Source organism: Oncorhynchus nerka, linkage group LG20 (genome assembly GCF_034236695.1).
Source record: "Oncorhynchus nerka isolate Pitt River linkage group LG20, Oner_Uvic_2.0, whole genome shotgun sequence".
Classification (NCBI taxonomy): domain Eukaryota; kingdom Metazoa; phylum Chordata; class Actinopteri; order Salmoniformes; family Salmonidae; genus Oncorhynchus; species Oncorhynchus nerka.
Genome location: NC_088415.1, coordinates 65,180,073 through 65,233,913, shown reverse-complemented (window position 1 = coordinate 65,233,913; position 53,841 = coordinate 65,180,073). Strand labels below are relative to the sequence as shown.

The 53,841-nt window shown below is 43.0% G+C and overlaps 1 protein-coding gene across 1 annotated transcript; it reads right to left on the bottom strand.

The window, feature by feature from the left end:
• Positions 1 to 26,506: 26,506 nt before the first annotated feature.
• On the bottom strand, positions 26,507 to 31,277 carry klhl14 (kelch-like family member 14). Its single transcript, XM_029623478.2, has 3 exons — positions 31,127 to 31,277; positions 28,840 to 28,997; positions 26,507 to 27,888 (listed from the first exon to the last, which is right to left on the bottom strand). The coding sequence occupies exons 1-3, from the start codon at positions 31,230 to 31,232 to the stop codon at positions 27,748 to 27,750; spliced, it is 405 nt and encodes a 134-aa protein (XP_029479338.2). The 5' UTR covers positions 31,233 to 31,277; the 3' UTR covers positions 26,507 to 27,747.
• Between the last annotated feature and the right edge of the window lie 22,564 nt (positions 31,278 to 53,841).

The window sequence follows — 53,841 nt, the reverse complement described above, 5'->3', positions numbered from 1 at the left end:
TTGCCGAGGTTCAGCTTGAGGTGGTGATCCGTCATCCACACTGATATGTCTGCCAGACATGCAGAGATGCGATTCGCCACCTGGTCATCAGAAGGGGGAAAGGAGAAGATTAATTGTGTGTCGTCTGCATAGCAATGATAGGAGAGACCATGTGAGGTTATGACAGAGCCAAGTGACTTGGTGTATAGCGAGAATAGGAGAGGGCCTAGAACAGAGCCCTGGGGGACACCAGTGGTGAGAGCACGTGGTGTGGAGACGGATTCTCGCCACGCCACCTGGTAGGAGCGACCTGTCAGGTAGGACGCAATCCAAGCGTGGGCCGCGCCGGGTTTTGCCCAACTCGGAGAGGGGAGGAGGATCTGATGGTTCACAGTATCAAGGCAAGCGATAGGTCTAGAAGGATGAGAGCAGAGGAGAGAGAGTTAGCTTTAGCAGTGCGGAGCGCCTCCGTGATACAGAGAAGAGCAGTCTCAGTTGAATGACTAGTCTTGAAACCTGACTGATATGGATCAAGAAGGTCATTCTGAGAGAGATAGCGGGAGAGCTGGCCAAGGACGGCACGTTCAAGAGTTTTGGAGAGAAAAGAAAGAAGGGATACTGGTCTGTAGTTGTTGACATCGGAGGGATCGAGTGTAGGTTTTTTCAGAAGGGGTGCAACTCTCGCTCTCTTGAAGACGGAAGGGACGTAGCCAGCGGTCAGGGATGAGTTGATGAGCGAGAGGAGGGGATAGGGTCAAGCGGGCAGGTTGTTGGGCGGCCGGCCGTCACAAGACGCAAGATTTCATCTGGAGAGAGAGGGGAGAAAGAGGTCAGAGCACAGGGTAGGGCAGTGTGAGCAGAAAGCGGTGTCGTTTGACTTAGCAAACGAGGATCGGATGTCGTCGACCTTCTTTTCAAAATGGTTGACGAAGTCATCTGCAGAGAGGGAGGAGGGGGGAGGGGGAGGAGGATTCAGGAGGGAGGAGAAGGTGGCAAAGAGCTTCCTAGGGTTAGAGGCAGATGCTTGGAATTTAGAGTGGTAGAAAGTGGCTTTAGCAGCAGAGAGAGAAGAGGAAAATGTAGAGAGGAGGGAGTGAAAGGATGCCAGGTCCGCAGGAGGCGAGTTTTCCTCCATTTCCGCTCGGCTGCCCGGAGCCCTGTTCTGTGAGCTCGCAATGAGTCGTCGAGCCACGGAGCGGGAGGGGAGGACCGAGCCGGCCTGGAGGATAGGGGACATAGAGAGTCAAAGGATGCAGAAAGGGAGGAGAGGAGGGTTGAGGAGGCAGAATCAGGAGATAGGTTGGAGAAGGTTTGAGCAGAGGGAAGAGATGATAGGATGGAAGAGGAGAGAGTAGCGGGGGAGAGAGAGCGAAGGTTGGGACGGCGCGATACCATCCGAGTAGGGGCAGTGTGGGAAGTGTTGGATGAGAGCGAGAGGAAAAGGATACAAGGTAGTGGTCGGAGACTTGGAGGGGAGTTGCAATGAGGTTAGTGGAAGAACAGCATCTAGTAAAGATGAGGTCGAGCGTATTTCCTGCCTTGTGAGTAGGGGGGAAGGTGAGAGGGTGAGGTCAAAAGAGGAGAGGAGTGGAAGAAGGAGGCAGAGAGGAATGAGTCAAAGGTAGACGTGGGGAGGTTAAAGTCGCCCAGAACTGTGAGAGGTGAGCCGTCCTCAGGAAAGGAGCTTATCAAGGCATCAAGCTCATTGATGAACTCTCCGAGGAACCTGGAGGGCGATAAATGATAAGGATGTTAAGCTTGAAAGGGCTGGTAACTGTGACAGCATGGAATTCAAAGGAGGCGATAGACAGATGGGTAAGGGGAGAAAGAGAGAATGACCACTTGGGAGAGATGAGGATCCCGGTGCCACCACCCCGCTGACCAGAAGCTCTCGGGTGTGCGAGAACACGTGGGCAGACGAAGAGAGAGCAGTAGGAGTAGCAGTGTTGTCTGTGGTGATCCATGTTTCCGTCAGTGCCAAGAAGTCGAGGGACTGGAGGGAGGCATAGGCTGAGATGAACTCTGCCTTGTTGGCCGCAGATCGTCAGTTCCAGAGGCTACCGGAGACCTGGAACTCCACGTGGGTCGTGCGCGCTGGGACCACCAGATTAGGGTGGCCGCGGCCACGCGGTGTGGAGCGTTTGTATGGTCTGTGCAGAGAGGAGAGAACAGGGATAGACAGACACATAGTTGACAGGCTACACAAGAGGCTACGCTAATGCAAAGGAGATTGGAATGACAAGTGGACTACACGTCTCGAGTGTTCAGAAAGTTAAGCTTACGTAGCAAGAATCTTATTGACTAAAATTATTAAAATGATACAGTACTGCTGAAGTAGGCTAGCTGGCAGAGGCTGCGTTGTTGACTATGTAGGCTAGCTGGCAGTGGCTGCGTTGTTGACACTACACTAATCAAGTCGTTCCGTTGAGTGTAATAGTTTCTACTGTGCTGCTATTCGGGGCTAGCTGGCTAGCTAGCAGTGTTGATTACGTTACGTTGCGTTAAAAGAACGACAATAGCTGGCTAGCTAACCTAGGAAATCGCTCTAGACTACACAATTATCTTTGATACAAAGACGGCTATGTAGCTAGCTATGTAGCTAGCTACGATCAAACAAATCAAGCCGTTGTACTGTAATGAAATGAAATGAAAAATGTGATACTACCTGTGGAGCGAAGCGAAATGCGACCGGGTTGTTGAGTGCGGAAGTTCTGTTCGGTAGACGTTGGCTAGCTGTTGGCTAGCTAGCAGTGTCTCCTACGTTAAGGACGACAAATAGCTGGCTAGCTAACCTCGGTAAATTAAGATAATCACTCTAAAACTACACACTCTAAACTACACAATTATCTTGGATACGAAGACAGCAAAGACAACTATGTAGCTAGCTAACACTACACTAATCAAGTCGTTCAGTTGAGTGTAATAGTTGTGCTGCTAATCGGTAGACGGTGGACGTTAGCTAGCTGGCTAGCTGCAGGGCAGATAGCAGTGTAGACTGCGTTAGGACGACGAAATACGATAATTACGCAATTATCTATGATACGAAGACGGCTATGTAGCTAGCTAAGAAGAAATTGCTAAGATTAGACAAATCAAACCGTTGTACTATAATGAAATGTAATGAAATGTAATACTACCTGCGGACCGATGCGGATGCGACCGCTCGCTCCAACCCAACCCTTCCGTCCCCTAACCCGGACAAAAATAATTTTTCCAACAAGTGTTTACAGACAGATTATTTCACTTATAATTCACTGTATCACAATTCCCATGGGTCAGAAGTTTACATACACTAAGTTGACTGTGCCTTTAAACAGCTTGGAAAATTCCAGAAAATTATGTCATGGCTTTAGAAGCTTCTGACAGGCTAACTGACATCATTTGAGTCAATTGGAGGTGTACCTGTGGATGTATTTCAAGGCCTACCTTCAAACTCAGTTACTTTTTGCTTGACATCATGGGAAAATCAAAAGAAATCAGCCAAGACATCAGAAAAAATTGTAGACCTCCACAAGTCTGGTTCATCCTTGGGAGCAATTTCCAAACGCCTGATAGTACCACGTTCATCTGTACAAACAATAGTATGCAGGTATAAACACCATGGGACCACACAGCTGTCATACCGCTCAGGAAGGAGATGCATTCTGTCTCCTAAAGATGAACGTACTTTGGTGCGAAAAGTGCAAATCAATCCCAGAACAACAGCAAAGGACCTTGTGAAGATGCTGTAGGAAACAGGTACAAAAGTTACAATATCCACAGTAAAATAAATCCTATATCGACATCCTATATCGCTCAGCAAGGAAGAAGCCACTGCTCTAGAACCGCCATAAAAAAGCCAGACTACGGTTTGTAACTGCACATGGGGACAAAGATTGTACTTTTTGGAGAAATGTCCTCTGGTCTGATGAAACAGAAATGGAACTGTCTGGCCATAACGACCATCGTTATGTTTGGAGGAAAAAGGGGGATGCTTGCAAGCCGAAGAACACCATCCCATCCGTGAAGCACGGGGGTGGCAGCATCATGTTGCGGGGGTGCTTTGCTGCAGGAGGAACTGGTGCACTTCACAGAATGGATGGCATCATGAGGTAGGGAAATTATGTGGAAATATTGAAGCAACAACTTAAGACATCAGTCGGGAAGTTAAAGCTTGGTCACAAATGGGTCTTCCAAATGGACAATGACCCCAAGCATACTTTCAAAGTTGTGGAAAAATGGCTTAAGGTCAACAAAGTCAAGGTATGGGAGTGGCCATCACAAAGCCCTGACCTCAATCCCATAGAAAATGTGTGGGCAGAACTGAAAAAGCGTGTGCAAGCAGGAGGCCTACAAACCTGACTGAGTTACGCCAGCTCTGTCAGGAGGAATGGGCCAGAATTCACCCAACTTATTGTGGGAAGCATGTGGAAGGCTACACAAAATGCTTGACCCAAGTTAAACAATTTAAAGGTAATGCTACCAAATACTAATTGAGTGTATATAAACTTCTGACCCACTGGGAATGTGATGAAAGAAAGAAATCATTCTCTCTACTATTATTCTGACATTTCACATTCTTAAAATAAAGTGGTGATCCTAACTGTCCTAAAACAGGGATTTTTTACTGGGATTAAATGTCAGGAATTGTGAAACACTGAGTTTAAATGTATTTAGCTAAGGTGTATATAAACTTCTGACTTAAACTGTACATCCATTATATTAATGTATCCTTAATAAATGAACTTGCCTGGGTCAGAGAAGTTGTCAGTCTCATCACATTCATATGCATGGCACTGTGGAGATGACAAACAAAACTGCAACATGTTTCATATGTCGGACACGCTAGGATTGTTACACGGGGACGAAATATTGTCGAGACACTTTTTTCCGGGGGAGATTAAGTTTATAAATTTACTGGCTGGGCTGTGGGACAGTGGATGCACATTAATAAATCTTACTGAACTGTTAACAGACATTCCCCATGGAATATGGGAATTGTGGTGCTATAAATCCCTGCTATCAACCAATCCGCATCCAGGACCCAAACAACCCGTTTTATAACTGACCGACAGGCTCGATTCGTTCTTAAGTAGCAACATTTTTAATTGTGTTTTTTACATTGGATAGAAGTAAACACACAGAGCTAGAAAATGGTATATCATACACTAGGAACAATGTGAAAGTAATTCTGATTTGAAAATTGGTCAACTTGTAACCCCACTTTTCAAAGAAATTCCCTTTAATGTTTTTGTACACCTACTGGCAGGGGCCGACCATGGACATTCTGCTGCCCTAGGCGAGACAAAAAACTGCCGCCCCCCTCCTATCCCGCTAAACTATGTACAGCAGGCGTCGGCAATAGGTTTGGGCTTGGGTCAAAAAATAATTCTCAGCTAAAAGTTGGAGGAACAGAACATAATAGCAGCCCAATTCATATGCTACAGATTAAACACAATTTTTAACACATCTGGTTAGTAGGCTATATAATCAGTTCAATGTCAATAACAGCCTAATATTTTCAATCTGATTACATTGATAAAATCACCAATGTCTCTATTAAATTTTATTTCTATATTTATTTGTGCATTGATTGGGGAAAAACAGCTTGCAATCAAGAGAAAATGTTGCGCTGAAAAAGTCCCAAAAGAATGGTGGATAAGGTTCCACGGATTGGGAGAAAACATTTACAGAAGTCTAATGGGTGGTTTAGCTCTACCAGATTTTCAGACATACTATTGGGCTGCAAATTTCAGAGCCCCTTTGTACTGGCTACAGACTGATCCTACTCACCCAAGACCTCTCTGGGTCCAAATTGAGTCTGAATCATGTAAACCTGCTGCACTTTCCTCTGTGTTGTGCTCGTCTCTCCCATTGTCCCTAGGCAAAAGGTGTGTCAACCCAATTGTAAAGCAGTCTCTTAAAATGTGGAATCAGTCCCGATTAGCATTTAGCCTTCGAGGCTTTTCTCTCTATCAGGCCCAATCAATTATGGGGCTTTTGGCATCTGGCACCTACTGGGCCTCTCCTCACCAGCCCAATTTCTCTTTGATGATACATTTGTCTCTTTTGCTCAGCTACAGGAAAAAGTCTCCAGACTAGGAACGTTGTTAGAGCTAACACACCTGAATTTCCCAATAGGCCTGTGAGTACAGCTATAGAGAGCATCTTTGAGCTAAACAAGCTTCCTAAGGGTGCAATTTCAGATGTATAGTACCAGTCAAAAGTTTGGACACACCTACTCATTCAAGGGATTTTCTTTATTTTTACTATTTTCTACATTATAGAATAATAGTGAAGATATCAAAACTATTAAATTACACATATGGAATCATGTAGTAACCAAAAACGTGTTAAACAAATCAAAACATGTTTTATTTATTTATACTCTGATGGCATTCTTATTAAAACACAAATGAATATGTATTTGACACCCCTGTGCTTTACTGGTAGGAGGAGCATTTCTTTGTGGTTTTTTTCGGAGGACATTGAGGTTGGTGATTGATTTGATGGTGCCTAATGATTTTTATTGAATGTGGCTTGTGGATCGGATCCCTTATTCCTCTTGCCCTGTCAGAGACTAAAATGTGAGCTTGTTGTGCCCTGTTTAAAAAATTTTTTTTACACTTACATTGTTTACAGAAAAATCATTGTAAACTTTAATTTTGGTCTGTGGACATGACTGTCTGTGAGTGTGAGTGGTTACATTTCTTCACCCCTATCCCTCGTCTGTTTACAGGAACAATGGCGAGGTGACCACTTTACCCTTATCCTACCCCTCCTCTGTTCCTCTGGTGATGTAGAGGTTAACCCAGGCCCTGGAGCCCCCACCATCACACCCATTCTCCAGGAGCTCTCATTTGTTGACTTCTGTAACCATAAAAGCCTTGGTTTCGTGCATGTTAACATTAGAAGCCTCCTCCCTAAGTTTGTTTTATTCAGTGGTTTAGCACACTTCGCCAACCCTGATGTCCTTGCCGTGTCTGAATCCTGGCTTAGGAAGGCCACCATAAATTCTGAGATTTCCATCCCCAACTACAACATTTTCCGTCAAGATAGAACTGCCAAAGGGGGAAGAGTTGCAATCTACTGCAGAGATGGCCTACAAAGTTCTGTCATACTTTCCAGGTATATGCCCAAACAGTTCAAGCTTCAAATTTTTTACATTAATCTCTCCAGAAATAAGTCTCTCACTGTTGCCGCCTGTTATAGACCCCCCTCTGCTCCCAGCTGTGCCCTGAACACCATATGTGAATTGATTGCCTCCCATCTATCTTCAGAGTTCGTTCTGTTAGGTGACCTAAACTGGGATATGCTTAAACTCTCTGAGATATGTGGGGACGCTAGGGAAAATGCAGAGAGCTACATTCAAATAAATTACTATAAAAATCACTTTCATTAAATTACACATGCAAGATAGCAAATTAAAGCTACACTTGTGAATCCACCAACATGTCAGATTTCAAAAAGGCTTTTCAGCGAAAGCAAACAATGCTATTATCTGAGGATAGCACCTCCGTAAACAAAGAGAGAAAAGCATTACCTTACCTTTTACGGGCTTCTTTTGTTGGCAATCCAATATGTCCCATAAACATCACGAATGGTCCTTTTGTTCGATTAATTCCGCCGATATATATCCAAAATGTCAATTTATTTGGCGCATTTGATCCAGAAAAACACAGGTTCCAACTTGCGCAACGTGACTACAAAATATCTCAAAAGTTACCTGTAAACTTTGCCAAAACATTTCAAACTACTTTTGTAATAGAACTTTAGGTATTTTGATCTGTGTTCAATACAGGAGGAAAACAAACTGTAGCTAGTTTTCTGGTCACGCTCCTCTATCTAACAGTACACTTCAAGTGACCCTCGTTCTGAACAGGGCTGCTTCTTCATTACACAAAGGAAAAACCTCAACCAATTTCTAAAGACTGGTGACATCCAGTGGAAGTGGTAGGAACTGCAAGAAGGTCCCTTAGAAATCTGGATTCCCAATGAAATTGAAAAGAGAGCGACCTAAAAACAAATAAAGATTCTGAATGGTTTGTCCTCTGGGTTTCGCCTGCTAAATAAGTTCTGTGATACTCACAGATGTGATTCAAACAGTTTTAGAAACTTCAAAGTGTTTTCTATCCACATCTACTAATAATATTAATTTCTTATCTTCTGGGGATGAGTAGCAGGCAGTTGAATTTGGGCATGCATTTAATCCGGATGTGAAAATACTGCCCCCTGTCACCAAGAATTAACAACCCGGTAGTCCTACAATCTAAGCTAGATGCCCTCAATCTCACACACACTATCAAGGAACCCACCAGGTACAACCTTAAATCCGTAAACATGGGCACCCTCATATATATTATCCTGACCAACTTGCCCTCCAAATACACCTCTGCTGTTTTCAATCAGGATCTCAGCAATCACTGCCTCATTGCCTGCATCCGCTATGGGTCCGCGGTCAAACGACCACCCCTCATCACTGTCAAACTCTCCCTAAAACACTTCTGCGAGCAGACCTTTCTAATCGACCTGGCCCGGGTATCCTGGAAGGATATTGACCTCATCCTGTCAGTCGAGGATAACTCGTCGCTCTTTAAAAGTAATTTCCTCACCAACTTAAATAAGCCTTCCCCGTTCAAATTTTTTTAGAACTAAGAACAGATATAGCCCTTGGTTCACTCCAGTCCTGACTGCCCTCGACCAGCACAAAAAAATCCTGTGGCAGACTGCACTAGCATTGAATAGTCTCCGCGATATGCAACTTTTCATGGAACCAATACACGCAGTCAGTCAGGAAAGCAAAGGCTAGCTTTTTCAAACCGAAATTTGTATCCTGTAGAGCTCTAACTCCAAAAAGTATTGGGACACTGTAAAGTCCATGGAGAATAAGAGCACCTCCTCCCAGCTGCCCACTGCTCTCAGGCTAGGTAACACTGTCACCACCAATAAATCCACAATAATCGAGAATTCCAACAAGCATTTCTCTACAGCTGGCCATGCGTTCCTCCTTGCTACCCCAACCCCGGCCAACAGCTCCGCACCCCCCGCAACTACTTGCCCAAGATTTCCAGCTTCTCCTTCACCCAAATCCAGATAGCAGATGTTTTGAAAGAACTGCACAACCTGGACCCGTACAAATCAGCTTGGCTGGACAACCTGTACCCTCTCTTTCTAAAATGATCTGCCGCCATTGTTGCAACCCCTAATACCAGTCTGTTCAACCTCTCAATCGTATCGTCCGGGATCCCTAAAGATTGGAAAGCTGCCTCGGTCATCCCCCTCTTCAAAGGGGGTGACACTCTAGACCCAGACTGTTATAGACCTATATCCATCCTGCCCTGCCTTTGTAAAGTCTTCGAAAGCAAAGTTAATAAATAGATCACTGACCATTTCGAATCCCACCGTACCTTCTCCGCTGTGTAATCCGGTTTCCGAGCTGGTCACGGGTGCACCTCAGCCACGCTCAAGGTACTCAACAATATCATAACCACCATCGATATAAGACAGTACTGTGCAGCCGTCTTCATCGACCTGGCCAAGGCTTTCGACTCTGTCAATCACTGTATTCTTATCGGCAGACTCAACAGCCTTGGTTTCTCAAATGATTGTCTGGTTCATCAACTACTTCTCAGACAGAGTTCAGTGTGTCAAATCGGAGGGCCTGTTGTCTGGACCTCTGGCAGTCTCTACGGAGGTGCAACAGGGTTCAATTCTCAGGCCGACTCTTTTCTCTGTATACATGTATATCAACAATGTCGCTCTTGCTGCGGGTGATTCCCTGATCCACCTCTACGCAGATGACACCATTCCATATACATCTCGCCTTCTTTGGACACCGTGTTATCAACCCCCCAAACAAGCTTCAATGCCAGCTTCAACACTCCTTCCATGGCCTCCAACTGCTCTTAAATGCTAGTAAAACTAAATGCATGCTTTTCAACCGTTCGCTGCCTGCACCCCCCGCCCACTAGCATCACTACTCTGGACGGTTCTGACTTAAAATATGTGGACAACTACAAATACCTAGGTGTCTGGCTAGACTGTAAACTTTCCTTCATATTAAACATCTCCAATCCAAAATAAATCTAGAATCGGTTTCCTATTTCGCAACAAAGCCACCTTTGCTCACGCCGCCAAACATACCCTAGTAAAACTGACTAACCTACCAATCCTCGACTTCGGCGATGTCATTTAAAAAATAACCTCCAACACTCTACCTAGCAAACTGGATGCATTCTATCACAGTGCCATCCGTTTTGTCACCAAAGCCCCATATACCACCCACTACTGCGACCTGTATGCTCTAGTCAGCTGGCCCTCGCTACCTATTCGTCGCCAAACCCACTGACTCCAGGTCATCTATAAGTCTAGGCTAGGTAAAGCTCCGCCTTATCTCAGCTCACTGGTCACGATAACAACACCCACACATAGCACACGCTCCAGCAGGTATATCTCACTGGTCATCCCCAAAGCCAACACCACCTTTAGACGCCTTTCCTTCCAGTTCTCTTCTGCCAATGACTGGAATGAATTGCAAAAATAGCTGAAACTGGAGACATATTTCCCTCACTAACTTTAAACATCAGCTATCTGAGCAGCTAACTGATCGCTGCAGCTGAACATAGGTAATCTGCAAATAGCCCGTCCAATCTACCTACGTCATCCCCATATTGTTTGTATTTACTTTTCTGCTCTTTTGAACCCCAGTATTTCTACTTGCACATCATCATCTGCTCATCTATCACTCCAATGTTAATTTGCTAAATTGTAATTACTTCCCTACTATGGCTTATTTATTGCCTTACCTCCTCATGCCATTTGCACACACTGTATATAGAATTAATTTTTTTCTATTGTGTTATTGACTGTACGCTTGTTTACTCAATGTGTAACTCTGTGTTGTTGTTTGTGTCGCAATGCTTTGCTTTATCTTGGCCAGGTCGCAGTTGTAAATGAGAACTTGTTCTCAACTAGCCTACCTGGTTAAATAAAGGTGAAATAAAAATAAATACCTAGGTGTCTGGTTAGACTGTAAACTCTCCTTCCAGACTCACATAAAGCATCTCCAATCCAAAATTAAATATAGAATCGGGCTTCCTATTTCGCAACAAAGCCTCCTTCACTCATGCTGCCAAACATACCCTCGTAAAACTGATTATCCTACCTATCTTTGACTTCGGGGATGTAATTTACAAAAAAGCCTCCAACACTCTACTCACCACTGCTACCTGTATGCTCTCGTTGGCTGGTCCTCACTACATATTCATCGCCAAACCCACTGGCTCCAGGTCATCTATAACTCTTTGCCAGGTAAATCTCCGCCTTATATCAGCTCACTGGTCACCATAGCAACACCCACCTGTAGCACGCGCTCCAGCAGGTATATTTCACTGGTCATTCCCAAAGCCAACACTTCCTTTGGACGCCTTTCCTAACAGGTCTCTGCTGCCAATGACTGGAACGAATTGCAACAATCACTGAAGCTGGAGTCTTATATCTCCCTCTCTAACTTTAAGAATCAGATGTCAGAGAAGCTTACCGATCACTGTACCTGTACACAGCCAATCTGTAAATAGCACACCCAACTACCTCATCCCCATAATATTACTTGCCCTCTTGCTCTTTTGCACCCTAGTATCTCTACTTGCACAACATCATCTGCACATCTATCACTCCAGTGTTAATGCTAAATTGTAATTATTTCACCTCTATGGCCTATTTATTGCCTACCTCCCAAATCTTCTACATTGCACACACTGTACATATATTTTTCTATTGTGTGTTTGACTTTGTTTGTTTTTGTATAACTCTGTGTTGTTGTTTTTGTCGCTTTGCTTTATCTTGGCCAGGGCGCAGTTGTAAATGAGAACTTGTTCTCAACTGGCCTACCTGGTTAAACAAAGATGAAATACACTTTTTTTTAAATAAAATTTTAAATATTGTGGTGGCAGCATCATGCTGTGGGGATGTTTTTCAGCGGCAGGGACTGGGAGACTAGTCAGGGCCAAGGGAAAGAACGGAGCAAAGTACAGAGAGTTCCTTGATGAAAACCTGCTCCAGAGCATTCAGGACCTCAGACTGGGGGGGAGGTTCACCTTCCAACAGGACAACGACCTGTTGGAGGGTGAATACAACAAAAGAGTGGCTTTGGGACAAGTCTCTGAATGTCCTTGAGTGGCCCAGCCAGAGCCCGGACTTGAACCAGATTGTACATCTCTAGAGAGGCCTGATAATAGATGTGCAGCGACGCTATCCATTCAAATTGATAGATCTTGAAAGGATCTGTAGAGAAGAATGGAGAAACTCTATAAATACAGGTGTGCCAAGCTTGCAGCGTCATACCCAAGAAAACTTGAGGGTGTAATCCCTGCCAGAGGTGCTTCAACAAAGTACAGAGCAAAAGGTCTGAATGCTTATGTACATGTGATATTTCTGTTTTTTTATTTTTAATACATTTGCAATGTCAAATTCAGGTAGCTTAGTCGAATAATTAACATCCAATCACATTAACCGTTACTCTCTCCCAGGAATTCCACGAACAGTCCGTATTTAGCCAAATGTAGCTGCTGCTCATTTCGTTTGCTCGAAAATGGATAAATGGTTAAATACCAGCTCTACTGGTAGTATTGCTACGACCAGCAGTACTACACACCCACCTGTCGACGACACAAGTTGTTCTGCTTCCATGAGCACATGCAATGCTAACATCAGTAATTCTACATTTGTTGTTTGCCAAGCTAGAATGTACACTGACAGTTGTGAATCTGATGCAGCTGAAGAGCTACTGCCCCCTTTCCAGGGAAAGCACGAACAACAGACAGGGATGTTGGACCATCGAAGAGGTGCAAATAAGATGAGAACTACATTGAATTGGGGTTCACTTATATTGGGAGTAGTGCCTTTCCTCAGCCACAGTGTGTTATATGTGCAAAAGTACTATCTCACAACTCTATTAAACATTCACTCTTGCACAGACATTTAGAAACAAAACATGCCAATTTGAAAAATAAGCCACGGGAGTTTTTTGAATTAAGACCACTTTCGAGTAGTAAGACATGTATAAAGCAACCGACACCATTAATGAAGCATCTTATATGGTGAGCTAAAAAGTAACTAGGGCAGGTAAGCCCCATACTATTGTGGAGGAGGAAGACATCCTCTTCTGCAAACCACTGGAAACCAGGACAACAGGAGAGGACATTTTTACAAATTGACAGCTTTGTGACATCAAATGGACTTTGGTGGTCAAGATGTGTTGGTATCTGTACTGATGGCACAAAACTCATGACAGGGAGACATAGTGAAGTGGTAACGTGCATGCAAGAAGTTGCTCCTGGCGCCACTTGGGTACACTGCAGCATCCACCGAGAGGCTCTTGCTGCCAAGGGAATGTCTGACAGCTTGAAAGATGTTTTGGACACTACAATGAAAATGGTAAACTTTGTTAAAGCAAGGCCCCTGAACACCTGTGTATTTTCCGCACTATGCAATGTTATAGGTAGCGACCATGTAAAGCTTTTACAACAGACAGAAGTGCACTGGTTATCAAGGGGCATGGTATTGACACAAGCTTATAGTTTTCTTATACTGACCATAATTTTCACTTGTCTGACCGCTTGCGTGAAGATGAGTTTCCCACACAACTGGCCTATCTGGGTGATGTTTTTTTCTCGCCTGAATGATCTGAATCTAGGATTACAGGGACTCCGCAACTATATTCAATGTGTGGAACAAAATTGAGGCTATGATTAAGAAGTTGGAGCTCTTCTCTGTCTACATTAACAAGGACAACCCACATCATTGTATGATTATTTTTGTGTGCTAATGAACTCAAGCTACGGACAATGTCAAATGTGATATAGCGAAGCACCTGAGTGAGTTGGGTGAACAATTACGCAGGTACTTTCCCGAAACGGATGACACAAACAACTGGATTCGTTATCCCTTTCATGCCCTGCCTCCAGTCCACTTACCGATATCTGAACACGAGAGTCTCATCGAAATTGCAACAAGCGGTTCTGTGAAAATGGAATTTAATCAGAAGCCACTGCCAGATTTCTGGATTGGGCTGCGCTTAGAGTATCCTGCCTTGGCAAATCGCGTTGTTAAGACACTGATGTCCTTTGCAACCACGTACCTATGTGAGAGTGGATTCTTGGCCCTCACTAGCATGAAAACTAAATACAGGCACAGACTGTGTGTGGAAAATGATTTAAGACTGAGACTCTCCACTACAACTCAACATTGCAGAGTTATGTGCATCCTTTCAAGTATAACCTTCTCATTAACCTGTGGTGAGTAATTGACCATTTTCAATGAACAAATAAGGTTTTATATGTAAAATGGTTAAATAAAAAGCCAAATTATTGATTATTATTATATTATATTATTATTTGTGCCCTGGTCCTATAAGAGCTCTTTGTCACTGCCCACGAGCAGGGTTGTGACAACAACTCATACTCATTCTTATGTTTAAATGCATCATATAGCGTGTGTGTGTGGCAGGCTTACAATGATGGCAAAAAAACAACATTTCAGAATGTGCTGATCGTGATGCTAGAGGGGGTACGCAGGTGAAGGATGAATCTTTGAAGGGGTACGGGACATAACAAGTTTGGGAACCACTGCTCTAGTCGGTTGAAGTTCTCTGTAGGGTTCCTTCCCACTTTATTCTTGAGTGTTTGCTTGAAGACTGTTTCTTCCTGTGTTGGAGTGTCCTTGGCTGACGAGCAGGACACACACTCCACCACTGAGGCCATGATAGTCAGCCGTGAGGAGCAGCTGCAGGTAAACTGAGTTGGACCACGCTGCAAACACATCTCAGCTCTCTCTTGTTCTGTGTACACGTGTAGTTAGCTTAGAAGTTCTCTCATGGGTTTCACATTCACTCTCAGGTGAGTACAGATGCTGTTAGTGAGGTGGAGAGAAGAAGGAGGAGAAGGTGTCGTCGGATGAGGTAACAGAGTAACTTTTATTATTTACTTGGAATATACATGTAGTACCTAGTTATTGGCCATAGGTAATGTCCTGTTACTGTGGGTAACTGAATGTGTCTGTCACCATGCTGAGGCTGACTATGAGGAGGACTTTCGGTCCTCTGGGGAGAGCGTGAGTAAGGAGAGCAACTCCAGGTTCAGCCACAGCCCCAGCAGTGGCTAAAGCAGCAGCACCAACAGCGCTGGCAAGCACTTACCATCTCCTCCTGACCAGAGCAAAAGCCAGGTGAGTTATCCCTTCATATTGGTTGATGTTTTTGGATGCTTTTGTATTGTCCGTGTTTTGAAAAGTTCCTTTTTGAAGTGTCCAGTACTGTCTCCTACTAGAACTATTCCCTGTTCCAGACTCTGTCCAGACACAGGACAGCCGCACCACTGTCGCCGAAGTCAGTCCAGCCAAAGAGGTGAAAAAGACCAAACCTCAAGATGAGCTCGATGAGCTTCTGGACTAACTCGGGGATGATGGGTTCGATGATGATTTTGGCCTCAGTGGGGGAAAGATGAAGCAGCCCAGTAAGCTGCAGCAGCCACTGGCAATGGCAGGTGGAAACCAGCAGCTCCAGGCTGAAGCAGGTGGCAAAACAGCCTGCCAAAGAACCAAACAAGCCAAAGCCTAAGCCAAAGAAGGCTAAGATCCCTATGGCGGTGGCCCACACAGTGCCTGGGGTGACCAGGCTGGTGTATCTGGCCACTGGGCACATTTGGACCCACTGCAAGCTGGCACGGGCCACGCATCCTGGCTGACAAGGACAAACCAGACATCCCTCTGGGGATATATGCAGAGGGATGTGATCTGGATACCCACAGCAAGCATAGCTACAGGATGGTAAACCTTGGCATAAATGCATAGATTACCACTTTTCACACATCGATTCACGCAATCAGCTATTTCACCCAACAAGTGTGAATTAGCTAACATGATATGGAACACTAGGGAATGGGAATCTCCTGACCTGACACGTTCATTTTACAGGTGGTTGCTCATTGTTTGTGTGGTTTGGAGTGACCTTCGTATGTCTCTGTTGTTGACCTCAGCTGGGAGATCCTAAAGGACATCTTCCCAGAAGGAAAAGTTAAGAGGCTGCCATGGGAGAAACCTGAGGACAGACACCACACCTACAAGTGCACCCTCAGCTTCGATAATATGGCTCAGGTGATAATAAGGTTCAGGTGAAACAGAAGCAGGTTTTTTGGAGTCAAGTCTTCCCGTGTTTGGGTGTGTTTCTGTGTGGATGTGCGTCTGTGCATGTTTATTAACATTGTTTGTGAGGTTTTAAAGGCCTATGGCTGCAAGAAGGTAGAGGTGGACCTAACCAATACGTTTGGCCAGACCTTCGTAACAAGCCTCAAGCCAGAGGAAGCTGGACAGCGTGGACCACATTCTGGTAAGCTTTTTACAAGTGTGTTATCATTGTCCAAAATTGACACACACTTCTGGACCTAAAGTAGCCTGTTGGCCTCTTTCTGCATCAGGAGATACAAGAGGATTTGGCCATAAAAATTAGGATGGGCAACAGCTTCTTTGAATACCTGCTGGAGAACACTATTTATTTATTATTTTACCAGGTAAGTTGACTGAGAACACGTTCTCATTTGCACCAACGACCTGAGGAATAGTTACAGGGGAGAGGAGGGGGATGAATGAGCCAATTGTAAACTGGGGATTATTAGGTGACCGTGATTGTTTGAGGGCCAGATTTGGAATTTAGCCAGGATACCAGGGTTAACACCGCCACTCTAACGATAAGTGCCATGGGATCTTTAATGACCTCAGAGAGTCAGGACACACATCCCATTAGAAAAGACGGCACCCTACACAGGGCAGTGTCAATCACTGCCCTGGGGCAATGGGATATTTTTTTTAGACCAGAGGAAAGAGTGCCTCCTATTGGCCCTCCAACACCACTTCCAGCAGCATCTGGTCTCCCATCCAGGAACTGATCCAGTTTAAGTGTTCTGTTGTGTGATGCATTGAAAGAAAATCTTGTACACTGCCAATAATTAAGTTTTAAATAAGACACCCAGATCAACGAGAGGAAAGTTAACCAGCAGAACAACCCAAAAACTTCTTACATATACTGAACAAAAATATAAATGCAACACGCAGCAATTTAAAAGATTTTACTGAGTTATAGTTTATATAAGGATGTCAGTCAATTTAAATTAATAAATTAGGCCCAAATCTATGGATTTCACATGACAGGAAATACAGATGTGCATCTGTTGGTCACAGATACCTCAAAAACATGTAGGGGCGTGGATCAGAAAACCAATCAGTATCTGTTATGACCACCAGTTGATCAGGCTGTTGATTGTGGCCTGTGGAATGTTGCCCCACTCCTCTTCAATGGCTGTGCAAAGTTGTTGGATATTGACTGGAACTGGAACATGCTGTCATACACGTCGATCCAGAGCATCCCAAACATACTCAATGGGTGACATGTCTGGTGAGTATGCAGGCCATGGAATAACTGGGACATGTTTAGCTTCCAGGAATTGTGTTACAGATCCTTGTGACATGAGGTGTGCATTATCATGCTGAAACATGAGGCAATGGCGGCGGATGAATGGCACGACAATCGCCCAGCCTCAGGATCGCGTCACGGTATCTCTGTGCATTCCAATTGCCATCAATAAAATACAATTGTGTTCGTTGCCCGTAGCTTATGTCTGCCCATACCATAACACCACAGCCACCATGGAGCACTCTGTTCAAAGTTTAAATCAGCCTATACGACGTCATACATGTGGTCTGCGGTTGCGAGGCTGGTTGGACGTACTGCCAAATTCTCTAAAATGACGTTGAAGGTGGCTTATGGTAGAGAAATAAACATGACATTTTCTGGCAACAGTGCTGGTTGACATTCCTGCAGTCAGCATGCCAATTGCATGATCCCTCAACTTGATACATACCGACAACAACCTATAACCTACAGCCTATAGGGAGGAGGTCAGAAACCTGGCCGTGTGGTGCCAGGACAACAACCTCAATGTGATCAAGACAAAGGAGATTATTGTGGACTACAGGAAAAAGAGGACCATTCTCATCAAGGGGGCTGCAGGGGACAGGTTGAGAGCTTCAAGTTCCTCGGTGTCCACATCACCAACAAACTAACATGGTCCAACCACACCAAGACAGTTGTGAAGAGGGCACGACAAAACCTATTCCCCCTCAGGAGACTGAAAAGATTTGGCATGGGTCCACAGATCCTCAAAAGCTGCACCATCGAGAGCATCACTGCCTGGTATGGCAACTGCTCTGCTTCTCACCGCAAGGTACTACAGAGGGTAGTGCGAATGGCCCAGTACATCACCAAGCGTCCTGCCATCTAGGACCTCTATACCAGGCGGTGTCAGAGGAAGGCCCTAAATATTGTCAAAGACTCCAGCCCCCCCTAGTCATAGACTGTTCTCTCTGTTACCGCACGGCAAGCGGTACTGGAGCGCCAAGTCTAGGTCCAAGAGGCCTCTAAATAGCTTCTACCCCCAAGCCATAAGACTCCTGAACTCCTAATCAAATGGCTATCCAGACTATTTGCATTGACCTTCCCCCCCCTTGCTATTGTTGTTTTACTGCTGCTCATTGTTGCTTAGTGTAGGAGAAATTAAGGTTGTCAGTAGTCTTTCAGAACTCTTGTCTGCAGTTTTTTACAGTGGTTATTTAAATCCACAGGCTTTCACTCTGCATCATCCAAACTCAATTCACCCCTGTAATGCAGATGTATCTATATCATCTCTCAAGAAGATGCAGTACTACTTAATTGCAGGGTTGGGGAGTAACGGATTACATGTAATCTAACTGTAATCTGTTACGTTACCAGTAAAAAATATTGTAATCAGATTACAGGTACTTTTGGAAAAAATAGATGATTACTTCAAGGATTACTTTTAAATGTAATGATATTTTCGGAAAAAAATCTTGAGCGCATCTGACCACAAGTCAGAGACCACATTGAAGACCACCAATCAGAGACTGCTATGATGACACACCAAATGTGTTTGGATCGCGGGGGAAAAGAGCAAGAATAGGCTTTTGAAGGCTACAGTCCAAGCTATGTCTTCCAATGGTGCGACTGCTGTCGGCATCCAAAGATGATCCAACTTGAATAAACGCTTGGCGGTAAGGATGAAAGCAGTGGTGTAGTCTGCGGCGATACGTGAATCACACCTCTGCTCTCCCATTTAGCGCCTCACGGATCATGGTTGTTGTGGATGGCTGTTCACAAATCTAAATGTGTTTTTGAACACAATGGTTGAATTCAATAAGTTTAAGCTCATTGTTTTTGAAACCAGTGGACAGCCAGTGAAAATTGTACTCTTGCTACAACTGCATAGTGCGGATCCAAGCCTATGGAACAACAGCTGCATAGTGCGGAACCAAGCCTATGGAACAACAGCTGCATAGTGCGGAACCAAGCCTATGGAACAACAGCTGCATAGTGCGGATCCAAGCCTATGGAACAACAGCTGCATAGTGCGGATCCAAGCCTATGGAACAACAGCTGCATAGTGTGGAACCAAGCCTATGGAACAACAGCTGCATAGTGTGGAACCAAGCCTATGGAACAACAGCTGCATAGTGCGGAACCAAGCCTATGGAACAACAGCTGCATAGTGCGGAACCAAGCCTATGGAACAACAGCTGCATAGCGCGGATCCAAGCCTATGGAACAACAGCTGCATAGTGCGGATCCAAGCCTATGGAACAACAGCTGCATAGTGCGGATCCAAGCCTATGGAACAACAGCTGCATAGTGCGGATCCAAGCCTATGGAACAACAGCTGCATAGTGCGGAACCAAGCCTATGGAACAACAGCTGCATAGTGCGGATCCAAGCCTATGGAACAACAGCTGCATAGTGCGGAACCAAGCCTATGGAACAACAGCTGCATAGTGCGGATCCAAGCCTATGGAACAACAGCTGCATAGTGCGGAACCAAGCCTATGGAACAACAGCTGCATAGTGCGGATCCAAGCCTATGGAACAACAGCTGCATAGTGCAGATCCAAGCCTATGGAACAACAGCTGCATAGTGCGGATCCAAGCCTATGGAACAACAGCTGCATAGTGCAGATCCAAGCCTATGGAACAACAGCTGCAAGCCTATGGAACAACAGCTGCATAGTGCAGATCCAAGCCTATGGAACAACAGCTGCATAGTGCGGATCCAAGCCTATGGAACAACAGCTGCATAGTGCGGATCCAAGCCTATGGAACAACAGCTGCATAGTGCAGATCCAAGCCTATGGAACAACAGCTGCAAGCCTATGGAACAACAGCTGCATAGTGCAGATCCAAGCCTATGGAACAACAGCTGCTCTCGTTACGGGGTCTGAGACGCCGAAGCTTCCCACCATTAGCTCTGACAAATTGAAAACTCTAGTCATTGGCGACTCCATTACCCGCAGTATTAGACTTAAAACGAATCATCCAGCGATCATACACTGTTTACCAGGGGGCAGGGCTACCGACGTTAAGGCTAATCTGAAGATGGTGCTGGCTAAAGTTAAAACTGGCGAGTGTAGAGAGTATAGAGATATTGTTATCCACGTCGGCACCAACGATGTTAGGATGAAACAGTCAGAGATCACCAAGCGCAACATAGCTTCTGCGTGTAAATCAGCTAGAAAGATGTGTCGGCATCGAGTAATTGTCTCTGGCCCCCTCCCAGTTAGGGGGAGTGATGAGCTCTACAGCAGAGTCTCACAACTCAATCGCTGGTTGAAAACTGTTTTCTGCCCCTCCCAAAAGATAGAATTTGTAGATAATTGGCCCTCTTTCTGGGACTCACCCACAAACAGGACCAAGCCTGACCTGCTGAGGAGTGACGGACTCCATCCTAGCTGGAGGGGTGCTCTCATCTTATCTACCAACATAGACAGGGCTCTAACTCCTCTAGCTCCACAATGAAATAGGGTGCAGGCCAGGCAGCAGGCTGTTAGCCAGCCTGCCAGCATAGTGGAGTCTGCCACTAGCACAGTCAGTGTAGTCAGCTCAGCTATCACCATTGAGACCGTGTCTGTGCCTCGACCTAGGTTGGGCAAAACTAAACATGGCGGTGTTCGCCTTAGCAATCTCACTAGGATAAAGACCACCTCCATTCCTGTCATTATTGAAAGAGATCATGATACCTCACATCTCAAAATAGGGCTACTTAATGTTAGATCCCTTACTTCAAAGGCAATTATAGTCAATGAACTAATCACTGATCATAAACTTGATGTGATTGGCCTGACTGAAACATGGCTTAAGCCTGATGAATTTACTGTGTTAAATGAGGCCTCGCCTCCTGGCTACACTAGTGACCATATCCCCCATGCATCCCGCAAAGGCGGAGGTGTTGCTAACATTTACGATAACAAATTTCAATTTACAAAAAAAAAAATGACGTTTTCGTCTTTTGAGCTTCTAGTCATGAAATCTATGCAGCCTACTCAATCACTTTTTATAGCTACTGTTTACAGGCCTCCTGGGCCATATACAGCGTTCCTCACTAAGTTCCCTGAATTCCTATCGGACCTTGTAGTCATAGCAGATAATATTCTAATCTTTGGTGACTTTAATATTCACATGGAAAAGTCCACAGACCCACTCCAAAAGGCTTTCGGAGCCATCATCGACTCAGTGGGTTTTGTCCAACATGTCTCTGGACCCACTCACTGTCACAGTCATACGCTGGACCTAGTTTTGTCCCATGGAATAAATGTTGTGGATCTTAATGTTTTTCCTCATAATCCTGGACTATCGGACCACTATTTTATTACGTTTGCAATTGCAACAAATAATCTGCTCAGACCCCAACCAAGGAACATCAAAAGTCGTGCTATAAATTCACAGACAACACAAAGATTCCTTGATGTCCTTCCAGATTCCCTCTGTCTACCCAAGGACGCCAGAGGACAAAAATCAGTTAACCACCTAACTGAGGAACTCAATTTAACCTTGCACAATACCCTAGATGCAGTTGCACCCCTAAAAACTAAAAACATTTCCATTAAGAAACTAGCTCCCTGGTACACAGAAAATACCCGAGCTCTGAAGCAAGCTTCCAGAAAATTGGAACGGAAATGGCGCCACACCAAACTGGAAGTCTTCCGACTAGCTTGGAAAGACAGTACCGTGCAGTACCGAAGAGCCCTTACTGCTGCTCGATCATCCTATTTTTCTAACTTAATTGAGGAAAATAAGAACAATCCGAAATTCCTTTTTGATACTGTCCCAAAGCTAACTAAAAAGCAGCATTCCCCAAGAGAGGATGACTTTCACTTTAGCAGTGAGAAATTCATGAACTTCTTTGAGGAAAAGATTATGATTATTAGAAAGCAAATTACGGACTCCTCTTTAAATCTGCGTATTCCTTCAAAGCTCAGTTGTCCTGAGTCTGCACAACTCTCCCAGGACCTAGGATCAAGAGAGACGCTCAAGTGTTTTAGTACTATATCTCTTGACACAATGATGAAAATAATCATGGCCTCTAAACCTTCAAGCTGCATACTGGACCCTATTCCAACTAAACTACTGAAAGAGCTGCTTCCTGTGCTTGGCCCTCCTATGTTGAACATAATAAACGGCTCTCTATCCACCGGATGTGTACCAAACTCACTAAAAGTGGCAGTAATAAAGCCTCTCTTGAAAAAGCCAAACCTTGACCCAGAAAATATAAAAAACTATCGGCCTATATCGAATCTTCCATTCCTCTCAAAAATTTTAGAAAAGGCTGTCCTGATGACAAACAATGTATACAAAATGCTTCAGTCTGGGTTTAGACCCCATCATAGCACTGAGACGGCACTTGTGAAGGTGGTAAATTACATTTTAATGGCATCGGACCGAGGCTCTGCATCTGTCCTCATGCTCCTAGACCATAGTGCTGCTTTTGATACCATCGATCACCACATTCTTTTGGAGAGATTGGAAACCCAAATTGGTCTACACGGACAAGTTCTGGCCTGGTTTAGATCTTATCTGTCGGAAAGATATCAGTTTGTCTCTGTGAATGGTTTGTCCTCTGACAAATCAACTGTAAATTTTGGTGTTCCTCAAGGTTCCGTTTTTGGACCACTATTGTTTTCACTATATATTTTACCTCTTGGGGATGTTATTCGAAAACATAATGTTAACTTTCACTGCTATGCGGATGACACACAGCTGTACATTTCAATGAAACATGGTGAAGCCCCAAAATTGCCCTTGCTAGAAGCATGTGTTTCAGACATAAGGAAGTGGATGGCTGCAAACTTTCTACTTTTAAACTCGGACAAAACAGAGATGCTTGTTCTAGGTCCCAAGAAACAAAGAGATCTTCTGTTGAATCTGACAATTAATCTTAATGGTTGTACAGTCGTCTCAAATAAAACTGTGAAGGACCTCGGCGTTACTCTGGACCCTGATCTCTCTTTTGAAGAACATATCAAGACCATTTCAAGGACAGCTTTTTTCCATCTACGTAACATTGCAAAAATCAGAAACTTTCTGTCCACAAATGATGCAGAAAAATTAATCCATGCTTTTGTCACTTCTAGGTTAGACTACTGCAATGCTCTACTTTCTGGCTACCTGAATAAAGCACTAAATAAACTTCAGTTGGTGCTAAATACGGCTGCTAGAATCCTGACTAGAACCAAAAAATTTGATCATATTACTCCAGTGCTAGCCTCTCTACACTGGCTTCCTATCAAAGCAAGGGCTGATTTCAGGTTTTACTGCTAACCTACAAAGCATTACATGGGCTTGCTCCTACCTATCTCTCTGATTTGGTCCTGCCGTACATACCTACACGTACGCTACGGTCACAAGACGCAGGCCTCCTAATTGTCCCTAGAATTTCTAAGCAAACAGCTGGAGGCAGGGCTTTCTCCTATAGAGCTCCATTTTTATGGAACGGTCTGCCTACCCATGTCAGAGACGCAAACTCGGTCTCAACCTTTAAGTCTTTACTGAAGACTCATCTCTTCAGTGGGTCATATGATTGAGTGTAGTCTGGCCCAGGAGTGGGAAGGTGAACGGAAAGGCTCTGGAGCAACGAACCGCCCTTGCTGTCTCTGCCTGGCCGGTTCCCCTCTTTCCACTGGGATTCTAACCCTATTACAGGGGCTGAGTCACTGGCTTGCTGGGGCTCTCTCATGCCGTCCCTGAAAGGGGTGTGTCACCTGAGTGGGTTGATTCACTGATGTGGTCATCCTGTCTGGGTTGGCGCCCCCCCTTGGGTTGTGCCATGGCGGAGATCTTTGTGGGCTATACTCAGCCTTGTCTCAGGATGGTAAGTTGGTGTTTGAAGTTATCCCTCTAGTGGTGTGGGGGCTGTGCTTTGGCAAAGTGGGTGGGGTTATATCCTTCCTGTTTGGCCCTGTCCGGGGGTGTCCTCGGATGGGGCCACAGTGTCTCCTGACCCCTCCTGTCTCAGCCTCCAGTATTTATGCTGCAGTAGTTTATGTGTCGGGGGGCTAGGGTCAGTTTGTTATATCTGGAGTACTTCTCCTGTCCTATTCGGTGTCCTGTGTGACTCTAAGTGTGCGTTCTCTAATTCTCTCCTTCTCTCTCTCGGAGGACCTGAGCCCTAGGACCATGCCCCAGGACTACCTGACATGATGACTCCTTGCTGTCCCCAGTCCACCTGGCTGTGCTGCTGCTCCAGTTTCAACTGTTCTGCCTTATTATTATACGACCATGTTAGTCATTTATGAACATTTGAACATCTTGGCCATGTTCTGTTATAATCTCCACCTGGCACAGCCAGAAGAGGACTGGCCACCCCAAATAGCCTGGTTCCTCTCTAGGTTTCTTCCTAGGTTTTGGCCTTTCTAGGGAGTTTTTCCTAGCCACCATGCTTCTACACCTGCATTGCTTGCTGTTTGGGGTTTTAGGCTGGGTTTCTGTACAGCACTTTGAGATATCAGCTGATGTACGAAGGGCTATATAAATACATTTGATTTGATTTGAAGGTGCGGATCCAAGCCTATGGAATAAAAGCGGGGCTTTTATTGCTCAATCTAATTCATGCTGATAAAATCTAAATATATATATATATGACTAATGGAGACATGCTCAAACATGCACACTTTTGAGAGACTTAAATGGGCAATCTATAGTTGCTACATCCATTTTTGGACTTATAAATGATATATATACAGTTGAAGTCGGAAGTTTACATACACTTAGGTTGGAGTCATTAAAACTTGTTTTTCAACCAACCACATTTCTTGTTAACAAACTATAGTTTTGGCAAGTCGGTTAGAACATATACTTTGTGCATGACACAAGTAATTTTTCCAATAATTGTTTACAGACAGATTATTACACTTTCACTGTATCACAATTCCAGTGGGTCAGAAGTTTACATACACTAAGTTGACTGTGCCTTTAAACAGCTTGGAAAATTCCAGAAAATTATGTCATGGCTTTAGAAGCTTCTGATGGCTAACTGACATCATTTGAGTCAAGAAGGCCAGCATCCGGAGTTGCCTCTTCACTGTTGACGTTGAGACTGGTGTTTTGCGGGTACTATTTAATGAAGCTGCCAGTTGAGGACTTGTGAGGTGTCTGTTTCTCAAACTAGACAGTCTAATGTACTTGTCCTCTTGCTCAGTTGTGCACCGGGGCCTCCCACTCCTCTTTCTATTCTTGTTAGAGCCGGTTTGTGCTGTTCTGTGAAGGGAATAGTACACAGCGTTGTACGAGAGCTTCAGTTTCTTGGCAATTTCTTGCCCTTTAACAGATGCATATTATGAAGATATCAAAGTGTCACCAACAAAGAATGTAAACAATAGGCCTATAGCAAATGCAGCATATGGCATTCATTCTTCACATGCAAATAGCACTTTTCAGTAGTGCTCAAAGCATGTCATTCCATGAGCGTAGCATTTATTTTTCAACTCGAATCAATGAGCCCAATCAGTCCTCCATGACAACAAAATCATAAACAGAATAGGGCTGGCTAATAAGTCCTTCGTTTTGGGGTCATGCTCAGGTAAAACAATTTGGCTAATCTATACTTCAATATTTCCAAGTCCTGAGGGGTATAACATTTATTGGAATGACTAGAATTCTGATAGATTTTTAATGTAAAGACAATTTAATCATATTATTATCTGTAATAGAAAGGAATGGGTTAGAAGAATCCTACATAACCAGCCCATAGGGTAAAATGTAACATCCATATATGCCAGCTATGTAAGCTTTAACATTGATTTATCCTGCAATAGATGTCATTCAAATGGTAACATACATTTTTGTCTTCATCTAATGCCTCTTAAAGGGAAAGTAATCTAAGAGTAACAGAATGTAATCAGATTACATTACCAAATTTGGGTAATCCGAAAGTTACGTTACTGATTACAATCTTGGACAAGTTACTAGTGACTGTACTGGATTTCAATAAGAAAGTAACCTACCCAACCCTGCTTGACAGTTATTACATTCAAGAGATGTCTGAATGGCTACTTTGTTTGAATGGATCTGTGAATGTCCTTGTATACTGGAAGTTCAATGTGAAGTGAGTGTCTGTTGACTGGAAATATTTGCAGTACCTGAAACAAGCTGCAGAGATTGTTGTAATTGTCAAGTTTCCTTTTTATTTTCATATTCTAAAATGCAAAGGACATAACAGGATTTGAGAATAAATCCCAGGTTGAGTGCACAAAAATGTTCCACTGCAAGCTATTATTTACAAGAAAAAAGGAACATACCGTATCTATATGTAATTCAACAGGTACCAATATTCAGGTGTGGACCTTGCACACTTACTTAGACAAAATAGTAGAATGCGGACATGACAGTTGAATTCACTTTTCATCATGTTTCTGAACATAGCATACTAAAGGTAACAGCAATTCAACTTTGAGTTTTGTGAACCATTCTTACACACAACTGTTTTTAAGGTTCACCATTAGTGCATTGAGGACCACTCTGTGCTTTATCATAATCGTAAATGGGATGTACCCTTTTTGAGGAATTTATTGTGTGCTCTCTGGAAATAGGCTCTGTTAAACATTAACAGGTAACATTGAACATAAAACATAAAACCTACCTTATCACTCAGTTAAACTTGCTACCCGTGTATACCAATGGCTAGCAATGAATAATAATCATTTGATTGTAACATCCTTAAATAACCATATTCGTTTTTTAGTGCCGTTTTTACAAAGGTCAGAATCGATGTTGAATGTAAAAATTGTTCTCGCTTGCAGCTTAAAGAATGATTCATTTGCTGCAGATGAACTGTTAGTTAGTCTCTGGTTTACAATATACTGTACACAGAATCATGATTTTGGTTGGGAAAAAAAGAGCATATTAACCAGAACTCAGTTTCAGTGTGATTTGGTCGACAGACAGTTTGTTTCCAGTGTCAAGTCTTTTTAACAACACTGCATTCTGTTTTGGATTTATGTCTCCTACTAATAACAAGATACAAATTGATTTTTTAAAGCTATAACAATTCAGTTAAACACTATGCGTGCTATATCAAGATAAGCCAAAAACACTTACTATCGATTAAAGAAAAAATCTGACATGAAATGTGACTATTTTCTGGAAAATGTTCAACACAGATGGGGATTTAAATACATGAAATACATGATTACTTACTTTTTCAAACCTTCAGTAGGCAATAATAACGAAAGTGCTCTTTTGTCAAACCTGTAAAAAAATAATTTACACACATCCCATTGGCTGATTGGAGTACTTCATCACAAAATTTGTTTACAAATGTTCGTTTATTGATGGTCCTTTTCTCCATCCCCCATCCTCTTCCTCACCTATTTCCCTCCTCATCCTGCTCTTTACCTAGCGATGTGTTATTTGTTGAAGGGCAGACAGGCAGGCAGTGTGACAGTGGAGCAGGATGGGCCTGCTAGGGGCTCAGCCACCTCTCCCTCTAGCTCTGTCCAGGTCCCCTTCTCTGGGCTGTAGCATATGGTGGAAGACTTGTAGGCTCCCTGCAACATAATAATAATAATAATAATAGCGATGACCGAAATATAGTTGCCGATTTTCTTAAATCAACCATAAATCCCCTCATGACAGAGGGAATGGAAGCTTGTTATGTACAACAGTGAGTGGCAATGTATGACATTTATTTTTAAAAATCTAGCCTGTCTATCTATGGGTAACGGGGTTGACGTGTTATTCCAGACCTGCTCAGTTTTCCACCACCACCACCACCACAAAAAAAATGGTTTCACCATATTAAAACGAGAGTTCAGTTCACATAACAGGGTTGACCTTCAAATGAGGGACAAGCATAAATGAATGACTAATCACATTGTTATTAATTTAATCTTCAAAAAATGACTTTGCCAAAGCAACAAAATAACTAAGGCTTTATAATGATGGTGAAACTTGGAGAAATGTTTGGATTGTGGGTTGAAAACTTCCCGTTAAGTGATACAGAGTTGATGGAGGGACATTTATCTGATTTACTGAATTATCCATGTGGTCTATATTAAAGGGAATTTAATTTAAAGGGATACTTTGGGATTTTGGCAATGACGCCCTTTATATACTTCCCCAGAGCCAGATTAATTTGTGGATACCATTTTTATGTCTCTGTGTCCAGTATGAAGGAAGTTAAAGGTAGTTTCTCAAGCCAATGCTTAACTAGCATTCGCGGAATGAATGACTGGAAGTCTATGGCTATCTACCAACATGCTAGTGGATAACCATGGACTTTCAGTCATTCTGCTAACGTTAGGGAAGTAGATAAAGGTCCTCATTGCCAACATTCCGAAGTATCCCTTTAATATAACAGGTTTTTAAAATTCAATATTGGTGCACAATTTCCACTTAAAATAGCAAAGGGACGCAAAAGGCACTCTTTTTTGTGAAACGACCTACCTAGGTTTGCCGTGAATGAATGATATCAAGTTGAGAGTGAGATGCGTCTTTACCATGCTCCAGCTGTATCCGCCCACTAGGAAGATGCTGTCGTCCAGTATGCAACAGCCGGGGCCACTGCGGCCCTCCAGGATGGGCGTCTGGAGGATGTTCCACTGGTCTGCTTTGGGGTCGTAACACTCCACCAGCATCACATCCAGGTGAGAGAACCCTGAGCACAAAATAACAGTTAATGATACATGCGATTGTAAATGGGATTTTACAGGTGAATAAAAAAAGAAGAGCTATCGCAGATAAAGTCAATCAAAATCTATTTGGTTTAATACAAGTTGCAACCTCAGCACAGAAATGTCTAACGGGCCTTCTCTGAGGAAGAACTTATTAATCACACAGGCCTTAATGTTCTGTAAACACCTGCCCGAGACCCTTGTAAGGAGTCACAGCATCAGCTGCTACAGAATCACAGTGTCACAGATACATTATCACATGTCATCAAGGCAAAGGGTGGCTACTTTGAAGAATCTCAAATATAAAATGTATTTAGATTTGTTTCACACTTTTATCGCACTACACGATTCTATATGTGTTATTTCATATTTTTGATGACTTCACTATTTTTCTGCAATGTAGAAAATAGTCAAAATAAAGAAAAAAATAAAGAAAAACCCTTGAATGAGTAGGTGTCCAAACTTTTGACTGGTACTGTAATATATACATAAGGAAAATTCCACCCAAAAACGATCTCTTGGTATTTGTTTCATTGGTCCATTGTTGACAGTCCCAAAATGCTTTGCTTGTCGGCAATGAAGTTTTCAAGATATAAAACTTTCAAAATACAGAAATGATACATATGATGCAAAATAAAGTATCATATGATGTAAAATGCATCAAACGGGTATGATGAATGTTTTTGAAAGTTACATATCTTGAAAACTTGATCGCTGACAAGAAAAACATTTTGGGACTAGTTTTTTGGGGTGGAAGTTTCCTTCAAAATACAAAAACACAATCATGGGAAGCACAAATAAAACATCACACATCACCCAGAAAAACAGTTACATTCCTCCACAAGTCCCCAATCAATACTCTGAACTGCCCGAACGGCACCAGAACATGAATATGAAATGTATTTTGAGTTTATTCCAGCAATACGGCACATTAAAACTAAAACCAGATATACCAAACTTGGTGGAGAGACCCTAGGAACTTCAAAAGTTAACCAATCCTGTGAACGGGTTAGGCAACTCAGGTGTCTATACTTCAGCATCAAAGTTGGAATGGAATAGACTCCTACTGTTTTTACCAAACAAATGTCAATGTACTTCTGTACTTCAATATAGTTCTGACCGCCCCTCTCCTCTCTATGCGGGTTCAAGAAAAGAATGAAGAAGAGAGGGAAGGAGATGGAAACTCACATTGGTGAGATATTCTGCAGCTAAAGGTAATGTGTCAGCACATTAATTATTAAAATAGAAATTCACTATAATTTTAGGCTAACTCTGTAAACCGTTCTGCACAATCAATGAACAAACAGCATCGCCTAGGCCTATACATTATCTTCCAGACTCATGGATAGAAAGTTTAGAGCGTAGCATAAGGTAACAAGTCCATCCAGTATGCATAATACACTACACATTCAAAGGCAATTACTAGAATTGGTTTAATTTTGGAGTATAGGCTAAACCAATTATGTACCAAAGATATCTTATATAAATAAAACACGTAAATGTTTTTCTTGCGTGTATATGTGGTAGGCTATATAATGTATAACAGCATTATGTTAATTCCATTTTTTTTCGGGCTTGGGTTCATAGGCCTATGCATTTGCCTACAGGTGTACCTACAGGTGTTTTGAAATAATAATGACTTTAGAAAGCTCTGTCCATTTCGTTGTGTTAGGCTTTGAAACAACGTCCACAACTACTTTGTTTTCCACTCAGTTTCAACCTGTTGATGGAACTGCTTTCGTCAAATTGATCAATTGACATTGAGGTGAGTTTTAAAAGCACATACTGTTTTGATGATAAGTCTTTGATGTGATTTTCAATTGTATTTGCATTGATGTCAGAGTGGTTAGAGGGACAATAGAGTGCTGAGTACCAAGCCATCAGCGACCTGATGGCCGTTAGCGAGTTGGGTACTAAGGGTACGCAGGTCCAGAGTGCATAAGAGGAGATTATCGTGGCTCAACGTTCACGTAGATTTTTAATACAGTCATGACTCCCGGTGTGGTAATATGCTCACCGCAACAACCCTAAGTACAACTATTCAAAAAATCCATCTTGTATTCCACATAGTCTATTCTGCACAGTACAGTAGCTGAGACATGCCAGTCCTTACCTTTCAGATGGTTGCCCCCGATAGCGTAGAGGCGGTCGTTCATCCCAGCCAGGGCATGAATAGCTCTCTTTGTGTTCATATCCTGTTTCCTGGCCCACACATCCATGATGGGGTCGTAGCAATACAGCCAGGATACGTACTCTCCATTGTGGACTCCTCCTATAGTGGTATGGCAGATACACACATAAAGACCTATTAGCTGTGAATGGCAGGATCAGGATCCATGGACACATCACTCTGCTTTTGGAAAGTCTGTATGCATTGATAGGTGAAATTTAGCAGTCCTGCACTCATCACAATACTGCAGATCAGTAGATTTTGTACTCTCATTTTGACTGTGTCTGAGTGAATAATTTTTCAGCTTTTAATTTCCAACATGAACTAATTTCTCATGAATAAGATGATCAGTGGGTGTCCCTTGAAAAATAGGTATTTGGACAAATGGGCCACCTTGTAAAATAAAGGTTCTATAAAATGAGTGAGGTCTGACCTGAGATGTATATTTTCCCATTGTGCACTGCTCCAGCGTGTGCGGCTAGAGGCTGGGGCAGGGAGGACACGTAGTTCCACTCGTTAGTCTCTAGCTTGTAAGACTCCACACTGGAGAGGTAGCCCGACTCGTTCCTCCCGCCAATCACATACAGGTGCTTATCCAGGCAGCAGGCGAAGAAACTGGCTCTCCTGAGCAGGAGGTGTCAACCAGACAACATAATTAAAACAAGCAGGACAGTGTGTGTGTGTGTGTGTGTGTGTGTGTGTGTGTGTGTGTGTGTGTGTGTGTGTGTCAGTGGTATGCACAGTTTTGTGGGGCCCACCCACAAGGTTTGAGCAAGGGTCACATCTTTTTTGTTGTTGCCATGGGGCAGAGAGAAAAATGTGCAGTTTTATAGCTAATCTCATGCTATTTTACACATTTTGCCATGAGGCTGAGAGAAAATGCTGCTGTTATAAAGCACATTTCCTGTAATTAAAAACATATATATATAGCTCTTGGGCCCCCCCAGGGGCTGTGGGGGTGTGTGCTATGCCAGTGGTGTGTGTGTGTCAGTGTTAATTTCTGCAGCTATTTTAGATTGAGTTTTGGTCTTAAAATATATTTGGTCTAAGGCACCGCATCGCAGTGCTAGAGGCGTCACTATAGTCCCGGGTTCGATCTGCAGCCTTCCGCGACCGGGAGACCCATGAGGCACAATTGGCCCAGTGACGTCCGGGTTAGGGGAGGGTTTAGCCGGCCCGGGATGTCCTTGTCCCATCGTGCTCTAGCGACTCCTAGTGGCGGGCCGGATGCATGCACGCTGACTTCGGACGCCAGCTGTAAAGTGTTTCCTCCGACACATTGGTGAGGCTTCCGGGTTTAGCGAGCAGTGTGTCAAGAAGCAGTGCGGCTTGACGGGGTCGTGTTTCGGAGGACGTATGGCTCTCGACCTCCGCCTCTCCTGAACCCGTACGGGAATTGCAGCAATGGGATGACTAACTACCAATTGGACATCATGAAATTGTGGAGAAGGGGTAAAAAGTAACAACACAAATATATATATATTTTAGTCTAAGTCACATTTTAGTCTTTTCATCCTTCGTTCATTTTAATTATTATCAGTCGCCGAAAACGCTGGACAATTTTAGTCTGGTTTAGTCAGTCATTTTAGTCACATATTAGTCGGTGCATTTCTTAGCTCTTACTTGCACCATGTGCACACTCAGATAGCCTTGTCCAAATAGAGGCGCCACTATCACCATGTATACCTTAGCTAGTAACCAATGCCAGCCATAATTTACCATAGACTATAGGATATAAATCCTACAGGTTAAACCATTTAGGTTCCGATTTTTTCAGCATCATAACCATCGAAGGGGTTAAATAACAGTGATGTCCTTGAAAAGTGGAGAACATGAGCTTTGCAACAATGTCAGAAGTATTACTGCAGTCCTAATATTCAGCAAAACTCGTTATTGTCAAAACAGATGAATAACAGCGCACATGGCAAAACAGAGCTTCTGATGTGAAAAAGCAAAGATGATGAAAGACATTATTGTTTCTAATTTAGGTTAGTTTGTTACAAGTGCATCCGTTCAAAACAGAGACGAGTGATTGAAGTGACCGGGAGCTGTGAGTGTGTGGGGAGCCAGATCAATGCAATCAGCCCACGCAACAGAAAGACTTTAGCAGCCAATGAGAGGATTGCGTTATATATTATGCACAGGGATGCATGCTTATGATTGGACAAAACAGATGAAAAGGCGTTTCATGTCAAATGGAATGACCATTAGTCTCACATGGAATTCTCATCTCGTTACCTTTTCGTAAACTAAAATGAAAAGCCATTGGTAATAGTTCTCCTTTTTTCAGGGCATCTCGTTATTGTCATTCGTTTTCATCAGGAAAAACTTTTTTCAGGAAAAGTATTTTTCATCATAGGTATTGTTGACGATATTAACACTAATGTGTGTGTGTGTGTGTGTGTACGGCTGTTGCGGTGACCGTATTAACACCACAACGGCAATCACCAGTCGTGACGGCAGTCAAATTCCACGTGACCATTTAGTCACGGTAATTACTGTAGGATTCTGGAAGTTACTAGCCTACCAAACTTGCTAACTCCACACTATTGCCCCTCTAATCACTCTGACATCAATGCAAATGTAATCGAAAATCTTATCAAAAACTCCATAAGAACCTATAAGCTTATGTTGATCAACATTTCAAAATCAAGTCAAAATCAAATCAAAGTTTCTTTGTCACGTGCACCGAATACAAACAGGTGTAGACCTTACAGTGAAATGCTTACTTACAGGCTCTAACCAATAGTGCAAAAAATATAGTATTTGGTGAACAATAGGTAGGTAAAGAAACAACAGTAAAAAAGACAGGCTATATACAGTAGCGATACAGACACCGGTGATTGAGGAAGTATGTACATGTAGATATGGTTAAAGTGACTATGCATATACGATGAACAGAGAGTAGCAGTATAGTAAAAGGGGTTGGCGGGTGGTGGGTGGGACACAATGCAGATAGCCCGGTTAGCCAATGTGCGGGAGCACTGGTTGGTCGGCCCAATTGAGGTAGTATGTACATGAATGTATAGTTAAAGTGACTATGCATATATGATAAACAGAGTAGCAGCAGCGTAAAAAGAGGGGTTGCAAATAGTCCAGGTAGACATTTCATTACCTGTTCAGGAGTCTTATGACTTGGGGGTAAAAACTGTTGAGAAGCCTTTTTGTCCTCTAGACTTGGCACTCCGGTACATCTTGCCATGTGGTAGTAGAGAGAACAGTTTATGACTGGGGTGGCTGGGGTTTTTGACAATTTGTAGGGCCTTTCTCTGACACCGCCTGGAGTAGAGGTCCTGGATGGCAGGCAGCTTAGCCCCAGTGATGTACTGGGCCATGCACACTACCCTCTGTAGTGCCTTGCGGTCAGAGGCTGAGCAATTGCCGTACCAGGCAGTGATGCAACCAGTCAAGATGCTCTCGATGTTGCAGCTGTAGAAACTTTTGAGGATCTCAGGACCCATGCCAAATGTTTTAATTGCTCGGGGGGCGTGCTCGGTCCTCAAGGTCCTCGAGGGGCGTGCTCGGTCCTCCTTTTCCTGTAGTTCACAATCATCTCCTTAGTCTCGGTTATGTTGAGGGATGGGTTGTTATTCTGGCACCACCCGGCCAGGTTTCTGACATCCTCCCTAAAGGCTGTCTCGTCGTTGTTGGTGATCAGGCCTACCACTGTTGTGTAGTCTGCAAACTTAATAATGGTGTTGGAGTCATGCCTGGCCATGCAGTCGTGGGTGAACAGGGAGTACAGGAGGGGATTGAGCATGCACCCCTGTGGAGCTCGTGTTGAGGATAAGCGTGGCAGATGTGTTGCTACCTACCCTCACCACCTGGGGGCGGGCCATCAGGAAGTCCAGGATCCAGTTGCGGAGGGAGGTGTTTAGTCCCAGGATCCTTAGCTCAGTGATGAGCTTTGAGGGTACTATGGTGTTGAACGCTGAGCTGTCGTCAATGAATATCATTCTCACATAAGTTTTCCTTTTGTCCAGGTGGGAAAGGGCAGTGTGGAATGCAATAGAGATTGCATCATCTGTGGATCTGTTTGGGCGTTATGCAAATTGGAGTGGGTCTAGGATTTCTGGGATAATGGTGTTGATGTGAGCCATTACCAACCTTTCAAGCACTTCATGGCTACGGATGTTGAGTGCTACGGGTCTGTAGTCATTTAGGCAGGTTGCCTTTGTGTTTTTGGGCACAGGGAGTATGGGCGTCTGCTTGAAGCATGTTGGTATTACAGACTCAATCAGGGACATGTTGAAAATATCAGTGAAGACACCTGCCAGTTGGTCAGCACATGCCCGGAGCACACATCCTGGTAATCCGTCTGGCCCCGCAGCCTTGTGTATGTTGACCTGGTTAAAGGTCTTACTCACGTCGGCTACGGAGAACGTGATCACACAGTCGTCCGGAACAGCTGATGCTCTCATGCATGCCTCAGTGTTGCTTGCCTCGAAGTGAGCATAGAAGTGATTTAGATCGTCTGGTAGGCTCGTGTCATTGGGCAGCTTGCCGCTGTGCTTCCCTTTGTAATCTGTAATAGTTTGCAAGCCCTGCCACATAAGACGAGCGTCGGAGCCGGTGTAGTATGATTCAATTTTAGCCCTCTATTGACGCTTTGCCTGTTTCGTGGTTCGTCCCAGGGCATTGCAGGATTTCTCATAAGCTTCCGGGTTAGAGTCCCACACCTTGAAAGCGGCAGCTCTACCCTTTAGCTTTGTGCGAATGTTTTGCCTGTAATCCATGGCTTCTGGTTGGGGTATGTACGTACAGTCACTGTGGGGAAGACGTCCTCGATGCACTTATTGATAAAGCCAGTGACTGATGTGGTGTACTCCTCAATGCCATTGGAAGAATCCCGGAACATGTTCCAGTCTGTGATAGCAAAACAGTCTTGTAGTTTAGCATCTGCTTCATCTGACTACTTTTTTATAGACCGAGTCACTGGTGCTTCCTGCTTTAATCAGGAAGATTGAGTTGTGGTCGGATTTACCAAATGGAGGGCGAGGGAGAGCTTTGTATGTGTCTCTGTGTGTAGAGTACAGGTGATCTAGAATTGTTTTCCCTCTGGTTGTACATTTAACATGTTGATGGAAATTTGGTAGAACTGATTTAAGTTTCCCTGCATTAAAGTCTCTGGCCACCAGGAGTGCCACCTCTGGGTGAGTGGTTTCCTGTTTGCTTATTTCCTTATACAGTCGACTGAGTGTGGTCTTAGTGCCAGCATCTGTCTGTGGTGGTAAATAAACAGTCACGAAAAGTATAGCTGAAAACTCTCTAGGCAAGTAGTTTGGCCTGCAATTTATCACAATATACTCTACTTCAGGCAAGCAAAATCTAGAGGCTTCCTTAGATTTCGTGCACCAGCTGCTGTTTACAAATATGCACAGACCTCCGCCCTCGTCTTACTGGAGTGTGCTGTTCTATCTTGCCAGTGCAGCGTATATCCTGCTAGCTGAATATCCCGCTAGCTGAATATCCATGTCGTCATTCAGCCACAATTCCGTGAAACATAGGATATTAGTTTTTGATGTCCCGTTGGTAGGATATTCGTGATCGTACCTCGTCTAGTTTATTGTCCAATGATAGCACGTTGGCGAGGAGTATTGACCATAACGGCAGCTTTCCCACTCGCCTTTTCTGGGTCCTGACCAGGCATCCGGCTCTTTGTCCTCTGTACCTGCGTCGCTCCCTCTTGCAAATAACGGGGATGTTGGCCCTGTCGGGTGTTTGGAGAATGTCTTGTACATCTTGCTTGTTGAAGAAAAAATCTTTGTCTAATCCCGAGGTGAGTGATTGCTGTCCTGATATCCAGAAGCTCTTTTTTTGCCATACGATACGGTTGCAGAAACATTATGTACAAAATAAGTTACAAATAACGCAAAAAAATAATAGCACAATTGGTTGGGCGCCCGTAAAACTGCTGCCATTTCTTCCAGTGCCATTTTGGCTATGCAATCGCGCAAGAAAACAAGAAAAACACTAAAACACTAAAAAGTAGAGTATTCCATCAGCTTTCTATAAGCTAGGCCTGCTATAGTTATTTATCAACTTTCCTCATATTAAGCACATTGCTTTGCTTTACAGCAGGAGTATAGCCTACCTGGCTGGCATGAAAATGAACCACGGGAAAAACATCCTACATTCGCTATTTAAGTGCATAGATTACATGTATGTTTTTCCGCTGCCCCTGTTTCGAGACAGGTGCATGATAATGGTCCATTCTAAATCAAAACTAATTTCACACATACATTGTTGAGTACATGTTGAGTACAAGCCAAGATTAAATCAAGAGTTGTCTGATGGGTGACAATATTAGCCTATCACTAATTAATGGTATATTATCACTTGTGAATGATGCACAGTTTAAGGCAAACAGCGCATGTTTTTTTTAACTGGCATATATACTCGGCACGTGAGTTTCAAGTTTGAGGAATACCATTTTCACCATAAAAATGCTCCTTTATAATATCTTGCCACGTGGCTAGGTTTTTAGAGGATTATGGGTAACACAATGTATGCATGTTTTAAAAAAAAGTATACTTCTATATTAGTATTGAGCAGCTTGCCATGAGGTGTAATGGATCATGATGAACGGTCAATGATGAGACGACCCATTCCCACAAATCCAACATCTAATGGTAGAGGCAAATACAGTATCCTGCTATGCTTGCTGTGGATTGAGCACTGTGCTCACCAATGCCTGCCAAAATGCGTTAAACTGGTCCAATAATCCGATACATGTAAATCGTTTTTTAAATATGAAAATACACCAGAACAAGTGATCCAATTCTGCACGAGACAGGATTTGAAACAGCATAATAGTGTTTAGGAGCTTTAGAGAGGAAACAACACAAAAGAAGGTATCTAATTCTGCACTAAACAGAACTCGAAACACCAAATTAGTGTTTTCTGCCTTTCGCAGTAATGCTCCCAGTCCCTGGCAAGGTGTTGCACAACACTTGATTAAAGCGGTGTTACAAGACACCATGTAATGTTTCAAAACATCCCAGGATGAAGTCTTTCTATACTCCAGAAAAGTTCAGAATTCATCTCCTTAAAAGTGTAATGTCACACACAGACACCGTAATCATTCAGTGTTAATAATCAGTGGAATAATGCACACATCTATCGTATTGCATTACTTTGTCAATCTTGTTCGCATTCACTTACCTTTCCTGCATCGGGGGAAGTTGTATCCAACTGTTGAATCGTGGATCATAACGGCTGACATGATTGGTGCTGTGCTTTCCTGCAAAATACACGACATAATCAAGATCCATACATAGTTCATATGGCCACACTTATCTAATCAAACAATGTTGATGGGATATAAAGTGCAAATGATGAATATAAATACTAAACATTTATATATATTCATTTGTATTACTACTGGTATTAGTAGTAGTATCAGTAGTGATGTTACCATTGGGGTTCCACTGGTCCTCTCCACCCAGAAGTAGTATAAAGTTTTCCACCTCCACCACACAGTGATGGGCACTGTTGTAAGGCATTACTGGAAGACACAACACAACATAGTGGAGGATGTCAGAAACGGGTTATAAAAAGGACACAGAATGGTGCAGGACATACAGTTGAAGTCAGAAGTTTACATATACCTTAGCCAAATACATTTATACTCAGTTTTTCACAATTCCTGACATTTCATCCAAGTAAAAATTCTCTGTTTTAGGTCAGTTAGGATCACCACTTTATTTTAAGAATGTGAAATGTCAGACAAATAGTAGAGTGATTTCTTTCAGCTTTTATTTATTTCATCACATTCCCAATGGGTCATATGTTTACATACACTCAATTAGTATTTGGTAGCGTTGCCTTTAAATTGTTTAACTTGGGTCAAACGTTGCAGGTAGCCTTCCACAAGCTTCCCACAATAAGTCGGGTGAATTTTGGCCCATTCCTCCTGACAGAGCTGATGTAACTGAGTCAGGTTTGTAGGCCTCCTTGCTCGTACACGCTTTTTCAGTTCTGCCCACACATTTTCTATAGGATTGAGGTCAGGGCTTTGTGATGGCCACTCGAATACCTTGACTTCATTGTCCTTAAGCCATTTTGCCACAACTTTGGAAGTATGCTTGGGGTCATTGTCCATTTAGAAGACCCATTTGCAACCAAGCTTTAACTTCCTGACTGATGTCTTGAGATGTTGTTTCAATATAGCCACATAATTTTCCTACCTCATGATGCCATGCATTTTGTGAAGTGCACCAGTCCCTCCTGCAGCAAAGCACCCCCACAACATGATGCTGTGCTTCACGGTTGGGATTGTGTTCGTCGGCTTGCAAGCTTCCCCTTTTTCCTCCAAACATAATGATGGTCATTATGACCAAACAGTTCTATATTTGTTTCATCAGACCAGAGGACATTTCTCCAAAAAGTACAATCTTTGTCCCAATGTGCCGTAGTATGGCTTTTTTATGGCGGTTCTGGAGCAGTGGCTTCTTCCTTGCTGAGCGGCATTCCAGGTTATGTCGATAAGGACTTGTTTTACTGTAGATATAGATACTTTTGTACCGGTCGCCTCCAGCATCTTCACAAGGTCCTTTGCTGTTGTTGCTGTTGCTGTTGTTGGGATTGATTTGCACTTTTCGTAGCAAAGTACGTTCATCTCCAGGAGACAGAACGTGTCTCCTTCCTGAGCGGTATGACAGCTGCGTGGTCCCATGGTGTTTATACTTGCATACTATTGTTTGTACAGATGAACGTGGTACCTTCAGGTGTTTGAAAATTGCTCCCAAGTATGTACCAGACTTGTGGAGGTCTACAATTTTTTTACTGAGGTCTTGACTGATTTCTTTTGATTTTCCCATCATGTCAAGCAAAGAGGCACTGAGTTTGAAGGTAGGCCTTGAAATACATCCACAGGTACACCTCCAATTGACCCAAATGATGTCAATTAGCCTATGACATATCATTTTTCTGGAATTTTCCAAGCTGTTTATTAAAGGCACAGTCAACTTAGTGTATGTAAACTTCTGACCCACTGGAATTGTGATACAGTGAATTATAAGTGAAATAATCTGTCTGTAAACAATTGTTGAAAAAATGACTTGTGTAATGCACAAAGTAGATGTCCTAACCAACTTGCCAAAACTATAGTTCATTAACAAGAATTTTGTGGAGTGTTTGAAAAACGAGTTTTAATAACTCCAACCTCAGTGTATATAAACTTCTGACTTCAACTGTAAGTCAGAAACTTAATAAGAAAACCTGGGATAATTGATAAATCATATGTTCGTAAACTGAGCATGCTCTTGCAGTTTAAATGCTAGAAATCCATCAAATATGAACATTAGCACAAAATCAACCAAAAGATTCAAAACAATTAATTGTTGTAACTTATTCAGACATTGGTGTGTTGGGGTTCTTATGAAAAGTCAACTGACATCGAATCGTGAAGCGTTGAGTGTTGCTGGTCTCTGCTGGTCATCTATGAACATCTGAACGTCTTGAAATGCCACATGTACTCTTAAATCTCTGTCTGGTACAGCCAGAAGAGGACTGTCCAACCCCTCAGAGACCGGTTCCTCTCTAGGTTTCTTCCTCTCTAGGTTTCTTCTCTGTAGGTGTCTTCCTAGATTCTTGCTAGCTTCTCTCGAACTGTTTCTCATTTTAATTTGTATCACATTTTGCATGGACTATTAAAGTAACTGTCCAGTTAAAATCTTGTTTTTAAAAGATAATATTATTTTAATTTATACCCAAATAAATTTGTTGACTAATCCTATACTCGTATTTGAGGCCAAAGCATAAATAATGCCCACACCCTTCCAACACAGAAAAGCTGCTTTTTAAAATACTTCATTACAATTTTTGGGAAGGAAAACTATTTCACTCATATTGTAATTAACTAAAGTCAGCTGTACAACTGAAATGTGTGTTCCGCATTTAACCCAACCCCTCTGAATCAAAAAGGTGCAAGGAGCTGCCTTAATCGACATCCATGTCTTCAGCACCCGGGGAACAGTGGGTTAACTACCTTGCTCAGGGATAGAACAGGGGTAGAACAGATTTTTTATCTTGTCAGCGCAGGAATTCGATCCAGAAACTTTTCAGCTACTGGCCCAATGCTCTAACCACTAGGCTACCTGCCATAAGTCATAGAAATATAGAAACTCTGCAGATCCTTTTAGCGTTTCTTTGGGGAATACCGATTTTTACTGCTGTAGGCTGCTGTTTGAGTTAAGCGCAATGAGTTTTAAGCTACAAAATCTGACTATTCCACATTGAACCAGCCCCCTCTGTCAAACTCAAGTTTGCTCCAATTAACACATAATCCCTCAATAACAAAAACCTAATTAACAATGTCATCACAGAAAATGCAATCGTTGTCTGAATGAAACCTTTGTACTAAACCCAAAGAATTTCTGTCTCTCAACATTTCTGCCTCTCCTGGCTACGTCTACACAGGGAAACATCGCTCCACAGGCCCTGCAGGGGGTATTGCTGTTCTCCACCGATCAGACCTACATATGTCATTAACGCAGGTACAGAATCTGACCTTATTTGAATGCCTAGCGCTCAAACTGTCTGGCCCAAAACCACTGCTCCTCATTCTGATATAAAGGCCTGCCAAATCCTCCCCTGTCTTAGTCTCTGAAGGATCTAAGGTATTAACATCTTCCTGCTCCACATGCCCTGCCACAGTGCTGCTTGGGGACTTAAAGGTGTTTTATATATACATTACCAGTCAAAAGTTTGGACACCTACTCATTCAAGTTTTTATTTTATTTTTTACATTGTAGAATAATAGTGAAGACGGCATCAAAACTATGAAATAACACTTATGGAAACATGTAGCAACCAAAAACATTGTTAAACAAACTCATCCCAAACCATCTCAATTGGGTTAAGGTCGGGTGATTGTGGAGGCCAGGTCATCTGATGCAGCGCTCCATCACACTCCTTCTTGGTCAAATAGCCCTTACACAGCCTGGAGGTGTGTTTTGGATCATTGTCGTGTTGAAAAACAAATGATAGTCCCACTAAGCGCAAATTATGGTATGATGGGATGGCGTATCGCTGCAGAATGCAGTGGTAGCCATGCTGCTTAAGTGTGCCTTGATTTCTAAATAAATCCCTAAAAGTGTAACCAGCAAAAGCAAAAGCACACCCACACAATCACACCTCCTCCTCCATGCTTCACAGTGGGAACCACACATGCGGAGATAATCCGTTCACCTACTCTACGTCTCACAAACACACGGCGGATAGAACCAACAATCTCAAATTTGGACTCATCAGACCAAAGGACAGATTTCCACTGGTCTAATGTCCATTGTTCCTGTTTCTTGGCCCAAGCAAGTCTCTTCTTATAATTGGTGTCCTTTCGTAGTGGTTGCTTTACAGCAATTCAACCATGAAGGCATGATTCACGCAGTCTTCTCTGAACAGTTGATGTTGAGATGTGTCTGTTACTTGAACTCTGTGAAGTATTTATTTGAGCTGCAATCTGAGGTGCAGTTAATTGCCCATTTCTGAGGCTGGTAACTCTAATGAACTTTTCCTCTGCAGCAGAGGTAGCTCTGGGTCTTCCTTTCCGGTGGTGGTCCTCATGAGAGCCAGTTTCATCATGGCGCTCGAAGGCTTTTGCAACTGCACTTTTGCAACGGCTCTCGTCAAAAGGAGTGGACCAAAGCGCAGTGTGGAAAGTGTTCATGATTTTTATTTTCAAAAAACACTCAAACAAAATAGCAAACGTGAAAACGAAAGCACACAGTTCTGTCAGGTACAGATACTGAACAGAAAACAAGATCCCACAAAACCCAAAAGGAAAATGACAACTTATATGTGATCCCCAATCAGAGCCAACGATAGACAGCTGCCCCTGATTGGGAACCACACACACACACGGCCAAAAACTAAAAAATTGAAAACATAGACTTTCCCACCTGAGTCACACCCTGACCTAACCAAACATAGAGAATAAAAATGATCTCTAAGGTCAGGGCGTGACAACTAGTTCTTGAAATTTTCCGGATTCACTGACCTTCATTTCTTTAAAGTAATGATGGACTGTCATTTCTCTTTTCTTATTTGAGCTGTTCTTGTCATAATATGGACTTGGTATTTTACCAAATAGGGCTTTCTTCTGTATACCAACCCCATCTTGTCACAACACAACTGAATGGCTCAAACGCATTAAGAAGGAAAGAAATTCCACAAATGAACTTTTAACATGGCACACTTGTTAATGGAAATTCATTCCAGGTGACTACCTCATAAATCTGGTTGAGAGAATGCCAATACTGTGCAAAGTTGTCATCAAGCCAAAGGGTGGCTACTTTGAAGAATTTCAAATATAACATATTTTTTAGTGTGTCCAAACTTTTGACTGGTACTGTATATCCACATTATGAGGTTGGAATAATACTGTGAAATTGTGAAAATTATGATGCTCTTTTATTGTAAGTGCTGTTTGAAATATCAGCTTGTTTTGGTGGGAAATAGTCTTGGTGGGAAGTAGTTTTGGCCACAAGGTGGTAAATTAGACCAATTAGAAAGACAGTTCCAAACCTCTCTGCCAATAACAGCTCGTTTTCAGTTATCCCCTCCCCACTCAAGCCACCCCCAGACAGTCCTAGCAAAATTCTTTCTTGAGAAATTGCTCTTTGCTAAGAAGTTTCTTTTTGACCATTTTAATTGAAAACAATCACAGTAAGGTAAATGTTACCCAGAAATGATTTGATTTTTAGATTAAAACGTCTGCATTGGACCTTTAAAGTGGAACTGGCAGCATTTTAACTACTTTGTAGATATGAAACAGACAATCATAATATCAGTCAAAAATATCAAATTCCTAGTTCATGCTTCTAAACCAACTTTATAAGATGTTTTAAAAATAGGGTCTATTTGACTCAAAATTCCATGATGTACAGTAAGGCATTCTTGGCAGAATATATGGATGCAGTTCAATGCATGATTAATATAATTCATGAATACAGTATATTTCTTTGTAGTACCAAAAATATTGCTATCAGTTTGCAAATCACAGCTGACCTGGTACATTGTTTGCTGCCTCCACCCATTCGGGATGCACTGTTCAATTTTAAATGACGCAATATTTTGAGAAAAAACGGACGACTGTACTTACGGCTGGGAATGTCAATGCAATCAATCTAGCAAGGGCATTGATCAAAAGTCAGTCATAACGTGGCTAATAGGCTAGGACACACAAGGGAGTATACATGAGTCAACAGTTGTCATCTACTTTATGAAATTACAGCCTGATGCACCAGTGAATTCAACTTCAATTGCGCTGCTTTTGTGTGTCCCGTTTACAGCGCGCAGCGGAGGGAAAGTGTACAGACACATGCCAGAGTCCTAGCTAGGCTACTAAACTGTTGCAGTCTGGCTTTGGTTTTTAAAGCTTGACCATGAATAACCAAAAAAGAAAACCTGGAACAAAACACCATGCAAAGGAGAAACATATAGGTATATTACAGCAACATTTGAGCAGGTAGCCTAGGCTGGCTACCACTCATGGAAAAAGTATCCAATTGTCATACTTGAGTAAAGGTAACGCTGCCTTAATAGAAAACGACTCAAGTTAAAGTCACCCAGTAAAATACTACTTGAGTAAAAATTTAGAAGGATTTGGTTTTAAATATACTTAAGTCTCAAAAGTAAATATAATTGCTTTAATATAATGTAAAAATATGAATCTTGCCAAATCCTTCTATTAAGTCAACCAAACGGCACAATTTCCATTTTTTAAATTTCATTTACGAATAGCCAGAGACACTCACCAACACTTAGACATCATTTACAAATGAAGCATTTGTGTTTAGTGAGTCCACCAGATCAGAGGCAGTAGGGATGACCAGGGATGTTCTCTTGATTAGTGTGTGAATTGGACAATTTTCCTGTGAAAATGTAACTTTTCAGTGTCAGGAAAAATGTATAAAGTAAAAAGTACGTTATTTTCTTTAGGAATGTAGTGAAGTAAAAGTAAAGTACAGATACCAAAAAAATTACTTAAGTAGTACTTTAAAGTATTTTTAATTAAGTACTTTATACCACTGCTGGCTACTCAACAACAATACATTTGGAGTGCACCATACAGAAATGCTACATTCAATCACACCTGTGATCCATGCAGTGCAAAAAAATTCAAACATGTTTTAAGTTTAAATGTTACAACAACCCACAGTATAGCTCAGTTTTTGTTATTTTTGATTAGGGTTGCATTATATTATGCACATCTCAAGCATAGTAGCAAAGGCTGGACAAATATTATTTATCTCTTCTTTTGATTTAATATGTAAAATTATATATATATAGAGAGAGTTGAAGTCGGAAGTTTATATACACTTAGGTTGGAGTAATTAAAACTTGTTTTTCAACCACTCCACAAATTGCTTGTTAACAAACTATTTCCTATTTCCAAATGCCTGAAGGTACCACGTTAATCTGTACAAACAATAGTACGCAAGTATAAACACCATGGGGCCATGCAGCCGCCATACTGCTCAGGAAGGAGAAACGTTCTGTCTCCTGGAGATGAACGTACTTTGGTGCGAAACGTGCAAATCAATCGCAACAGTAAAGGACCTTGTGAAGATGCTGGAGGAAACAGGTACAAAAGTATTTATATCCACAGTAAAAACAAGTCCTATATCGACATAACCTGAAATGCCGCTCAGCAAGGAAGAAGCCACTGCTCCAGAACCGCCATAAAAGAAAGCCAGACTATGGTTTGCAACTGCACATGGGGACAAAGATCGCACTTTTTGGAGAAATGTCCTCTGGTCTGATGAAACAAAAATAGAAGTGTTTGGTCATAATGACCATCGTTATGCTTGGAGGAAAAAGGGGGAGGCTTGCAAGCCGAGGAACCGTGAAGCACGGGGCTGGCAGCATCTTGTTGTGGGGGTGCTTTGCTGCAGGAGGGACTGGTGCACTTCACAAAATAGGTGGCATCATGAGGTAGGAAAATATGTGGATATATTGAAGCAACATCTCAAGACATCAGTCAGGAAGTTAAAGCTTGGTCGCAAATGGGTCTTCTAAATGGACAATGACCCCAAGCATACTTCCAAAGGTGTGGCAAAATGGCTTAAGGACAAAAAAGTCAAGGTATTCGAGTGGCCATCACAAAACCCTGACCTCAATCCTATAGAAAATGTGTGGGCAGAACTGAAAGAGCATGTGCGAGCAAGGAGGCCTGCAAACCTGACTCAGTTACACCAGCTCTGTCAGGAGGAATGGGCCAAAATTCACCCAACTTATTGTGGGAAGCTTGTGGAAGGCTACCTGAAACGTTTGACCCAAGTTAAAAAATTTAAAGGCAATGCTACCAAATACTAATTGAGTGTATGTAAACTTCTGATCCACTGGGAATGTGATGAAAGAAATAAAAGCTCAAATGAATCATTCTCTACTATTATTTTGACATTTCACATTCTTAAAATAAAGTGGTGATCCTAACTGACCTAAGACAGGGAATTATTACTAGGATTAAATGTCAGGAATTGTGAAAAACTGCATTTAAATGTATTTGGCTAAAGTGTAAGCCAGTCCTTCTCAAATAATGGGGCGAGCGATGCCAGGGGGGGGCGCGTGTGACCCCGGGGAACATGCTTTTTTTTGCTGCAGGGAGTAGTTTTTTTGTTTGTTGTTGCACCGAACAAGAGCACACAGCACAGAGCAGGAGATATGAAGTGCAGATAACAAACCCTTAAAATATTTAACAGGGATGAAAAGAAAGGTGGAGAGAGATGGAGATAATGAGACAAACGTAAGTCTCCCGAAAGCTAAGACGAGGAAATATGACGAAGCGTATGTAGCGCTTGGCTTCACTGTGACTACGGTGGGAGATGAGGTAAGACCGGCTATGTTTACTCTGTTTAAAAATGTTGGCAGTGGACAGCATGAAGCCAAATAAATTAAGGCATCACTTAAAGACATTACACCCCAATCACGCTGATAAGCCACTTGAGTTTTTTCAGCGAAAACATGCCGAATATTGCCAACAATCGTCCCGCTTTGTGAATGCTACTTCAGTAAACCAGCGAGCACTGTTAGCATCATATAAGGTGGCGTACCAAATTGCTCAGTGCAAAAGAAAAACACTCCATAGCAGAGGAGCTGATACTACCTGCAGCATGAGACATGGTCTCTGTCCTGCTGGATGACGCAAGTGCTGCAAAAATAACAACTATCCCTCTGTCCAATGACACTGTCACCAGACGTATAAATGACATTGCTAACGGTCTTAAAGAACAGCTGGTAGATAAACTCAAAGACAAACGTTTTGCCTTACAGTTCGATGAAGCAACTGACAGCAACAAAGACTGTTTGTTTATCGCTTATGTATGTTTTGACATGACAAACTCCCTGTGTGAGGATCTCCTTTTTTGTAAATATGTCAGAGACAGAGCCACAGCTGAAGAGCTATTCAAAATGCTGGACTGCTTCCTGACTGAGAATGGGCTAAAGTGGGAGAACTGCATTGGTGTTTGCAGTGATGGTGCACAGATCATGGCAGGGGCTAGAAAAGGACTTCGGGCACTCATCAAGAAGGCCTCACCTAATGCTGAGTGGACACACTGTGTTATACACAGAGAAGCACTGGCATCAAGGCACATTTCCTCTGAATTAAGTGGGGTTATGACTGACATTGTAGGTGTAGTCAATTTTATAAAGACCAGACCACTAAAAACAAGAGTCTTCTCTGCTATTTGTGAGGAGATGGGAGCTGAACATCAAGGTGTGCTGTTTTACAGTGAAGCAAGGTGGCTGTTACGAGGAAAAGTCTTGTCCCGAGTTTTTGAGCTCAGAGAGCAGATAAGAATGTTTTCGGAGCAGGAGCACAAGTATGACCTCGCAGAAAAAATGTAGTGATGAGAACTTCCTGGCAAAACTGGCCTACCTGAGTGACATATTTGGAAAGCGAAATTAACTAAATCTACAGCTTCAAGGGAAAGATAAACACCTCCCTCAGGTCACAGACAAGATCAGCTCTTTCACTCGAAAGCTTGCAATGTGGGGCAGGCGACTTGATGATGGAAATACTGATTCATTCGAGAACCTGCATGAATTTGTTGACACTACTGACTATGATGCCACCTCAGTGATTTCATATATTAAGGAGCATATTTCATCACTGATGGGATTCTTTAAAAAGTACTTCCCTGAAAACAGTTCCCAATATGACTGGGTGAGAGATCCTTTCAATGCACCAGCTCCAACTGGTTTCAGCTCTGCAGAGGAGGACCAGTTCATTGATATGACATCTGACTCCACATTGAGACTGAGGTTCACATCACAGACACTGAGTGAATTCTGGCTGAGTGTAGAGAGGCAGTATCCACTCTTAGGGCAGAGGGCCATGGGCATTCTTCTTCCTTTTGCAACATCTTATCTTTGTGAGACTGGCTTCTCTGCTGTTGCTGCACTATAGACCAAGTACAGGTCCTAGCTAAACATTGAGCAGGAGCTGATTATATTTTATTTTATTTTTCAGTATCAAATGGTCAAAAAATGTTTACAGTTTAAATAAGGATGGATTTTTTTTAAACATTTCAGGCAAATTGATGCACTTTAAGTCTTTTCTGTTACAGACTAAAAAACAATGTTAATAAAGTTATTCTTTGTTGTAAGTTGATCTATATTTCTTAATTTTTTTGTTTTCTTTAACGTTAATAAGGATACAATGTTATGCAGAGGTGTACTTATAACAATTTTATAGACAAATTATACTATTTACAGTCGCGGCGGAGAGTTGGGGGGCGTGAAATGTTTACTTCTGCCTAGGGGGGTGTAACAGAAAATAATTGAGAAGCACTGCTGTAAGCAGACATTATTAAGGGCCATATGTGTTCAAACAATGGCCAGTTTGGGTCGCAGTTGCAGGTTGAGAAAAAATAAGAATCATCTACTGTATGTCTGGCCTGCAAATTCCTTATTTTTTTCAATATGGCCCATGCGCTGATTGAGTTTGACACCCCTGGGCTAGCTTATCTATTTATTTAGCAAGCTAAAAACATGAAGCCTAACGTTAGCTAGCTAACTCGCTTCTGGGAAGATGTTATGTCATTGGAGGAGTGGGTGAGTGACCAACCTTTTCCCATCATATTGTAATTTTCGGTGGGTACTGGCTACAGCTAGAGATGCAGATGTCTTTTGGTTAGCTAGCAAGAAAGGTGAATCGCTTTGCTAGCTAGGCTGAACTTGAACAACTGCTATCCATATCTCTTAGTCGTCAACCAAATGTATCTGACATCGATCAAATGGGCAGGGAGGGAGGCAAGTTTCAATTCAGTTGTCAAAGCGTGGGTTGGGACAAGCATTGGCAGGCAAGCTGCAGAAGTAGGAGCAGGCTATTCCCCATCATTTATCAGTGCAATTTTGATGGCCAACTAGCTGAAAAAGTTCCCTTGTTAGAATTTAGCTCATCTTGCTCTGGCTAGCATTAGTTGTTGATCTTGTTGTTGTTGATGTTCATAGGCAACTGAGGGAGAGAGAGCCGACCTGGTTGTTTGCTCAATAGGACTGTGAAGTTCCCAAATCTAAGAGGACTCCCGTGGTATTTACATCAATCAATCAAATGTATTTATAAAGCCCTTCTTACATCAGCTGATGCCACAAAGTGCTGTACAGAAACCCAGTCTAAAACCCCAAACAACAAGCAATGCAGGTGTAGAAGCACGGTGGCTAGGAAAAACTTATTTGCAGAAATCCATTCAGGTGTATTTTGTGGCTTTTGGTGAATGCGTTCTAACGATCTAAAGTTGTGCTGTTGCTACTGACTGTAAACACACAGTCCAGTTTAAAGTGAATGATGGCAGGCCCGTGTGGCAAATGGCTTGTTTGCATATAGGCCTACTGTAGCTCTGATTGGTGCAACGGTCTGCGTAGACTCCGGTCCTGGACAAGACAAATGTTTTTGTTGTTGGTTTTATTTACTGCAGTGGCTTTCCCACCCTGTATTGCTATAGAACTTTCACAAATTGTTAAATATAAATCATTCCCAAACATTCCATGAATTGATGAAAAGGTGAAAATGACCATATCTTAGTGCTCGCTTGTCAGAAAATGTAAAACATTGTGTCATATTCTTCCTGGGGGTTTATATGAACAGATTTTTTTATGTTGGTTTCATGTTGCTAAAACGATGTAAGTTCCACTTTAAACATCCATGTGGACTCCAGCACTTGTGAGTTTGCGGCGGATTTCCTTTCCCTGTTGGACTGTTTCAATTTCACACAGCATGTGAATTTTCCAACTCAGTCCAAGGCATCACCCTCGACCTGGTGTGCTCCACTGGCATAGCCCCCACAATCTGTACGGCCTGGAACGCACCATTTCTGACCACATAGCCATCCTATTTAATCTTTCCATCCCCCTCCCCAAGACCCTTAACAAATGCACCATCACCCTCAGAAACATCAAACCTGTCAACCCCCACCCACCCTGCCCTGAACCTCTCCTGACCCCTGTTGGTGACCTGGTTTCCAACAACAACGAAGTGGTATCCTCAAATATGGATCTACTAGCCCCTGTCAAACCCTGCGTCTTCACCCCAGTATACACCCATACTACGTACTATAAAGGCTGCCGGCCGCTGTGTAAGAAAACAGGGCTCACAGTACATGCTGAGGCATATAAGGATCATGTCTCAAACTACAAAGATGCTCTCCACAAGGCCAAGTCTACCCATGGAAACAACTCTCGCCAAAGTGGTCAATGAACTACTTCTAGCGGCTGACTTAGGCAATCTCAACCTCCTCATCCCTCTGGACCTACTGTATCAGCTGCCTTTGACACTGTTTGCCATTCCATCCTCCTTGAAAGAATGGAGACGACTCTGGGAATCACTCGATCAGCCCTGGCTTGGTTAAGGTCCTACCTGCCCGACAGGCAGCAGTTTGTGACCCTGGGGTACTTCAAATCCGGCCACGCACCTGTCCACCAGGGGGTCCCCTAAGGCTCAGTCCTAGGGCCTCTCCTTCATTATCTACATCATACCCCTCGGAGAAATCATCCGTCAACACAGTCTCCAAGTCCATTGCTATGCTGATGACACAGAGATCTATGTTCACTCCAAACTCACCTCTGACCTCCCCCATCATCCCTCATCAACTGCTTAAAATAAAAATGATGGATGAGGTCAAACTTTCTGAAGCTCAATGGCAATAAGACACAGGCCATGTTGGTGGCCCCCATATCTCTCTTAAAGAAGGTGGAGGAGTTTGACCTCAACATCAACGCCTGCCCTATCTCCTCGATTCAACACTCTACTTTGATGCCCACATTAAAACCTTCACTAAATCTGCCTTCTTCCATCTCAAGAACATTGCCAGCCTTCGCCCCTCCCTTACAGACTCAGCTGGTGAAACACTTATACATCCCTTCATTACCTCTTGCCTGGACTATTGCAATGCTCTTCTGTATGGACTCCCTGCCAACTCCCTCAACAAACTTCAGTGTGTCCAAAACTCAGCTGCGAGACTCCTCACCCGCACCAAACCCTGGGAACACATCACACCCACACTCCTCCAATGGTTTCCAATCTAAATCCTTCTCCTCACTGACAAATCCCTGCAAGGCTTGGCTCCCTCCTATCTCTCCAACATGCTACACCCCCACCCGCAGTATTCGATCCTCTGACTCTGGCCTACTGGTAACCCCACTCACCAGACTACTCTCCATGGGGCCCGTGCCTTCATCTTTGCTGTGGGTATTACTGACGGTGGCTACCGATAAATAAAATAAATAAAAAACTGTGAAAAGTCCAGACCTATGATTTAAACATTCTAGAAATCATTAGTCAACTCGGTAGGTTTGGTACTATACTGTCATTTGTGCATGGCTACAGAAGCCTATAAGTTGGGTCTCCAAATTTCATCCAAAGTCATAAACTTCACTGTGGAAAATGTGATATGTTGATATGCTTCAGTTTGCTGCCATATGACAGGTTTCACATCTGTCTCCAGCGATCGTAAGGTAAAATAGATCCGGCGCCGACAGAGATGGCCGCCTCGCTTCGCGTTCCTAGGAAACTATGCAGTTTTATGTTTTTTTTACGTGTTATTTCTTACATTAGTACCCCAGGTCATCTTAGGTTTCATTACATACAGTCGAGAAGAACTACTGAATATAAGATCAGCGTCAACTCACCATCAGTACGACCAAGAATATGTTTTCCGCGACGCGGATCCTGTGTTCTGCCTTACAAACAGGTCAACGGAATTGATTCCATGCAGCGACCCCAAAAAATGACTCCGAAAAAGAGGGAAAAGAGGCGGTCTTCTGGTCAGACTCCGGAGACGGGCACACAGTGCACCACTCCCTAGCATTCTTCTTGCCAATGTCCAGTCTCTTGACAACAAGGTTGATGAAATCCGAGCAAGGGTAGCATTCCAGAGGGACATCAGAGACTGTAACGTTCTTTGCTTCACGGAAACTTGGCTCACTGGAGAGACGCTATCCGGGGCGGTGCAGCCAACGGGTTTCTCCACGCATCGCGCCGACAGAAACAAACAACTTTCTGGTAAGAAGAGTGGCGGGGGCGTATGCCTCATGACTAACAAGACATGGTGTGATGAAAGAAACATACAGGAACTCAAATCCTTCTGTTCACCTGATTTAGAATTCCTCACAATCAAATGTAGACCGCATTATCTACCAAGAGAATTCTCTTCGATTATAATCACAGCCGTATATATCCCCCCAAACAGACACATCGATGGCTCTGAACGAACTTTATTTAACTCTTTGCAAACTGGAAACCATTTATCCGGAGGCTGCATTCATTGTAGCTGGGGATTTTAACAAAGCTAATCTGAAAACAAGACTCCCTAAATTGCGCAACCAGGGGTGGTAAAACCTTGGATCATTGTTACTCTAACTTCCGCGACGCATATAAGGCCCTGCCCCGCCCCCCTTTCGGAAAAGCTGACCACGACTCCATTTTGTTGATCCCTGCCTACAGACAGAAACTTAAACAAGAGGCTCCCACGCTGAGGTCTGTCCAACGCTGGTCCGACCAAGCTGACTCCACACTCCAAGACTGCTTCCATCACGTGGACTGGGACATGTTTCGTATTGCGTCAGATAACAATATTGACGAATACGCTGATTCGGTGTGCGAGTTCATTAGAACGTGCGTTGAAGATGTCGTTCCCACAGCAACGATTAAAACATTCCCTAACCAGAAACCGTGGATTGATGGCAGCATTCGCGTGAAACTGAAAGCGCGAACCACTGCTTTTAATCAGGGCAAGGTGTCTGGTAACATGACCGAATACAAACAGTGCAGCTATTCCCTCCGCAAGGCTATCAAACAAGCTAAGCGTCAGTACAGAGACAAAGTAGAATCTCAATTCAACGGCTCAGACACAAGAGGTATGTGGCAGGGTCTACAGTCAATCACGGACTACAAGAAGAAACCCAGCCCAGTCACGGACCAGGATGTCTTGCTCCCAGGCAGACTAAATAACTTTTTTGCCCGCTTTGAGGACAATACAGTGCCACTGACACGGCCTGCAACGAAAACATGCGGTCTCTCCTTCACTGCAGCCGAGGTGAGTAAGACATTTAAACGTGTTAACCCTCGCAAGGCTACAGGCCCAGACGGCATCCCCAGCCGCGCCCTCAGAGCATGCGCAGACCAGCTGGCCGGTGTGTTTACGGACATATTC

What these genes read in the sequence shown, in the direction of transcription:
- klhl14 (XM_029623478.2), bottom strand. Translation starts at nt 31,232, where the DNA reads ATGGATGTGTGGGCCAGGAAACAGGATATGAACACAAAGAGAGCTATT. An exon ending in CGGGGGCAACCATCTGAAAG is followed by an intron (nt 28,998 to 31,126) that starts GTAAGGACTGGC and finishes TTTTGTGCTCAG; the next exon opens with GGTTCTCTCACCTGGATGTG. An exon ending in GCGGATACAGCTGGAGCATG is followed by an intron (nt 27,889 to 28,839) that starts GTAAAGACGCAT and finishes ATTATGTTGCAG; the next exon opens with GGAGCCTACAAGTCTTCCAC.